General features: G+C 42.6%; 2 protein-coding genes across 2 annotated transcripts; both read left to right on the top strand.

Moving 5' to 3' along the window:
• Positions 1-16,920: 16,920 nt before the first annotated feature.
• Positions 16,921-19,935, top strand: LOC147640667 (uncharacterized). Its single transcript, XM_086808693.1, has 3 exons — positions 16,921-17,035; positions 17,128-17,856; positions 18,714-19,935. The coding sequence occupies exons 2-3, from the start codon at positions 17,133-17,135 to the stop codon at positions 19,790-19,792; spliced, it is 1,803 nt and encodes a 600-aa protein (XP_086664819.1). The 5' UTR covers positions 16,921-17,035; positions 17,128-17,132; the 3' UTR covers positions 19,793-19,935.
• Positions 19,936-24,183: 4,248 nt separating this feature from the next.
• Positions 24,184-59,173, top strand: LOC147640666 (ATP synthase F1 complex assembly factor). Its single transcript, XM_086814019.1, has 5 exons — positions 24,184-24,534; positions 52,122-52,201; positions 53,127-53,185; positions 53,370-53,536; positions 58,631-59,173. The coding sequence occupies exons 1-5, from the start codon at positions 24,358-24,360 to the stop codon at positions 58,769-58,771; spliced, it is 624 nt and encodes a 207-aa protein (XP_086670145.1). The 5' UTR covers positions 24,184-24,357; the 3' UTR covers positions 58,772-59,173.
• The last annotated feature ends 12,916 nt before the right edge of the window (positions 59,174-72,089 follow it).

Below are 72,089 nucleotides of genomic sequence, written 5' to 3'. Positions count from 1 at the left end.
TTGAATATCATGCATTACATGGTATTCCATAGATTTCTAAGCTTTGCACTAAAGATATCTTATATTAATGTATTTCATAGAAATGTGGTTCTGACCTCTGACTACAACACATATTGTATGCTCATGGCGCATGGTTCATGAACACTAGAGTCATTAGCGTGCAAGAGGAGTGTACTTCAAGAACACACAACATGGAGGCGGTAAAAATTGCACAAAGGAAATGTTTGATTGGTTCTTTCGATACACCTTTGACAGAAACATTTCAAGGGACAAGGCTCAAAGGTCTAAATTAGCCTAGCTTGCCAAGTGGATAGGGAAGGGGAAGAAAGCACCATGTTGGAGAGGGGGGACAAGACCTACATGCCATGCTGCATAGAGGATAACACAAAGGAGATTCAAAAAAGTTTGGTCCCCTATTGACGTCTAGGGTTTTGGTTTTATGGTCTAGGGTAATTAGGTTACTACAGGGATGGCTATTCCAATGCTTATAAATAGCTTCCATGGGACCCCCCTCTCATTTTCCATTCCATTGCTTCTCTGAGTGCTCCTTGTCCTAGCAACTATTAGTGCTAAGGAGCTTGCATAATATTTTCTTAACCTAGAGCTACCCATTCTAACTGAAGAGGAGGCCGCCTCCCTATCCCAAAAGTACGCTTAGAGAGAGAGAGCTTGCGTTCCCACATCCAAAATTTGCAAAACCTTGGTGGCTGCATTGGCCATACTACTTGGGTAAGTAATGTGTAAGAACCTTAGAGCATCATTTGTTTCATGGTGTAAATTTTTTATGATTGAAAAACTTGTTTTGCAGGTTTGCAGTGTAAACCGAAGTGCATTCCGCCACATCACAGGTGGTAGAGCCCCCGATGACCCCGTAGTGCCACAAGAAGACCAAGCCTTGGCCTTGCACTATGCCGTAAATATTGCACAACACTAGGAAGCTATGGTGCAAAACATTATCCAAGTACTAGAGTCCCCTGCTGTTTCAAGCACAATTAAGTCTAGTGTAGCTCTAAGCTTGCTCTGAATGATCTATTTCCCTAGTTAGGACCTTGTAATAAGGGATGGAATTTTGATGGCAAATTTGGCCTGTAAAACTTCTACCCTCTATGTAATATGATACTAATACATGATAATTTTATTTTTTACCATTTATGAAGTCAAGTGTCATTTTGCCACAATTTTTGTTGTTAGTTTTTCCAACAGTTTTTAATGTCAAAATTGTGGATTATCAAGTGATGAGCGAGATTGTCAAGTATTGTATAATTGAGTTTTTTCAACCAAAAAAAAATTGCAGGCCTAAAGGGTGCGAAAATGCCATGTGCGAGGTGCTTAGACTGGGTATTTTCACACCCTAGTGGCCCATGCGAAACGCCTCCTAAAATTATGTTTTCTTAATGACGTATTTATGAGCTCTATAAAAGGAGATTTCCCTCTTTTGGCCATTTCATGCATTCAAGAGCTTACATCCTTTTTAAGCCTTTCATACATTCAAGGCCACGGTGCGCACTAAGTAGATTGTGAAGAAACTCACAGAAGAGAACATAAGGAGGAGCGAAGTAGCTCCCAACGACATCAGGGAAGAATTTAATGCCTCTAGTAGTAAAAAGCAAAGGAGGGTGCTTGTGGACTGTGATGACACTGACAACAGCATTGACAACACGTAGAGCAGGGACTTTGATTCGGAGAGGACTCAGTCGAATGACAATTGGCCTTTGGGGGAGCCCTCATGGGGGTTCGCATGGAGATTCTAGCACACCCGACAGTAGCTATGAAGAGTCTACCCAGAGGTTCTGCCCAGAGGTTGTGCCCCTTCGACAGCCAGAGGCCACCCGAGAGCCCGAATGGCCAGAGGCTGCTCTGCAACACCGCCACTGTAAGAGCACATTTTTTAGGCCCCCCACATGCATGGCCCGACCCCCCAAGCTCTTCTGCGTGGTCCACAACACAAAATGCGCTTCGGCTTCAGAGTATTCCAGGGGAGATACGCCACTCCCAGAAGTCGAGGGAGCTGCTAATCTGGAGGGCTTCATTTGCATGGACATGCAAGGAAATTCTATGGGATTATAAGATGGAATGTCGCATGCAGGCCGTTGCCCTCAAAGCATTGTAGGAGGCGACGGAGGCCTACCTGGTCACTCTTTTTAAGGACATTAACGTCTACGCAATTCATGCAAAGCGAGTGACCATCATGACAAAGACCACAATTTCAATAAACCAAAATGCCTATTCATTAAACCAAAGTACCGTAGAAAATAAATATATGTAGAAAACTCTGTAATAACAGAGTGAGATTACAAACCAACTCCAAAATGGAGGAGATTACAAAACATCTGCCCAAAAAGTAGGACACATCCAATTAAGTGAACTATGATAGTTATGAGAAAATACATTTTTTTTAAGAGCAAACAACCCTTAAGAGCAAACAACCCTTACCTTCTTGCCTTGCAATTTGAAGGAAACATTGCTGATTCCCTCGTATCCCAAGATGCGTAGGTGATCACACAAACATTCAATAGGCTCCAATGCTTTCTTGCTTGGATAATCTCTATCCCCAAATTTGGTATAAGCATATCGAGAGAGCTATGGGCTCCGCAACCTCCTCTTGATCTTGTAAGGGAATCCATGCTCCCTTCTTCCTCATCCACCACTCATAACAAAATCGAATTCACAAAGTGGCACGTGCTCATCGTCGCCTCGCAAGAATCGAAAGGAGACATTGGATTGTACTACATTGCACTTGAAATTCTCCCCTTTGTGCTCCCCCTCCACAAGGTCCCACCCTTTGTTAACCCATTCCTAGGGTTAACAAGAGCTACCACCATTATCTTACATCAAGGAGTCACGGTAGATACACCAAAGGGTCATACATCCAAGATATACAGCAATGGTGTCCAAAGCTACAACTTGGACAGGCACCCGTAATGGTGTGACGAAGTATTTATGGTAATTTTCACTTCAAGAGCGTGTGGTAGCAAGTTAGGATGAAGTCCTAAGTGATGTACTTCATGGATATGTTATGAGAGTAGTCATTGTAATAGCATTAGGCCTCTTCTGAGCCTAAAGTGCTCAACCGGCCACAATTTAAGTGAGTGTGAACACTTATGGCCATGTATATAAATGAATTTCTCTCATAATACAACATACTCTCCCATTGTGCAATAGAGTCTTGCTCTTGCTGATCTCTCTTCCTAATGCATGCTAGTGAGTGTGTGTGAGTGAAGTGAGCTGAGAGGAGGAATGAGTACCTGTAGTGCAACGTGGCTGTGTGACAACGCTCGCGGGAGGCACGGTGGAATTGCTTCTCAAGGAGTTATAGAGCTTGGAGACCTCAAGGGTTACGAGCTTAGCCATTGGAAAGATCCTCACGCGACAATTGCGGTTCACCAGGTAATCTCTTGTTGGATGTCTTTCAAAGGGGGTTAGGGTGAGCCATAACATTTTTGGCGCCGCTGTCGGGGAGCCATCCCTTGGCTTTTTCCGTTGTTTTTCTCTAATCTACGCATTACATTAGGAGAAATTTGGACTTATTTTTGGGCCCTCTAAGAAGTGCCAAGTCATCATTCTATTTAAAAAAAAGAGCTTATGGATAACTCTATTCTTCGTACCTCAAAACTATATCATGTAACCTATCATTGGAAAGATCTCAATGAGAGGATTCTAACGCACTGACCTCCGACAAATTTGGACTTCATATGCTCAAGTTATGGCCATCCCACCAAAAAGTAATCTCAAAAGTTTTGTAACGGAAGCCTCATCCTCATTGGTCCTCATGGAATATTCCCTAGAATCCCCAAGGGCTTAAAAGGCCCAAAATTGAGTCCAAGTTTTCCCTAATGCCTATTGCCCATTATCTTAATTAATGGTTTCCCATGAAAAAGATGATGTGGTGGTGTGATTTGGTGTAGAATAGCTCTCTTTTTTGTTTTTGTAAAGAATGCTCTTTGCTTAATTTTTAGCTTAATTTGTTCTTTTGTTATTGTGTTAATCTAATTTTAATGTTCTTAGGGCTTGCACATAGTTTGTATTAGACTTAGTTTGCATCCATTGCATCAAACAATGTTCTTAGGGCTTGCACATAGTTTGTATTAGGCTTAGTTTGCATCCATTGCATCAAACAATGTATTAGAATGCATTATTTAGTGAATGTTAGGTCTCTTTAGTGTTAAACATGGAATTAAAATCATTAATTTTAGCTTAATTTGTGTGTTTTTTTGTTGAAATTGTTTGCTTTAGAGTTTTAGCAAGCATTAGGAGTAGCTTAATCCTTCAAATCACATTAGTGATTTTGCACAAGGCCATGATTCTACTTAGGTGACAAGTCGTACAACCGGACGAGCTCCAACCAAAGAAAAGAATTAATAAGTTAAGTAATCTTGGATAAATAGCTCTATGTTGATGTTAAGCCATGAAAGCAGGGTAGAGAGAGAGTGAGAATGGCATGAAAGCATAGTAGAGAGGGAGAGAGGGAAACTGAGTATGCAGGCCATAAGCTCCATATATATATATATATATATATATATATATATATATATATATATATATATATATATATATATAGAGAGAGAGAGAGAGAGAGAGAGAGAGAGAGAGAGAGGGAGAGAGAGAGAGAAGGGGGGGATGGATTTGATAGTAGAGAGAGGGGTTGTGTGTATGTAGGCCATTAGCTCACAGTAGAGAGAGAGAGAGAGAGAGAGAGAGAGGGAGGGAGGGAGGGAGGGAGGGAGGGAAAGGGGAGAGAGATAGGGGGGGAGGTTGATTTGGAGGGAAAAAGGTAGGGTAGAGATAGTTTTAGGTGGAAACTGAGTTTAAAAAAATGAATTTTATATTTGTATATGGGTTTGGGTTTGGGTTAGGTTTTAAAGCATGAGAATTCAAAAAAGATCACTATTTTTGGCCCCCATCTAGTTGCGAGAATGATGTGTGGAAAGTGATAGGATAATTTGGAGGCATTTAATGCGGGTGATTTGGTGGGGGAAGTGGAGGCAATAAATGAGGGAGAAAAAGATGTCACATTTAAGGGAATAGAGGAGGTTTTGGAGGGAAATGGAGGTTGAAAATTGAATTTTTGATATATGTAAGTGTCTGGGATAAGTTACAAAGCCAAAACCTTGCAAAATGATCACTATTTTGGGCCCCCTTTAGTTACGAGCTTGGTGATGTGGAAAGTGCTTGCTATAAGAGAGACAAAATAACTACTCTAGACCCTAAAAGTATAGGCTAGAAAAAGTAAACTATAGGCTCCAAGTAGGCCTCTTTATTTCCCTTGTCTCCTTAAGAATGCTCAAAATTAGCCTTAATCCCTAAAAATTAAGAATCCTTATTACAAGGCACAAAAGATGTCCAAGGCTACCTAATGAGCAGATCATGATTGACTAATTTAAAATGCTCAATGTATAAAGATCATCCAATTGCCAGACATTTGCCTCATATGAATTTAACTCTGCCGCCCTCAAACAACTCATAGACCTTTGTATCTTCAAATATTTGTAATGTGGCCAAATGAGTTTTGAGGACTACTAGTGCAGCTCTTATCTTCTTTGGAGACTTTATTGGTAGTATGTGGTTGTCATAACTCCTCTTTAAGGGTAATATTTCCCTACTGCTAGAGAGTTACATGTGTAGATTTTGAAATCCAAAAGCCTTAACTAGATTATAGGCAAACCTACCAATTCATCTTGAGCCAATTGTAAACTGATTCTGTAGAGATTCATTTTGACTTTACAAGGCTGAGTTTTAATTTTATAGGAACAACAACTATAGAACTAACAACATCTAATGGTATAAAATATAGTAGCCCATGAAATATGGTTTCCCCCTTGTGCATACAAGAATATTCCTAAAGCCTTCCTAAACATATAGGTAGTCTTATGAGTGAGTATGATCATTTCTATTAGAAACTAGAAATGAAATAGTTTATAGGATTCAAATGATACTCCTTAGCTACTCCCTTTGATGTAAAGAAGTGATCCATATCCTCCTCAAAAGCAAAAGGGGCATTTACCATAGCTTCCTGGAGAAGATGAAAGACCTCTAAAAGGAACTTCGGTGAAAGGACATACACACCTTTATTGGTACTACACACCACTCCATCCGTTGTGGCTATTTGTAAGTTGAGCAGCTCCTTGTGGGTTGGTCATCAAGCATTTCCCACCCATGGCAAATGTGTGATGACCAACCCACAAGGTTCATCGTGCATTTACCTTGCAAAGATGTAAGTTGAGCGGCTCCTTGTGGGTTGGTCATCATGCATTTCCTACCCATGGCAAATGCGTGATGACATTACACATTTACCTCTTTGCAAAAATGTAAGTTGAGAGGCTCCTTGTGGGTTGGTCATCATGCATTTCTCACCCATGGCAAATGCGTGATGACCAACCCACAAGGTTCATCACGCATTTACCTCTTTGCAAAGATGTAAGTTGAGTGGCTCCTTGTGGCTTGGTCTCATCATGCATTTCCCACCCATGGCAAATGCGCGATGACCAACCCACAAGGTTAATCACGCATTTACCTCTTTGCCCATGGAAAAGATGTAAAAGACAACATACCAACAAGCTCTAGCTAAAAAATTATGACCCAACCTTTGGCAAAACATCACATTCTTTGGTGAACTTCCATTAGCCACCACCATGCTTGAAACATATTTTGGCCTATGTTAGCCACCATGCTTGAAACATATTTTGGCCTATGTTATCTCCAGAGACATGGCCCCACTAATTCCTTGGTGGGTTTCCTTCCACCAATACGACTTATTGCTCATGCTCCTACACACCACGTTATACAGATGTCTAGTTACCACAGTAAAAGTTTTCTTTGGAGAGGTGACTGCTTCTGGTGGTCCTAGTCCATGCCCTCCGTTCCATCAAATGTTTCCTTATATAATCCAAGGGTATCAGCTTTTTCATGTTTTAGGGGTATGGGAGATCCAATTTTTGTAAAATATAATGAAACTAGCATTTAAAAGAAAAGGAAAAATACCCGGCCAAAAACATGGCTTAGTAGTGCATGAGAAGTGAGTGTGACCTCTAATCCTCCGATTAGTAACCTATTCCTTTCAACATATGTTAAGGGGAAGATGGGATTTTGTGGCTGTTATAAGAATGTGTGCAAGGAGGAGTGTGGATAGATAATAAGGATAACAAATTTTGGCTTTTTCCTATGACTGGGTTTCAATATCTTGTTGGTAGGCTCATTTCCTTGGCTACACAAATAAAATGATACTCTTACGCGGCGATGAGTAACATTTAATTATAGGGTACTTAAGAAATTTTAACTAATAATACCATCAAGATATTGAAAATATTGATAAGTTTATTTCTCTAGCTACACACCTAAAATGATACTCTTACAAGCAACATTTAATTACAAGGTAGCACACGAAAGTCTAACTTATAATACCATCAAGATTTTGAAACACATAATATCATTTTAACTTTGTGTAGAAATTCCACAACGATTTTATTTTAGTCCCTCCCTTGGATTTTAATAAGTATTGGATTACAAGTCCAAACCATCAATTTCTATGTTGTTTACATAGATTACATATCTACACATATATACACATTTATGCATCAATCCTTCTATTGTCAAATGATTAGATGTCTTGGCAACATTAGGCCATGTCCACCCCCCATGGTGGTAGCTCAAACAAGGGTAACAACCTAATCTTTCCCTTGTGGTTGGGCACATCCTCTAATGCCAGTTTATGGCATTCTAGTGAGTCTGAAAGGATGTAGGGTGGCAATAGATAGATTAAATACTACTTTTATCATAAAATGGGATGCTACCTCTATAACATGATACCCCTTGGGTTACACAATGCACCAAAAATATTCTAAAGTATTACCTCAATGACTTCATAAGGGTACTTCTTAAGGTATTCTTGGATGACTTTCTCAATCTTTAATGGCAAGTAAGGTATAGCTAGGGTTTAAGCCTTTCTAGAGCACTTGTGCCAGCTAAGGGCTACCTTTAATAAGTACAAAAGTACCAATCTTCAAGTTGCCTAAGTCTTGATACATTCAAGTGTTTCTTCTTGAGACTTATGGTGTCTACAGCTCCCAGTCGTACTCAAAGAAGATCATAGCATAATAGGGTCCAAGCCTTTCCACGGCACTTTTGAGAGGAAGCTCAAGGTTAACTTTTCAAAGTTTAATTTTTTAAGCCTAAGTCTTGATACATTCAAGTGTTTCTTCTTAGAGACCTATGGTATCTATCAGGGCACACCATTTCTAGTGAAGTCCCCACCACTCCTAACCCAAGAAGATCATAGCATACTCAAGTTATAACCAACCATTGGAAGGGAGTCCAAGCGTTTCTTGGCCATTATACAAGGTACCATAGGAGGTTTATCAAGATGTATGCCAAAGTCACCTGCCCACTATCTTACTTCATTAGTTGACACAGAGTTTAAACAAGGTGTAGATCAACAAAATTCATATAAAGTACTGAAAAGCTTTCTTGTAAGGGCATAATATCCTATATCAAGAAAAGACATTTAAAATACTATAATGCTTTCTTGTAAGGACACAATACCCTTTCTAGTCTTATTCTCCCTCTTCACCTAGAAACCAAAAAACCACCCCTCAATCACACCCTCTACACAAACTCATATACTACGTGGTGGATTCCAACATCCACATTCTTTATTCTTGTCCACCATCTTTTACAACATTTCCATCTCCTAGAGTGGCCACTGCCACTCCCCTAACTACTACCACACCACACTCTTTATCATAGGTTCCCTCTTCCACTCTATTGGCTTCTACCATGGCCCCATCTACTCTATAAAGAGAATGCGAGGGAGAGGGAGAGCTTGATTTCCTTGCAAGCAAACATACACACAAGAGAGAGTAAGACATAAGAGAGAGATGGATGGCTAAATTTTATTCTATCTTCTTCTCTTCTCTACAACCATAAACTAAAGAGATAAGAGTACATACTATAAGGGAAATATAAAGAGATAAGAGTACATACTATAAGGGAAATATAACATACAATGGTCAATCCATAGTGTAAATCTAACTATATGAGTTAGTGCTATGCCATACTCTCCTACTATAGTAGGCAATGGTCAGTCCATAGTTATATGAGTTGGTGCTATAACTATGCCATACTCTCCTACTATATATACTCTTATCTCTAGAAATGATGTGCCCTAATAGATACCATAGGTCTCTAAGAGATAAGAGTACATACTATAAGGGAAATATAACATACAATGGTCAATCCATAGTGTAAATCTAACTATATGAGTTAGTGCTATGCCATACTCTCCTACTATAGTAGGCAATGGTCAGTCCATAGTTATATGAGTTGGTGCTATAACTATGCCATACTCTAGTAATCCAAATATGGCTCACATAGCCTATCGTCTACCAGCAGCATATCAACCATAATCTCGCCAATCGTGCTAATGGCCTAAGTATGTAAGCTATCAATGAAGTAGGTCATTAATGTCCACAACACTAGTTGAGCTTAATATCTTAACACTCTCTCTCGATCTCAACTCCACACACAAGTAAGCTCCTAAACTTGTGGCTATTGTTAGCCACATGATCCTCTGTGCTAACATATACCAGATCACAACATGACCTGCTAGAACCTTCTCCCTCATAAAGTTATAATGCACCTTAATGTGTTTCATCCTCCCTTATAAAGTTATAATGTACCTTAATGTGTTTCATCCTAACATGATGTCTGATTGACCAGGCTAGGGCATGGGAGAAGAGATTATACTGCTGCTTTGTGGAGTTCCGCAAAGCATTTGACACGGTGCCACAAGAGAGACTCTTCCAGCGCCTATAGTCATTGGGGATCCCATCAGAGATGGTTTGGGGCATCTATGCTTTATATGAGCACGCCTTCAGGCACATACGATGCCCCGGCTGATGTTATTGCTAGCACCATAGGTGTGAAGCAAGGATGCCCACTCTCTCCTACACTATTTGGGCTATACATCGATGAGGTGGCTGACTTCATTGGTCACGGTGGTGGGGACGGGGTGGACATCTCAAGTACCACAGTCCACATTATGCTATATGCAGATGATATTATTCTGGTCTCTGAGTCGTGGATGGGACTATAGCACCATCTCCATGCACTCGATGACTTCTGCACACAGAGGGGGCTTACAGTGAACCTTGGGAAAACCAAGGCCATGATTTTCCACACCTCAGGGCCGGGGTTCGACGACAGGCCATCTTCACATTGCAGGAGGATAGGTAGAGGTGGTAGACTCATATATGTACCTGGGGATTACATTTACGACTCCGCACCCCAGGAAGATTTACTATGGCACAAGCAGCCAGGGATAGACTCACACGAGGGTATGCAGCTCTTGCCATGCTAGAGAGATAGTGTCACCAGACTTCCAGTAGCCCCGCACAAAGGGGTGGTTGTTTGACAAGTCACCCCTGCTTTGATGTATGCTACAGCAGTATGGGCACCTGGGCTCGCCACCTCCACATGGTCTCAGATAGAGAGGCCTCAGATTCTCATGCTCTCACGGATGATCCACAGCAAACCCTCCGTCCCACATGACATTGTCCGGACGGAGTTTGCTACACCTCCTATGCTAGTAGAGGCCCTCTTCCAGACGATCTGCTTCATATAGAGGATCAGAGATATGCTATCAGATCGACTCTCAAATAGAGCTTTTGAGGTGTCCAGGCAGCTCGCAGAGAGTGGAGATACGAGATCATGGTATTCACAGATGATAGAGTGGCTCACTCAGCATGGTCTTGCCATAGACTGTCCTCAGTTGCATAAATCCATGAGCGGATGGCTTCATGATTGGTGTGAAAAACTTGATCAACACATAATGCATATATACAACGAACCAATCAAATGAACATATGTGAAACGAGTCTAAGTGTTCCATACCACAAAGGCGCATTCCACATACAGTCATAAGATGGTAAAAGATAGAAGACATAAATGTGTCTTGAGAGTAAGTACATAAAATGAATCTGATGTCCCATGCACCATATTAATTCTATATATCACTATTTAGAGTATAAGTGGAGATGTCTGGATCATAATGCTATACAAAAAAAAAAAACGATCATAACTTCCTAATTTTTAGAATGGAGAATCCATGAGGATCTTCACTTTTTATTGGTGTAGTCTCTTATGACTATTTTTGGTCTCAATTGGGAGCTTTTTGTTTTGATGTTAGATTGTACTACGTAAATGAACAATGGACTGATTGACGTTTAATACATCCAAGATTTAAACATATTATAAACATGAATATAATGAATGAATAGCATCAATCCAACAATCTTGATTGATAAAATGAAAATATGAGTTTAACTATTTCACTGTAACTATTACTACGGTAATTAATTTATTGGGTGATCCAATAAGTAAAAATAATATCTTGGGTGACCCAAGTGTGATTAATTTGGTTGTGAGTGAATCCAACCAAGTGTGACATGTGTGATGCATGTAAGAAATGTGTAGGTTTATTGTGAGTGAGTCCGATCAACTCTAAGACACGTGTGACGCGTGTAAAGGTTCTTTGAATTTGATCGTGAGTGAGTCCGATCAACTCTTTTGAAATAATTATTGCGAGAAGTTAGTTACCCAGACGAATACAAACTTAGTCCAACCACCAGCAATGACACGTGTGAGACGTGTGGTATACTTTGTGAATACGTGTCACATATGAAAACATTATGAGTGAATCCAATGTGGGAACAATTAATATGTTTGATTACTCACGTGTGCTGATAGTTACAACTGAGGACGATTGTTCTTCTCAACCGAGAGGACTATCACGGGAGTAAGATTTTTCAGAGTATTTTATCATGGGAGTGAATCCAAATAATTATGTGTGATGCATGATTCATGTGTGAAGCATGGTTATGAATGATTTCCATTTGTTATAATTATTTTTGTGAGTGGTTCCAAAGTAATTGTTGTGATCTAACATTATGGGCTATGTTCAGTATAAATTATGAGTTTGAGACAACCAAGGTGGACATTGGACGAGATTATCTACCTAAGCACATGTGTGCTAAATATTTAATTTTGTATGGTTTGGCCCATTGTACATATATTGGGTAAGGTTTATTTTTGTTGAGATGCTTTAAAAAGAATTGGACTAAGGTTTAATTTTGTAAAAAGCCTAATTTTTAAAAAGCTATGCTATTAATGGCTCCAAGGACTAAATTTATCAATATAATTTAAATACTACGTGTGAGAGTGGAGCCACACACGTCGAGGGGGAGATAGTGTTGTGTTCTTTGATTTTATGTTCTTGGATTTTATGTTCTTGGATTTATGCTATGATGTTATGGTTATGCTATGATGTTCTTTGATTTTTATGTTCTTTGATTAGGAAGAAAGCCACCCTTTTGAAGAAAACCACCCTTCTTCTCCCAAAACCACCTTTCTTCTCTAAAAACCACTTTTCTCAATTCAATTCATCTCCATAATCTATCCTTATGGATTAAATGAGCTTTCTGAGGAGATTGCGGGCCTATTCTCAATATTGCTAAGCTCATCTCACAGACAATTTCTATATTGGAGGGCTCATAAAATTTCTCCTCCTCTTCTCCAAAAATAAAAGTGGTTTACTTTTATTGGAAAGCCAAGAATTATATATATATATATATATATATATATATATATATATATCCAATTGATTTTTTTTCTTCCCTCTCTCTTCTCTCCAATTCAACGGACGGCGACGGCGGCTTCTATCTCAAATTCGCGCTCCACGGCAGGCCAGCGGACTGTTCAATTCACGCTCCGTGCACTGAGCGATGGCTGAATGGCGGGTGTGCAAGCTTTGATAAGCTTAATAAATAAGCTTAGTGTATATATATATATATATATATATATATATATACATACATAAGTTTATAATAATTCATAAGCTTACTAAAGCTTAACATGAAAAGCTTTATAAATTATTTTATATATATACAAGCTTAATTTCAAAAAAAATCATTTAAAAGCTTCTTACAACAAAGGGTTTGACCATTATCTTGAGCAATATTTCTGAAGATCTTTCGAAGTGGTTTTGTATCTTTGAGCAATATTTATGAAGATCTTTCGAAGTGACAAAGAGCAAAGGAGAAGGTTCATAGCGGGTCTCAAGCCGGTCATTAGAGCAGAAGTGAACATGTTTCATCCTCGTTCTCTTAGCAATGCCATCTCTTTAGCAACATACTATGAGAAGAAAAATGGATTTTCAAGGGATACTACAGTGATAGATTCTCATATTCTTCCATCTTCTCGATCTAAACATTATAAGAAGCTTCATCACAAAGATAAAACAGAGAAGCACGATGGCCCACTAAAAGAGTACTGAAGCTGCAAAGAAGACCAATAATGGAGATCAAAAATTACGTGTGATTATATGCTACAGATGCGACAAAGATGGACATTATGCATATGAGTGTCCAGAAAAGAAAAAGAATCGAGTTGCGGTCTTGAACATGATTCAAGATGAGCACAAAGGCGACCAACCTAAACAAGAGAATACTCTCAACCATGATTTTTACCACTAGAAAGGTAAGCCTAAAACTCATACTTATGCATTGTTTAATTTTATAGTTAAATTCTAATATATTGGTCAAGATAGTTCAATGATTGATATGTACTTTCTATATGTGGAAGAAAATACATATTAGATCATTCACTATCACGACTTGGGTGAACTAACAATGATGCACATATATTTTTCGATTGATCACCGAAGAATGTATGTAACTTATTGTTATTTCACATTCATCCTTTGAACTCTAACACCTCATTTAAAACACTTTCTTCAAATTCTTCTCTTTCTGTTTTCAAACAAGATTAACCAGGTGTCTGTGAGAGATACTTGTGTTCGTGTTTGTGAATAAATGCACAACTGAGGTCAGTTGCAACCTGAACAACAGGGAATGTTACGGTAATTAATTTATTGGGTGATCCAATAAGTAAAAAGAATATCTTGGGTAACCCAAGTGTGATTAATTTGGTTGTGAGTGAATCCAACCAAGTGTGAGTGATTAATTTGGTTGTGAGTGAATCCAACCAAGTGTGACATGTGTGACGCATGTAAGAAATGTGTGGGTTTGATTGTGAGTGAGTCCGATCAACTCTAAGACACGTGTGACATGTGTAAAGGTTCTGTGAGTTTGATCGTGAGTGAGTCTGATCAACTCTTTTGAAATAATTCTTGATGAGGGTGACCCTAGTTGGTTGTGAGTGAGTCCAACCAACTGTGACACGTGTGAGACATGTGGTATACTTTGTGAATACGTGTGACACGTATGAAAACATTGTGAGTGAATCTAATGCGGGAACAATTAATATGTTTGATCACTCACGTGTGCTGATAGTTACAACTGAGGACGGTTGTTCTTCTCAATCGGGAGGACTATCACGGGAGTTAGATTTTTCAGAATATTTTATCATGGGAGTGAATCCAAATAATTATGTGTGATGCATGATTCATGTGTGAAGCATGGTTATGAATGATTTTCATTTGTTATAATTATTTTTGTGAGTGATTCCAAAGTAATTGTGATCTAACATTATGGGCTATGTTGAGTATAGATCATGAGTTCGAGACAACCAAGGTGGACATTGGACAAGATTATCTAGCTAAGCACATGTGTGCTAAATATTTAATTTTGTATGGTTTGGCCTATTGTACATATATTGGGCAAGGTTTATTTTTTATGAGATGCTTTAAAAAGCATTGGACTAAGGTTTAATTTTGTAAAAAGCCTAATTTTGGAAAAGCTATGCTATTAATGGCTCCAAGGGCTAAATTTTTTAATATGATTTAAATACCTTGTGTGGGAGTGGAGCCACACACGTCGGGGGGGAGATTGCACCCAGTCTTGTGTTCTTTGATTTATATGTTCTTTGACTTATGCTATGATGTTATGGTTATTTTCTTTTATTATTTAATTTTGTGAAATAATCTAATCTCCATGTACCATGGTCCTGTATAACAATAACTCTCTCTTTAAGATTCTAAAGAAAAAAGTTCAAGTCATAGGTGAGTTAATGTCAAATGATATTACAGAGGAAAGGTCATATATGATTACTTAAGGCCATGATGAAGGTCTTTAAACTAGATAGGACTTCGGGTTTGTACAACTTTTCAAAGAAGGAGTTGTGATCATATACTTGTGTTAGTGGAGTTCCATGCGAGCTCACATATACATAAAGGAGACAGCTTAATAATTTCTATCATGTCTGTTATTATTTCCAATATAAACTAGGTCAAAGGGAGATAAACTTATACATGTTATAAACTTTGGAATATCACTAATTCATCCTTGAATAGTTCTCAATGAGATTGCCCCCCTATGATTTAACTTGCCACCACAAACTAGACTAATGTCAAATTGAATATTTATCTTTTTGAGAATAGACAAAATCTATGGCATAATTTCATTGAATCTTGTATAAGTATCTTCATATGGCGTATAGAGCATGTGTCTCTCGAACTTGAAGATGTCAACCCTATGGTCATAGTTTTTCAATTAACACACAAGTCTAAAGGAGAGTCTCTAAAATGATGCACTTAGAGTCACATGATGGAAATTCTTTCCTAGATGTTCCATCATCTCTTATTTTTAGTAAATCTTAACTTATAATTACATTAGTGAAATAAGAATATATTTATACATAAACTACTTAGCACCCTCGGATAAAGATTATGCTTAAGGATTTGGCCAATTTGCTTTTGACTTCACAAGCTTTAAATTTTGGCATGATTAAAAGCTTTTGGAAGGGTTTAAATAACAAGGCTTCTAAATTTTATAACTCTTGAAGCTAGGCTTTATAGATTGGAATAGATATATTATTAGCTCTTAGCTATTATAGCTTGAGTTAGCTAATTTTAGCTTGCTTTGGACAAAAGAAAACGCATAGAAGAAAAAGAAAACGCATAGAAGAAGAACAAAAGGCTAGAAGGCGGCTAGCGCAAACTGAAGAGATGAAGCTTTTCTTTTAAAAAAACTTTTAAATTAAAGCTTTAACTAAGCTTTTAAAGGCTTTTACTAAAGCTTCTCCACACCTGTAATAAGAGAACCTAACCCGCCAATGCATATGGGAGAAAAAGAAATGATAAGGCTTTTAATATTTAAGCTTTTACCATAATCTTTTGAAGGAGGAGGGAAAGTGGCCAGCGCGTACAACAGAGTAAACAGGTGGTGGTGGGCCAACAACACACAACAAGGAATAATAAAAATAATAATTGCGCACATTTGTAGGTTGCAAATTTTTTTAAAAAAAAATCAAAAGGAGAAGTCAAAATTGGTCCAGCAACGCAAATGCTTTTCTCTTCTCTTTATATATATATATATAAAAAGACCATCCCGTTCATTATGGCTTGATTGGATGATGAAGCTTTGAAAAATTTGAAGTTCCATGAATGCAATTGGATGTTGGAGAGGATGAAGAAATTGAAAGGTGGTTTTGTAAAGACAAGGATATGGTTTTCAAATATGTAGGTGGGTTCAGATAAGGCGGCAGCCAAGCTGCCGCCTTCCTGCCGTGCAATCGCAGAGTGCCCCATGGCACTCTGCGTTCACAGCGGGCGGTGGACATCCACCCCCCCCCCCGCCATGTCATGGAGGCGTTGAAGTGATAATGTGCCGACCCCCCCCCCTCGCCCAAAACGGCTTCCAGCAGAATATTTTCCCAACGGCCTTTTTCCCAACGGATTCCAGGAGAATATTTTCCCAACGGCCTTTTTCCAAACGGTACTTTCTACATTCGAAAGTCCATTTTCCAACGTCCCTCCCCCCCAACACCCTTCCATTTCCTATAAATTAAAGGGTCTAGGGTGAGATTTTGTACTCTCTAGAATTTCTAGAGAACATAATAGCTTCACAATTTCCATTCTCCAAGGTGCTTTTACATGCACTTCAATCATGCTTTCTTTTTATCCACCCATTTAACTTCTTTTAATGTTTTTGTGGTACACTTGCCATGCCTTTGACATTGTGTGCTTTTGTTTTTCTTTTAGGGGTGTGCGAAAAGGGCGGGAGGCAACTTGAAGCGAGCGCATAAGGTGACCCCTCACAAACCGCATTTCCATTATCATGACTTATGTATGTGTTTTTATTTTATGTGGTGCTAATATTCTCTTCGTGTTTGATGTAGGTACTATGGATTCCAACACGAACCATGAAATTGATTCATCGCAACAACGAGGCGACGATGATCCTACTTTCTCCCAAACTTCTCTCCCGCACTCTAATTTCTATTCATTTCCCCCTCCTCCTTTTCATGTGCCACCTCATGGCTTCCACGCCATGCTCAATTCTCCTTCCTTTTCTCCAAACTCTCCCTTCATGTTTCGCCCCCCCCATTCACCTATGGTAGCGCAACCTCCTAATCGATCATCCCCCCTAGGTATCCCAAACATGGGTTCCATTCCCAATTCCCTAGGAAGCCAACCATCACCCAACTCACTCAATAACCCCCCTTTATCTTCTCAACCAAAGCGAGTTCGTGGCATGAGGAAGGAGCCTAGCGATGAGGAGATTGTGTTAGAGACCCAACCTGCGCCAAAGAAACCCAGGAACTCCAAAAAGAAGGTGGTGGTGGACTTGGGGGAAGATGACGACAACGACAATAAGAAAAGCAAGTGGCAAGAATTTTGGGTTGACCAACTCATTCATGTCAGGGGGGGCATGAGTGAGGAGTTCAACAATCCTGGGAAACAAGGGGTCAACTTGTGGGCAAAGGTGGCCACAAAGCTAGCCGGCATTTACCCTGATTTCAATAAGGATAGTGAAAGTTGTCGCAAGAAGTGGCAAGCGGTGCTAGCAAAATACAGAGTGGACAAAGCTCACAACTCGGTATCTGGCAATGACAGGAGGCACACATGTAAATGGTTCGATGTGGTGGATGAGTATTACCACGATAGAGCCACGGTCACTCCTCTTAGCCACGCTTCTTCATCAACAATGGATGATGCTACTTTCCCCGGCGGTGACAAGGATGAAGTAACTATAGCACTAGATGACGAGAAGCCACAAGCACCCATGTCCTCAAGTCGTCGAGTGACTCCCAAGTATGAGGAATCTTTGGCCACAATGGCCGATACTGGGAAACATCTATTGGACCATCTCAAGGAGACCTCTAGCCAAAATGTTGCCTTGGAGAGGGAGCGACTGAAGATATTGGCAGGATTGCATGCCACAATGAGTGAATTCCTTAAGGAAGGAAGGGGGGGCACCAAGTAGCCTTGGGGCGGAGGAAATTCTTGTTATTATTATTGTATGAATTTATAAAGTTTGGGATCTCGACGTTGCTTTGTTCCTATGCGTTGTATGGATTTATGAATGTTTCTAAGCTCCTAAGAAGCATGTTAAGCTGAGAATTTAATATGTATCAACTTGTTTTGGATTTGCAGGTGACAATGGGCATGTCCAAAGACATTGCACTCTATTGTGCGTGGTTGTGTTCTATAGCGATCTATGAATTGCTTAAAGAACCAAGCATGCACAATGATGAGTGCGTAGTGCAGACTTGGTTGCATGTTACCGAATGCATGGCACGATCTGTGAGGTTGAGGAAGATTGCGAACCGTAGGAGGGGTCATGAACACAGACAAGCGTGGGCATATCCACGGCCTCAAGGCTTTGTAAAATGCTATCTCCTAAGTGCTTATAGTGCTACCATGTTCAAGCGGCGTCTTAGGGTTAGCAAAGAAACCTTTCATTACCTTTGTGGGAGTCTAGCACCATTCATGCAAAAGAAAACCACAAACTTTCGTGCGCCTGTGTCTATTCAAGATAGGGTAGCCATTGCTCTAAGCAGACTTGCTACAGGAGATGGACTACTGGGCCTTGGTGACACCTATGGTTGCGCTAAGAGCACATGTTGTGAAATAATCCTTGCATTTTCCAAGGCAATTGTGAAGTCGGGTCTCCGGAATATGTACATAAGATGGCCTTCAAGATCTCGGCTAGCAACTTTAGCACGAGAGTTTGAGGCACTTAGGGGAATTCCCTACGTCGTTGGTGCGATAGATGGTTCTCACATCCCCATCATTGCACCCCGTGACAACCATGTTGACTACTTCAATCGGAAAGGGTTCCACTCTATTTTGCTACAACTAACAGTAGCCGCCAATTGCTCAGTATGGAATTATGATGTCGGTTGGGCCGGATCAGCGCATGACTCCTTGAACTTCTCCAGAAGTGATATAGGGCAAGCATGTGCAAGGGGCGAGCTGGGTAACTATTGTTTGGTTGGCGACTGTGCTTACCCCGCACGGCCATACATGTTAGTGCCTTTCAAAGGATGCAAGGAAGGGTTGACACGTCTAAAGTACCATTGGAATTTTATTCAATCGAGCACAAGGATGCCAGTTGAGAGAGCGTTTGGTATGCTCAAGGCAAGGTTTCGCATCTTGCTAAAAAGATGTGACATGAATCTACGTCATGTCCCAGATCTTGTTGCGGCTTGTCTTGTGCTACACAACATTTGTATCCAACATGGAGAGTCTTTTGATATGGAGTGGGTACGTGAGGCGGAAGCAGAATTGGCAGCATGCTCTGGACGTGTAGAAGAGGATCGAAGAGCAATAGCTACCTCCATGAGGGAGCTTCAAGCAATACGTGAAGTTGACATAGAGGATGCAATGGAGCGCGCTCAAGGAGGCAATGAAGGGGGTACGAGTGACCTTGGAGTTGGCTCGGAGCGGCGAGATAGTCTTGCCCGAACAATGTATAGAGAGCAAGCAAGGATGAATGTCCTACAAGTCTTTGGAAGGGCGGCTTTAGAGGAGCTGGAGTCACCTACCAACTCCGATTAATCCTTTGTAATACATGTCTTTTGTCCGGCTTATTGTGGTTTGTAGTGTGGCTTCTTTATTTTTGTGTTTACACTATGCTTTGTGGACATAATATAGCTTTGTTCTATGGTTTTTGGTATGGTGTTTACTCTTTCTTCCGCCGCCCCCCAGTGTTCACAGTGGGCGGCGGAAGAAATCAGGCTCCCTTTTACTTCCCCCTCCCTATGTGAACACTTGGACGGCGGAAGTGTGCATTTTGTAAGAGTACCACCTGGAAAAGTGTGTTTGAGAGTATGTTTTCCGCCGCTCCAATGTGAACCGGCCCATATATAAAAAGACCATCCCGTTCATTATGGCTTGATTGGATGATGAAGCTTTGAAAAATTTGAAGTTCCATGAATGCAATTGGATGTTGGAGAGGATGAAGAAATTGAAAGGTGGTTTTGTAAAGACAAGGATATGGTTTTCAAATATGTAGGTGGTTTTCCACCTTTCTTTACCCTTTGTCCTTGCCCTTTGGGTAAAATCTTTCTTTCTTCTTATCCAAGGGTTCCTCCACCTTGTCCTTAGCCTTGGAAATTCTTACACACAAAGTCTTGTATACACTTCCCATGTAAATTGTTTACAAACTTTCTAAATTAAATGAATTTAAGTTTTTCAAGAGTTTAGCCATACCTTTTATATTTTTTATTTTTAAAACCTTGAAGAGGTGTCCTTTGTACTTGCCAAACTTTGATAAGACTGAAATAGGAATATTTTTCCAAGTACAAGCCACAAGTAGAGAAGCATCTTCCACAGAAATCTTCGCATCAACCTCCATGGGTGTAACCACTGACTTGTACTTAGCCATGCCAAATGCCTTTAGAATTCATCCTGCATACTTTTACTAAGAAATGAAGATTCCATTTGACTCTTGCTAGACCTTAAACCCCCAAAAACAATGCATAAGCCCAAGTTCTAACATTTTAAACTTTGAACTCATCTCCTATGTGTATCATAACTTCTCTTGGTTCCATGTCATCCACATATAGGATAATGATCGTGTACATGCCCCGCATAGAGAAATATTTAAATTTTGATCTAAACGAGCTTTTAGAAAGACCAATGCTTACGTTTAAGCCCATATAATGAATGCCTTTCGGAGTTTGCACACTTTGTTTTTCGAATAGGGTATCTCAAACCTGGGTGGCTATGCCACATAATCTTCCTCCTTGAGATGGCCATTCAAAAATGTTGACTTTACATCCATTTGCAATACCAACCACTTCCTATGTGCGGCCAATAGTATTGTGCGAATAGTGATCAATCTAGTTATGGGAGAGTGAATGTCTCCTGAAAGTCGAACCCTTCAACCCATGAAAAACCCTTTGCCCATGAGCCTTGCCTTGTACTTATCCAATGTACCATTAGACTTATACTTGGCCTTCCAAACCCACATGGTGCTAATAACCTTTTGTTTTGCAAGACGATCCATAAGATCCCAAGTATGGTATCTCAAAATTGAGTCATACTTTGATTGCATGGCTCCCCTCCTACTAATGCTTCCTCCAAGTTGGTAGGCTCTTCTACTTCCATTATCTCCACCCTATTGATAATGTGAGCCGAGGCCCTCTTTTGCTTCTCTATTCTCTTGGATCTATGAGCAACTGTGCTGCTAGCTCTTCTATGATTGTCGGTGGAGCTTTACCCATTTAGGATATGGCCGCTTTTGTGGTGTTCTAGGCTTCTCTTCTTCATCATGTGATAGATCCACGTGGAGTTAATACTATTACTAGTGGGGTTGTGTCTATTGGGCTACTTCTTCATTGAAGGATAACATGGACAAAGCCTTCTCCTCCACTTGTTGAGATGAGACTCTTCCTCAATGGCTGTTGATAATTATCTTCTTTGCATTCGGGTCGTCAATAGTAACCCTTTGACTTCATATTATACCCCAAGCAGATACACTTCTTAGTCTTGGAATCTTGCATGGTTTTGGATAAGTCTGGGAAAACACTCACAACCAAATGTCCTAAAATATGTAACTAAGGGTTTCTTACTTAAATAAGTTTCTTGAGGTGTCATGCCCTTCACTGCACTATAGTGTTAACTGCCTTAGCCCAAAAAGAATTATGTAATTCTTTGCCTTCGAGCATATTCTGTGCCATCTCCACAATTGTGCGCACTCTGCAACACCATTTTGTTGTGGAGTATAAGCAACTATCAAATCTCTCTTGATCTCGTGCTCCTTACATAAGGTATTGAATCCACTTGATGTGAATTCTCCTCCATGATTTGTTCAAAACTGCTTCAACCTCTTTCCTATTTTGAATATTCTAAAAGCTTTAACATTATCCCAAAGAAAATACCCACATCTTCCTACTAAAGTCGTCGATCAATAAATAAGAAGTAGGAACAACCACCTAATGCAGTGGTGGTGGTTGGCATTTTACCACAAAGAGGAATAGATCAATTATAAACTTTGTGAGAGTGTAATTTGTCCCATCCAACTTTTTATCACTGATGATTGGTGGAGGACGGACATAAGCGATGGCTGTGTTATCTACAAGTTGCGCCATCTCTCCAAACCTGCATTCAAATAGAAAACTACCAAAACAAGCTTTGCTTAGAGCCTATACTATGATACCATGTAAGAAAACACAATAGTGGAAAGCAAGATTAACACAGTACAAAGCATTGAATTGCAGAAAGAAGTGGAGAGTAAACAATATTACTACTTTGCAAACTTTGATTACAAACTTATGGCTGGACGGAGGATGTCTTACTTATAAGAGTGCTTGAACACAATGAACCCAATGATAACTAAGACGATCTAGATAGACTCTAGACGGAGGATGTCTTACTTACAAGAGTGCTTGAACACAATGAACTCGATGATCAACTAAGGCTACCAAACTAGTGTATATATATTATTTAGGGTTGGCATGGAGGTAGGTCGGCCATGTTGGTCAATCCACGACTTGGTCCAAAATAACCAACCGGCCATATTATTTGACTGTGGGACTATATATACCACAATATGGTCTCGTAGGGACTTCATACAACTCCCATGGCCACCCTCTAGACCGTCATATGGGCCTCCCAGAATACTATGTCCTCGGTTTGTTGTCTAGCACTCTAATTCAATCACATAGCCCCTACTTGGGAGAGTGCCAAGTCTATATAAGCTGTCTCCTCAACTCCCATGGCCACCCTCTAGACCCTCAAACGGGTCTCCCAGAACACTGTGTCCTCGGTTTGTTGTCTAGCACTCTAATTCAATCACATAGCCCCTACTTGGGAGAGTGCTGAGTCTATATAAGCTATCTCCTAATCATCTGGCCACACTTGGCCTACCATCTAGTGTCTAAATTGGGAATTGCTGGGTGTCCCACAACGAGTACTCTTCATAGAGGGAACCTTACAAAATAAAACGCATATGTTACCCACACACACATAACAACACGAGGACAAGCATTGAGCAAATGCTTTTCTAACACTCACCCCAATGGAACTTAAGCAAAAGAAATGGAACTCATTCCAAACAAAAGAATACAAAATTAGCCAAGGTTATAGCAACTCAAAAAGAGGGCAAGTGGGCATCTTGAAGATAGAGCAGACTTTCGACCTAAACAAAACCTAGGCCAAAACCAAAAGATTTTTAGAGAAGGTGATTATACTTGGTGCTTGGACATGATATATTGGCTAATAGATTTTTAAAGAAGGAGATTGTACTTGGCAATTGACATGACATATTGACTACTTGACATGGTCTTTGAGTTATGTATTTAGTCTCATGGGTCATTTTGGCCTTTAGTCTAATAGGTCCTTTTGGCTTGGGTCTCATACGTCGTTTCCGTATACGTTAATATCACTTCTCTTTTTGTTTTTGTTTTTCGAGTCGGGGACAGAGGGTTGAAGCCATCAATAGAGAAACACATTTGTCATTAACTTCACCGAAAGCGGTTTTGGTCTCCCTTATATCAGCAACTTGTTGGCAACCTATGTTGTCCTTGTTATGTTGCTTTGTAGGGGGGAGCCAAGGCTTGGAGTGTGGGTGCCAGACTCATTAAAATGCTTCGGTACTTGCTAAATGCATGAAAATTAATGAGCATTACAAGGCCAACATAGAAGAGGCGAGGATGGAGGAGGAGGAGCCTTAGCACTATCTCACGGGGTCATAGACATGGGATCAACGCGACGGGAAGTTCAACCGGTGGGCGGGGGACAATGTGATCTCCGGCGCCTTTTTGTAAACTTGGGCGTTGGTGGTAGTAGGCTATTTGGCCTTAAGCTTATCCCCGCCTGTGCACCCCATCTTCCACCATGTTCATGCTCTCAGCAGTAGGCTATTTGGCCTTAAGCTTATCCCCGCCTGTGCACCCGATCTTCCACCATGGTTGATCCCATGCCCAAGGGGTCTTCATAACCCGTGGGAGATCTTGGGAGGAGGAGGATGATTTGGGTTTGTGGACGGAGCAAGAAGGCTAGGGAGACCAGTAGATGACGTGTCCGAAGGGTCAACCTTAGTTTATAAACCATCGTATCGCCTCCGATTAATTAATGTTCACGGCTTTGGCTTTCATGGCTTAACCTTCGGAGCAGAAATGCCGAGGCTCGCATGCGGTCGCTTGAGTGTCGTGGCGGCACTCTGGCCGTGCGCTCGGGGTGCTCGGCATCTCACCGGCTTCTCCGCGCTCGCTCCACGAAGCCTCGATTCCATCCTTAAGCTGGACACCGTCACGCACGCCAGCCCGGAAGAGGTGGCCTCTCTTTGGAACGGAGTAAGACCTCATTGAACAGAGAGAGAGAGAGAGAGAGAGAGAGAGAGAGAGCAAATCCTGTGTGCAACATTTCTGTGGTCCATGTCTGCCGTGGTTGTTGCCATTCTCTCCACATCACTTAAAAAAAAATGTATGATAGATTGTAACGGCATAGGAGATGGGTTTCCTTGAACGCATTGTTTATTGTTAAAGTAAGTGCATTTTTTATGAGTGACCCAATTATCTATATGCAGACTATATGATCTCTCTCTCTCTCTCTCTCTCTCACACACACACACACACACACACAATCTTATAAGTTTTCTCTTTTATGTAAACTAAATGATCTCTCTCTCTCTCTCTCACACACACACACACACACACACACACACACACACAAAATCTTATAAGTTTTCTCTTTTATGCATACTATATGAGAACTCTCTCTCTCTCTCTCTCTCTCTCTCACACACACACACACCCCCACACACACCCCCACACACAATCTTATAAGTTTGCTCTTTTATTACACTTTGTAAGGTACAAGGTATATGAGTGTTATTTTAAATGTGAGGTGTTTGTGCCTTTCCTCTATGGGCCCATCTAGATGTGTAAAGTTGCCTATGAAATTCGGCCGGGATCTTTAAGTGGTGTACTAGTCTTATGTCTTCTCACTCTCTTATTCCATTTGTGCGTAGGAGTGTGTGATTATGGTGTCCTCCTTTCTTAGTCAGAAACAAGATCGTTGGTGTTGGAATTACATGGTGCCGAGAGATGGAGGCAGAGAGAAAGAGAAGCTCGATCACAAGAGAGAGCAAAGTGGACACAACACAAGAATGATTGTATTATCAAAGCATAATGAAACTACTAAGTACAATATCCTTTTATAGGCACCAAGGTCCTATCTTTTGACTCTTACTAAGGGGTGGTTCACACCTAAAGTGTTCACACCAAAAAGACTTTAACCAAGTTGGCTATAGACCATATGAACCTATAAGTCCATATCCCCAATGCCACATGATATTTTGGTGTATTATTTTAACACCCTTCCTCAACAAAATATCCATGGTTGCTATGATGTCAATGCTAGCTCTAGTTACTGTTTATGATGACCATCCAAGTGCTTGGTAGGTCTTACTCATGGTAGTTTACAATGCGTGTTATGATGAAAGATGCTAGACATCTAGTTATGACTACATTTCACTAAGGATAGAGGAGTGACTACAGGTGGGCTGGCCCGAGTTGGTCTAAGAAGCTATCTATTTTCAAGACACCATCTAGATTGGTTTTCTTTCTGAAGAGCTCTTGTTACAGACGGTATTAGCAGGGCGTCCATTAATAAGCCCATAGGACACGGAGTCTCAACAACAGGAGAACTTGGCTTCATAACTGAAAATGCAGCATGATGAGATAAATAAAAAGAAGGCACAGTTGGCGGTTTAGGAGCAGCATCAGCGTGAGAGGTCAAGTGGAGTCAGTCAATGCAGATGTGGCAGAGATGACGGTGGTAGAGAAGACATTGGCCAGCGCTGTGGTGGCGGGCGTCCAGAGCTGGGGCAAAGGTCAAGGTGGCTAGGCAATGCAGATGTGGCAGAGAAGACCATTTGGAGACAAAGGTGGTAGGGTTGGTAGAGGCATTTCTGTGCAGCCACTAATCCATTGTTGCTACCAAGAAGTACTGCGAGACTAGTATTGAGAGGCGATTGTAGCATTGGTCTACTAGTGTTACTCTCACCCTTTAATCGTCCTGTCAATGCTGTCAACACTTAGCCTCCAAAAAACACATGTGGCGGTTGCTTCATGAGGGCTAAAAACACAAGGCTATGGATTCATCTTGCCATTCTTTCGAAAACTCGGGTTGCAGCAACGATGGTGGCCAGTGGGAGGCTCTGAAAGCACTGATGTCTCCAAGCATCGCCATCATCGTTGAGCCTACACGAGCTCAAAAAATGCCATAACCTCTACGTCTTTCCTCTGTGTGGCGGTCGTTTTTCCTGCCTCTGCTCTATATCTCAATAGTCCCAATATCCAGCTTGGTGTTCAGAGATGGAGAGAGAGAGAAATAGAAGCTTGATCACAAGAGAGAGCAAAGCAAAGTGGGCACAACACAAGAACGATTGTATTATCAAAGCATAATGAAACCACCAAGTACAATACCCTTTTATAGGTACCAAGGCTTTATCTTTTGACTCTTACTAAGGGGCGATTCACACCAAAAAGACTTAAATCAAGTTGGCTATAGACCATATGAACCTAGAAGCCCATATCCCCAATGTTACATGATATTTTGGTGTGTTATTTCAATAGTTGGTAGCTATTAGTCATCCTTTCTTAGCCTTTTTTTCCCTGAAAACAAGATCCCATCACCCAAGTTGGGTGGAGTAGCTATAGAAGAGGATTCTTGAGTGGGGTTGCTGAGCAATGGGGTCTTTCCAATGCCACTCTTTTGGGTCCCATTTCAAACTAGCTAGGGGCCAGTACTCCCTAATCCAAAGGCATTTGGAATGAAAAGGGGAGGGATCTATCTGGCAGCGCCTGTCATGAAAATTCAACAATCCAGATCCTGCCAATGGAGCTTGGAGATCCTCTTTTGTGGCCTCCTGGGTGGGTTTCAGCCAAAAAGTTCACCAAATGGAGATTATCGGGATGGCCCACGACCCAAAGCAAAAAATTGTAGGGGAGTAAGATTCCCATCCAAGTAGCGGAAGGGGGGGAGGCATCTAACCAATCTAGAGGAATGGCAAGAGTTGATGGAAACTAGGGTGTCTTGCTTGCCTTGCAAGTGGGCAACATGCATGCGGAAGCGAAGACCATAGACATAAATGACTGTATATTGCAATGAATATATACAATGATGTTCATAGATCGGAACTAAGATCTGCATGTGCATGACTATTGATGCATATGCAAAGCTCTAATCCTATGAGAGAGCGCTTACAAGTACTTCCTTTTGTTCTGATCCAAATGTCGGGTGATTGCTTGAAGGATGCGCCTCAAAGCAATGCCTCTGTATGACTCCTACTATGACCCTCGACTGCCTGTCTATAGTGGCTAAAGGCTGTTCAGCTGCAAACGACCAGAAGTTGTCTACAATGCGTGGTCTTTGGGCGCCTTGTTGTCGAGTATCCGGCTGTCCAAGATCCTTCTCCATGAGCCCAAACACGGTCCTTGATCTTGCACAAAAGGTGGCTGATGCTGAGATTAATGTCCATGTGGCACTCACAGATGTGATGCACATGACAACCATGGTGCTACTACTCAGCTAATAACTGAGAAAAGAAGAGCCAGGAGCTGAGCTAGACCAGTGTCCTATTGGCCTCAGAGATGTATGTGCACACGCATACTCAGCTGATGACTAGAGGGGAGGTGGATGAGGTCGTTCTAGATCAACGGCTATCAAAGCCTCTACTGCTCCATATTGAGGGCAGTCACCGGCAGTTCAAGAGGGAAGGTTTAAGCCTCTGCATCCAAGCGTGAAATAGGCTAGCTGCGAACTTTGCTTAATTGGAGGAACTTGGACATGGGTCGCTGTAAGTGAAGATCCACATATCATTGTGGAGACACAATTTTCCCAGAATTTGAGTCTTTGCTTGGACACAACTTTCTTTCTTTCTCTCTCTCTCTCTCTCTCCCTTTTTTTTGGGGGTTTTTTTTTTTTTTTTTGTTTTTGTTGTTGTTGCTTGGAAAGATGAGAAAAAAGAAGCAAAGCAGTGATGACACCATTCACGATTGCAGGGTGGTGGTTGCTTTGTTTTTAATTTCCGAGCCACTAAGGTGAACAACCTTAAGTTCTAAGGCAACTATCTGATGTTCTTAGCATTCAAAGAGAGGAATTGCAGAGCCAAGACCAAGGGCATGCAGTCTAACAGTTTGGATCATCCAAGTACATCTCCAAATCAGCGTTTTCCACTAACGCACAGAGCATAAGCATTAGTTCAAGCATAGTATTTATAGTCCAGATCTACATTGGATCTATGACAATCATTGTAATTACTCATTCATTCAGTAATATACAGTAGAAGTAGGTTAGGTAAAGAGTCTCTCTCTTCTCCTCTGCACTACTTCTCTATGTCATGAGCATGTGATTAGCGTTAATCTTTATTGCTTTGCGTTAATCATCATTAAGCACACTTTCACATAGTAGTCATGCTACATTGGTATCAGAGCATCTAGGTCTATCTTAGGTAGAAGTTGTGCATGTTGAATTAGGGTTTCTGAGATTAGGGTTTGCGTTTTAGGATTTCCTTGTTTTGCATCATATCAACCCTTGCAACAAGTTTTTAGTCCCATATTCAATGTGCAAAGTCAAAAATCCAAATTAGGGTTCGCGTTCAGCCCATTTTTGCATGTAGCATAGGTTTCATATAGACTTTGGATGCATGTAGGTTTGCATGTAGAGAAGGGGCCAGCCCACAGGGCTACGCCAGGGTAGAGCCTAAAGCTCTTGTTGTGGGCATGGGGGAGGTGTAGAACCAAGGGGCCAGGAGGGCCCTAGGTTGTGCTCACCAGCCTTGGCTTGGGCTGGAAGGGTTGTCGGCCAGCCCCTGGGGCTTTGGACAGGGTCCCAGGCCCTGGACAGCTTGTCGGCCAGGTGTGGGGCAGCCCACATAGCTAGCACATGGGGTGCCTATAGCAGTCTAGATGGTGTGCACTCTAGCCAGTCCTCATTTAGGTGTGAAAGCGATGGATAGTATAGCATTAAATGCTATTTGTCCTGGTCGTGAGCTTTTCTTCAGCAGGCCGACTTCTTTGTGTTGGTCGACTTAAGCATGAAAGGGTATAAAAAGCCCAGTCTAAATTCAAGTTTGCTATCTCAGTCTTCACAAAGGGTTGACGCTTTCCAAGGGCCAGGACAGCCAAGGGGAGTGCTCCAACGAAGGTGAACATTGCAGGTCAAGATTTAGTCTTTATTTTTTTATTTGCATCATTCTAATAAAGCAAATACACCATTCATGGTGGGGGCTCTACAGAGGGTATTTGGGACCCAATATCGTGTCATCTTCTCCCTCTCTCGCTCTCCATTTTTTCTACATCTACTTCAATTTTGTGCGTTATACTCGTCGTGAAAGATTGCTAAATTCTGAGCATTGAAGTTACCGATTCGACCATGAAGCTTCCACATGTTACAAGTTCTATAGAGCCACTATCTGTTCCAGAACTGGGCTCAAAGGTCGTCATAGACTATGAGGTTTCAACAATTCTCTCCGAATTCGTTAAGCACGAAGATGAAGTTCCAGCAATTCTCTCCAAATCCATTGAGGAGGAGGATGAGGTTCGAGCATGTCTCTCCGGTACTGTGTCCTCTTCTCCCTCTCTCTCTCTCTCGCTCTCTATTTTTTCCACATCTACTTAAGTTTTGTGCGTTATACTCGTTGTGAAAGATTGCTAAATTCTCAACATTGAAGTTACCGATTCGACCACGAAGCTTCCGCATGTTACAAGTTGTGTAGAGCCTCCAGAATTGGGCTCAAAGGTCGTCATAGACTATGAGGTTTCAACAATTCTCTTTGAATTCGTTAAGCACGAAGATGAAGTTCCAGCAGTTCTCTCCAAATCCATTGAGGATGAGGATGAGGTTCCAGCATGTCTCTCCGAATCCATTGAGGAGGATGAGTTGAGTGCTTTAGTACTTCCTAAGGAGGCAGATCTCTCCAAATCTAGTTTGGAGGAGAATGAGGTCAACCCAATAGTTTCCATGGAGTTTACCATGCCAACAGAGCATTCAAAGATCAAGGGGCCAATTCTAGTGCTTGCAGTTCCAGCAACAATAGTGGTGGAGACATCAGGAAAGAAAGCAAATTCGGTAGCCGTGCTACCTCAGTCAGATTTCAAGATTGTTTGGGTTTCTCAACAGCAACCACATTTGAGGATTCTCGAGGATCCATACTAGAGTAGAGCAAAGGCGCATCATGTGCACCCATGCTCTAAGTTTAGCAAGAAGTTATACTTGGCTGTATCCGCATGTAGTACTTGTGTACCTGTTGTCCAGCTGTACTTGCATGTAGTACTAGGTGTACCTGTTGCCCAACTGTACTTGACTGAACCTCGTGTGTACTTGATGTACTTGATGTACCTGGTTGCTAAACCCACTGTACCAACTGAACAAACAGTACCTGCTGTACTTGCACGTGTGAAGCACCTGCTACAAATTGTATCGGTTGTATTTGGATTGTACTCACCATACCAGGTGCTCTCATATTTTTCTCATTTGTGTAAATCTGAAATTTGTTAATTTAAATTCAAAGAATGCTTTAAGTTGTGTAGTGCAGGAGCATGGCATGTATATGCTGACCATGTTCAGGAAATTCTTCTTGGTGTGGCTAGTATATTTCCTTGTGTGGTGTTGTTAACCGCGCTCTCAGAGCTTCTGAGAGCCAGTGAAGGTTTGACTCACCAGGGAATTTGAGAGCAAAGTATCATTGGGAGAACCAGGCCACGGTCCCTCCGCGGTGTACTCCTTGGCCTGCGTTAGTACGGGCGTGCCTGTTGGTGCACGGTCCCGGAAGACCAGTGAAAGGCACGTGTACACCCAGTGAAGGTGGGAATGAGCCTGTGATTTGGGGCTAGTCCGACCAACACCTCTTCATCGACTTGAACCAGTTTTATTTGGTTGTTTTCACTCCTTTGTGGAGAAATCTGGCCTGTCAGGCCCGTGACACTTGTATAAATATAAATACTCCAAGACATACAAAAAGTATTGAGGGGGTGGCTGGCCCTTTCCGGCCCCAGTGCTGGTGTCATTTGTATTTTCAGTATTTCTAGTATTTGTGTTGCTGATGTTGTTTCCATTGTTTAATAACAGTTAAATTAAGTGTTCTAAATATGTGTATATTGTCTTCCGATCTGTAGGCCTCCTGTAGAGAGCGGTCACATTGGTATCAGAGCCCGGTTGTCTCTCTTTCTCAAGAGGAGACACGGAGTTTTGAGATCGGAAGCAAGCACGCACACTTAATTCAATGGACAGCCAGGGCAACCCATTGGAAGTGCCGAATTCGAGGGGTCAATCAAGTGCTTCACGGGATTCCGATGCATTGCATGGAAGGCATAAGCCTCTTGAGAGAGTCTATGACAGTGCATACATGAGACTGCCATTACGTGGTAAAGAACCCATGCACGAGGAAGAGCCCAATGCATTGAGGGCTGAGTTGGAGCACATGAATAGGCTCTTGCAGGCAAAAGAGCAAGAGCTGAAATTCTTGCATGAAGACTCTCATGTACAAAGTGCCATAGAAGCCAAGAAAGCTGATGCTATGGTGGACATGACTTTTGAGTCTATGGCTCAAGAAGTGGGCAAGAAGCCAAGGGAGCTGGCACTCTCTTATCTTATCCACAAGGGTGACCTTAAAGAGGGAGAGAATGGACAGCTTATGTTCAAGAATCCATTCCATTTGCAGCATGGAGACCCAACCTCTCAAAGGTTGAGATCATACTTGCATAAGGAAGAAGATTCGGTCACCTCTCGCCATGCATCCACTCCTCAGGGCACAGGAGGAAACAGATTTATGCATACTCAAGGCCATTTGGATTCCAAGAATGTACATCATGGGGACAGTGGTCGGCATGCAAGCCGAAAGACTTTGCCCATTGAGTTGTCTCGTGGTGAGACATTGCATCATTTGGGGAGGTCACATGCATCGGGGCCACAGATTTATAATGCACATGCCACCGTGCCTTTTGAAACATCTTTGGTTGCCCATGAAGCCCATGCAGAGAAAGCTGCCCCGTTGAATAAGGGGAAGAGAAAAAGAGAAGAACATGTACCACATCCCAAGAAGCTCAAGGAGTTCAAGGTAGGGGACAAGTCCGTGAAATTTGATGTCTTTCATGGAGAGTATGATGTCTCTAAGGTGCTAGCTTTTGTGGCCGAGTTTGATATTGCTTTTAGTGATGAGGACTTCACTGAGAAGTCCAAAATTCGTCATGCAAGCATTTTCTTGAAGGGGACAGTTGCCCATTGGTGGATCACTGAAAAGACTGCCAAAGATCCCATTTGCACTTTGAAAGAGTTTAAGGACAGATTTTATGCCCAATTCTTGCCTCCTAATGCGGAGCAAACTCTCACCCAAAAGTGGGATAGACTTGAGCAAAAAGATAATGAAAGTGTGCAGCAGTATGTCAATAAGTTTTTGGAAAGTGTTGCTTGAGGTAACTCTCCGAGGATGAAAGAAAGAGGAAGTTTCGCTCTGGATTGCAACCAGCTTATTGTTCGGGCATTGAATTGCACCCGAAACATACTCTACAACAACTTATAGTCTCTGCTCTTGCTACGGAGTAATTGGTGCTCAAAATTAAGCAAGATCAAGGGGGTTCTAAGGGTAAAGAGAAGGCTGTCCCAAACCCACAAAAAGGTGACACCTAAAAAGAGCTTTCGGGAATATGGGGCCTCAAATTGAAGCAGAAGCTGCCTTTGTTGGTAAAGAGGTGGAGGTTATCCCACTTATTGGGAAGTTGCGCATACATATTCAGGGTTATCTTGATCATGAGCATTTCTTGGTTGCCCCACTTAATGGATGCGATATATTGCTTGGCAAGCCATGGCATCATAGGCTTGAGGCCCACAAAGAGTACAAGACAAACAGGATTTCCTTTATGCATAGAGGCCGCATCCATGTTATTGATGCTGGCAAGGAAGGGGATTCTATCCCAGTTGTATCTCACATCCATATTAATAAAGCAATGAAAAAGAGTCTTTCTGCGTACTTGGTTTTTGTTCGTGATAGCATTGAACCAAGTCATGAAAATGTGGATGTTTTGACTCAGGATAGGCTGAATTTTCTTCATGCATACAAAGATTGTTTTGCTGATGCAGTGCCAAAGGAGCAGGATGCCTTCTTGCAACTCAAGAATGCTATCATAAGTGGACCCATATTGATTGTTCCGGACTTGCAAAGGTCATTCATAGTGGAATGTGATGCTTGTGGCGATTGTATAGGGGCTGTCCTAAATCAAGAAGGTCATGCAGTTGCATATGAGAGCCGTTGATTGCATGATGCCGAGCTTCATATGGATATCTATGAGAAAGAGCTCTTGGTTGTAATTCATGCCTTAAAGATATGGAAACATTATTTTCTTGGGGCTGAATTTGTAGTCAAGATAGATCATCAAAGCTTGAGATACTTTCTATCTCAAACAAAGCTTTCGAAGAAGCATATGAGAATGGCAAACTTTCTTTCCATGTTTCATTTTCAGATTGTACATACTCCGGGAAAGAAGAATGTAGTGGTAGATGCATTGTCCAGGAGGCCTTATGTGGCTGCAGTTTCAGTGGCCTCTCATGAGGACTTATCTACCATGCGAGATTTGTATCATTTGGATGCTGATTTTTGCCATATATGGACTGATTTGATGGCTGGTCACTCACATGCCTCTTATGTGATTAAAGAGGATTATCTTATGAAGGATAACTGCTTATGTGTAGTGAAGGATATGCGTCCAAAGGTTATGGAAGAATGTCACGCTCCACCTTATGCTGGTCATCGAGGTATCATGCCTACTACACGCATGATTGAGAGAGATTGCTTTTGGCCAAGCATGCGTAAAGACATTGAGGCATATGTACATGCATGTCTTACTTGCCAAAAGGTGAAATTTGATAGACAAAAGCCTCCAGGTTTGCTTCAGCCATTGCCTATTCCCTCGCAGCCATGGGAAAGTATTACTATGGACTTTATTATGGACTTGTCTAGATCCCAGCATGGGAATGATGCTATTTGTGGATAGGTTTAGCAAGCAAGCTCACTTCTTGCCCTTCAAGAAAACCATTAAAGTTGATCATATGGTGAAGCTTTTTCTTGCTAACATCTTCAAGCATCATGGTATGCCTAAGTCCATTGTTGGGGATAGAGATCCCAGGACTACGAGCCTCTTCTAGAGGGCTTTATTTGATAACATGGGCACTAAACTTGAGTTTTCATCAGCTTATCATCCCCAAACGGATGGCCAAAGTGAAGCTGCGAATTCAGCCGTGTTGGATTTGTTGAAGTGTTATGTGGCAGATCAAAAGACTGCATGGGAGAAGTATCTTCCACTTGTAGAGTTTGCCTACAACAACACAGTTCATGCCTCCACCGAAAAGGTCCCGTTTGAGATTATTTATGGTGGCAGGGTGATCTTGCCACCCATCCTTCGTACAAAGGATGAGATTTTTGCAACTGATGAGTATGTGCGTGACTTGGATGTAGCCTTTGCTCAGGTGCGGATAGCCATTGCAAGGTCACAAGATAAGCATAAAAGGGCTGCTGACAAGCATAGAAGAGACATGCAAGTCAAGGAAGGTGATTGGGTAGTGCTGAAATTTGAGAAAGCTAGGCTTCGGAAGAGGCCAGGATAAGAGGGATCATATCCAAAGCTTTCTACTCGATATTATGGACCCTTCCAAGTGATTGACAAGATCAATGAAGTGTCCTTCGGGCTTGCTTTACCAAGCCATTGGAAGATTGACAATGCTTTTCATATGAATCTTTTGCGGAAGTATGTGGGGCTAGATCCAGAGGAGCCTGTCACAGAAGATCAGCCAGAAGTTGATGAGCTCGAGGAGATCCTTCAGCCAGAGCAGATTGTATTTCACAAGGAGAGAAAGTTACCACATGGGAAGCTTTCCAGGAGATACCTTGTGAAATTTAAAAATTATTTACCACATGGGAAGCTTTCTAGGAGATACCTTGTGAAATTTAAAAATTATTTACCAATTGATGCAAAGTAGGTAGATGAGGATTATTTTGCTGACTACCGTCAGCTTCTACAGGCATATCTTGAGGCTTTTCAGTTGAGGTCAACTGTTTAGAAGCCCGGGGGATGTCACCATTTGGTCCATCTCCATTTCTGGAGCCACTTCTATGGGACTGTCACTCCATAGAGCGGCCAAATTTGTGCCATGTTCACATGGGGCCAGGCTAGTGTCCCATGTGAAAGGGCCAGTTTTATGGTGTCACATGGACGGGAGCCAGATCAGTGCCACCCGTGTTGTACTATGCGGAAGCTTCGGAGAAGGATTGGTACTTCAAAACTCAGAAATCAACACTCTTGTCACGATGGGAATTAACGCATAAACTGAAAGGAGATGTGCAGAAAATAGAGAGAGAAGGGGGAGATGGAGAGGACACAGTATTGGGTCCCAATTACCCTCTGTAGGGCCCCCCACCACGGATGGTGTATTTGCTTTATTAGAATGATGTAAATCTGAAAACAAATACAGAAAACTTGACCTTTTCTTGGCTGGGAAATCCCTGCCCTTGACCTTCAGAAGTCCACCCCTTTGCTTGGCAATCTCCTTGGCTTGACTGGCCCTTGATTGGCTTGAGCACTTGGTGAAAACTGAGATGAATGATGGGATTATGGCCTCCACTATTTATACTCCTCCTCAGGAGCAGTCGGCCAGCTGCTGAAAAACAAGCAATGTCCCACGACTGGTAAAAATTCAGCAATAAATGCTGAATTAAATCCCAAAAAATACTGTCTTTTTTTCCTAACAGGCTGAAAGTGATGCGCCTGCTTCTGATTGACTGGACACAACTTTTGCCCCCAATCCCAAGGCTGGGCAGCCTGTATGGGCTGCCCCGTACATGCCCTACAGCCATATAAAGGCTGTAATCTCCTGGAGATTGCCTTATCTGTGCCCTAGGGCTGTCCTACAGCCCCTCCATGGCTGGTGGGTTCAGCCTGGGCCTTGCCTGGGCCTCTTCCTGGCTCACATGGGGATGGTTTCACACCATTCCCATGCCCATACTAAGCTCCGGGGTAGCCCTATGGACTGGCCCCTTGTCCTAGACATAGTCTACTCAGTGATCTGGCATCCGGTACCATACCAGATACATAGAACCACTGACATCATTCTAGAGGGAGACTCGTAGCGCGGACTGGCACTGTTTCATGTGTAGGACAGTGCACACCTGACCTTGGACTCATGTGCAGGACAATGCACACCCGACCTCGGACGACTGAGATGGATCCCTGGGTGACTCGTCCCGGACTCGGCTCACATGGGACCAGTTCACCATCCCAGGTCCTGCACCTTCTGTACAGAAATGTCTACGTGGCATCCAAGTGCGGGATGCACGTGACATCTCCTTTTGCTTAACTTGACGGAAGCTGCATAGCCCCCAAATAATCCGTCAATAATGCCGGATAGTCTTCGAAAAATTCTTTGTTGAGCCATACCGCTTCATGAGTTCCTCGATCCTGAAACTTTGTGAGGAACTGTCGTAGTCTTCGGCCTGAGCCATGCTTGAAACGGTACAGAAGGATCTGTTCTGGAACCATTACTTTTGCTTCATCCACAATGTCTGGTTCCGCTTCGTCTTTGAGCTCTGAAGGGGGCGGACTTGCATATGGCTTTAGCCAACTGACATGAAATACATCGTGCATAGTCCAACTCGGAGGTAGCTTTAACTGCATAGACACCTCATTAATCTTTTTCCGGATGGGAAATGGTCCGAAGCTCATGAAAGACAACTTTGGGCATCGCTTTCCCACCTGCTTCAATCTTTGCTTCATAATCCGAAGATACACCCAATCCCCTTCCGAAAACTTCATATCCCTTCGGTCTTTATTGGCCTGTCGAGTGTAGGCCTCTTGCGCTTTAGCCAATCTGTCTTTAACTGACTCTAGGATCTCCTGGTAAGACTCCGTCACTCTATTCGCCTCCAGTACTGAAGACGAAGTCCTGGTTAACAACGACTGGAAAGGTCTTCCAAACGCTGCCTCATATGGAGTCCTGCCAATAGCTGAAGAAAAAGAGTCATTCAAAACAGCTTGAACTTAAGACAAAAACGATTCCCACTTACCTTGCTGATCGTGGACATAACATTTCAGCACATCAAAGGCCAACTGGTTGTATATCTCTGTCTGGCCATCTGTCTGTGGGTGGAATGCACTGGAAAAATTCAACTTAGTACCAAAATTATCAAACAATGCTCTCCAAAAATGATTGGTAAACTTGGCATCTCGGTTTGACACTATGGTTCTAGGAATCCCGCCAATCGGGTACCAATGCCGAATGAATAACTGGGCAACATCTTCGGCGGTCACATTGGCCCTGCACGGAATAAGCATAACAAATTTGCTAAACCTATCAACAATAGTTAATCACTGCGTATTACGCTTACTCGGACCGGGAGGCAGATTTGTGACAAAGTCCATCGAAATGTCGTGGAAAGACCCTCAGGAATTGGCAAAGGCTGTAACAACCCTATCTTCTTTCCACGAGGAGGTTTCACCTTTTGACAAATGTCACAGCGTTGTACATATGTAAACACATCACGCCTCATCTTTGGCCAATAGTATTGCCGTTCTAATTTCTCCAGAGTCGAATTCATGTCCCCTGTGTGACCACCTGGAATGGCGTCATGGGCATCATGGAGAAGAGCTACCCAGAATGATTTCATGACACATAGTCGGCCTTTGTAGAAAAGCCAACCATCGCGTATCAGAAAATGGCATGGTCCTGTGGCATCCAATGCCTGTTCCCACTGTGTACCGAATTCCTCGGAATCCGCGTACGTGTGCTTCATGTCTTCTAGTCCTGTACCAACAAGGTCAAGTCTAGTGGTCTGAATCGTAGATACTTGTCTCTTCCTGCTCAAAGCATCGGCCCCACTGGATTGACCTTTCTTGGAAGGTACTTAATCATACCACCGAACTGCTGGAATATCTGACTCCAGCGGTGTTGTCGATCACTCCACTGTGCACTTGGCATCGTCTGAATCCAACGCAATGCCGGATGGTCAGTGCAAACCTCGAAGCCACGGCCATACAGGAAATGTTTCCAATGTTTCAAGGCCTGTATAACTGCTAGGAGTTCATGATCATAGACTGAGTAGTTCTTCTCGGCGGGCAGTAACTTACGAGACATGTAAGCTACTCGATGACCATTTTGTTGCAATACACCTCCAATTGCGATGTTACTTGCATTGGTGATCACTTGAAATGGTTCGTTCCACGAGGCAAGGGCTAAACAAGGCGCTTCTGACAAAGCCACCTTGAGGTTTTGGAATGCCTCCAACGCCCGAGGAGTCATTCGAATCTTTTGCCTTCTTGTTTTCACTCCATTTAGCAGATCGGTGAGGTCTGTCGAGAGAGCAGAAAACTTGTCAATGTGGGTGGAATATGCCTGGCATATACCCACAAATGATCTAATGTCATAAGCTGTTTGTGGTACTTCTCAGTTAACAATCTCGGCCACCTTAGCCGGATCAAGTCGAATGCCTTCAGCACTAATTATATATCCCAAGTAATGTACCTGGAACAGATAAAATTCTGACTTCTTTTCATTGACATAGAGCTCGTTGCTTTCCAGCAACTTAAGGACTTTCTCCACATAATTGTCATGCTGCTCAACTGTAGTTGAAAATATGAGTATGTCGTCCAGAAATATGAACACACTCTCCAATCAACTCCCGGAAAATACGCATCATCATGCGGTTAAATGCAATTCCTTTCCGGAACGCAATCTGACCATCCACTATTTGTGTGGGAGACTTCCGGAGGCTAAAAACCAACTGTCCTTCGAGGGACAGGAGTCACTCCGAAAGGGGTGGTCCACCGGCGTCTAAAAACCAACCACACGAGCGAGAAAAATTTTCTGGTTTTCTTTGCTGAATCTTTGTCCTTGAAGTAGGCTCTGATACCACTGTAGTATGCGGAAGCTTCGGAGAAGGATCGGTACTTCAAAACTCAGAAATCAGCACTCTTTTCACGACGGGAATTAACGCACAAACTGAAAAGAGATGTGTAGAAAATAGAGAGAGAAGGGGGAGATGGAGAGGACATAGTATTGGGTCCCAATTACCCTCTGTAGGGCCCCCACCACGGATGGTGTATTTGCTTTATTAGAATGATGTAAATCTGAAAACAAATACAGAAAACTTGACCTTTTCTTGGCTGGGAAATCCCTGCCCTTGACCTTCAGAAGTCCACCCCTTTACTTGGCAATCTCCTTGGCTTGACTGGCCCTTGATTGGCTGGGAAATCCCTGCCCTTGACCTTCAGAAGTCCACCCCTTTGCTTGGCAATCTCCTTGGCTTGACTGGCCCTTGATTGGCTTGAGCACTTGGTGAAAACTGAGATGAATGATGTGATTATGGCCTCCACTATTTATACTCCTCCTCAGGAGCAGTCGGCCAGCTGAAAAACAGGCAATGTCCCACGATTGGTGAAAATTCAGCAATAAATGCTGAATTAAATCCCAAAAAATAATGTCTTTTTTTCCTAACAGGCTGAAAGTGATGCGCCTGCTTTTGATTGACTCGACAACTTTTGCCCACAATCCCAGGGCTGGGCAGCCTGTATGGGCTTCCCCATACATGCCCTACAGCCATATAAAGGCTGTAATCTCCTGGAGATTGCCTTATTTGTGCCCTAGGGCTGTCCTACAGCCCCTCCATGGCTGGTGGGTTCAGCCTGGGCCTTCCTGGCCCACATGGGGATGGTTTCACACCATTCCCATGCCCATACTAAGCTCCGGGGTAGCCCTATGGGCTGGCCCCTTGTCCTAGACATAGTCTACTCAGTGATCTGGCATCCGGTACCATACCAGATACACAGAACCACTGATATCATTCTAGAGGGAGACTCACAGCGTGGACTGGCACAGTTTCATGTGCAGGACAGTGCACACTTGACCTTGGACTCATGTGCAGGACAATGCACACCTGACCTCGGACGACTGAGATGGATCCCTGGGTGACTCGTCCCGGACTCGGCTCACATGGGACCAGTTCACCATCCCAGGTCCTGCACCTTCTGTACAGAAATGTCTACGTGGCATCCAAGTGCGGGATGCACGTGACACGTGTGTGACCATTGTTGCGTCACATGGACGGAAACTAGTTTCGTGCCACCCGTGTGTGGTTTGCTTCATGCTGTATGGACGGGAGCCTGTTTGTGCCACCCGTGTATGGCCAGGATGGTGTCTTACCTATGGGGCTGTCACTCCATAGGAAGACCAGGACATATTTATTTATATTTGTTGCGCCAGTTTTGTGCCCGACAGGAACCTCTTGTACAAGTTTCATGAAAGAGAGATTTCGTCCATTATTTGTGCACATGCATTTATGCCTGCATGCATAAATTTGTTTTTGCATGACTTATTTGGGTGTCTGTCTGTTATGCCGTGCCAGTACACTGGACGGGGACGCCCCCAGTGTGTGTGTGCCGTAGAGTGCTGTTTGCTGACTTGGTGATGTGGCGTGTGAACAAGTGGTAAGTATTTTCATTTTGATCTTTTTAAAAGGTAAAATCCATAAAGTAGAGTAAACCTAATATTTATAAGGTGTTGTGTTCATTTTGGTCTTTTCAAAAGGTAAAATCCATAAAGTAGAGTAAACCTTAATATTTATAAGGTATTGTGTTCACACCCATTTTAAATAGGGGCTGGACATTTGCTTATGAGGGGGGGGCGGTGGCAAAGTAATAAGTTGATTAAAGGTTTTATAACCTTATAAAAAAAGCCTTGCATGGGACTCTTTTTGGGAAAATACCCACGTGTGGGATTGGTGGCTCTTCTTGTCTTCTTCACGCCTAGCTGTACCCGCCTTTTTCACGCTTGGTTGAATCCGCCTGTAGTACTTGATGTACCTACTGCCCTTGATGTACCTGCCTGTACCTGCCTACAGTACTTGGTGTACGTGCTACCCAGCTGTACCTGGTTGTACTTTCTTGTAGTACTTGATGTACCTGTTGTCCCTGATGTACCTGGCTGTACTCGCCTACAGTACTTGGTGTACTTGTTGCCCAGTTGTACCTGGCTGTATCTGCATGTAGTACTTGGTGTACCTGCTGCCCAGTTGTACCTGGCTATACCTGCCTGTAGTGCCTGATGTACCTACTATACCTGCCTGCTGAACCCACTGTACCAGCTGAACAAACAGTACCTGTTGTACCTGCATGTGTGAAGCATTTAATGTACTTGGTGTATCTGCTGCAAAGTACACAACCCGAATATTAATTGGTTGGCTGTACCTGCACACATGTGAAGTTCCTGACGTGCTTGATTGTACATGCTACAAATTTTACCTGTTGTATTTGGATTGTACTCACCCGTACCAGGTGCTCTCATATTTTTCTCAGGAGCATGGCATGTATATGCTGACCATGTTTAGGAAATTCTTCTTGGTGTGGCTAGTATATTTCCCTGTGTGGTGTTGTTAACCGCGCTCTCAGAGCTTTTGAGAGCTAGTGAAGGTTTGACTCACAGGGAATTTGGGAGCAAAGCATCATTGGGGAGAACCATGCCACGTTCCCTCCTCGATGTACTCCTTGGCCTGCGTTAGTACGGGCATGCCTGTTGCTGCACGGTCCCAGAAGACGAGTGAAAGGCACGTGTACACCCAGTGAAGGTGGGAATGAGCCTGTGATTTGGGGCTAGTCCGACCAACACCTCTTCATCGACTTGAACCAGTTTTATTTGGTTGTTTTCACTCCCTTGTGGAGAAATCTGGCATGTCAGGCCCGTGACACTTGTACAAATATAAATACTCTAAGAAATACAAAAAGTATTGAGGGGGTGGCTGGCTCTTTCCGGCCCCAGTGCTGGTGTCATTTGTATTTTCGGTAGTTCTAGTATTTGTATTGCTAATGTTGTTTCCATTGTTTAATAACAGTTAAATTAAGTGTTCTAAATATGTGTATATTGTCTTCCGATCTGTAGGCCTCCTGTAGGGAGCAGTCACAGATGTCACGTGCACGCCTTAATCCGGTGCCAAGTAGACATGATTATTCCTTATAGCTGCCTTAAGGGCAAAGTTAGAGGTCGTATATGGACATTTTGGTGCCATTTTGGTAGTCTTATAGGTGCCTAGGACATGCACCAATGGTTGGGACATATTATGGGCATGATGTGAACAGATTTTATGTCATTTTTGATGACTTTTTATGGCTTGAAAAGTGAAAACCGACCTGCTTACGATTTGCTATAGAAATCCCTATATAAAGGCAAGTCAGGGTCATTCTTAGCATTCAAAGATAGGGATTGTAGAGCCAAGACCAAGGGCATGCAGTAGTTTGGATCACCCAAATCAACGTTTTTCATTAATGCACAGAAGAGGACACTAAGCATTAGTTCAAGCATAGTATTCATAGTCTAGATTTGCATTGGATCTATGGCAATCATTATAATTACTCATTCATTCAGTAATATATAGTGGAGTAGGTTAGGTAAAGAGTCTCTCTCTTCTCCTTCTCTCTACTTCTCTATGTCATGAGCATGTGATTAGTGTTAATCTCTATTACTGTGTTAATCATCATTAAGCACACTTCCGCATAGTAGTCATGTTACACCACACTTCTGCTCATTTGCTGTGAGTGCCTAGCCCATTTGCTACAATTGCTTTGGGTGCTTGGTTGCTACTCTTTTAGAAGCTCTTTAGGCCACCACTATCATGGATCTTGTTTTAGGCAAGGTCATGTTGTTGGGTTCAAGTTGGCCACATGGTTTAATTTGTAAGGAGAGAGCAAGCAAGATTGTTGATGCTTGTCGTGCAAGCTATTCCCCATTAGTTTTCTCAAGTAATTTGATGTGCGTAGTGCAATTGAGTTTTGTTGGATTCTTTTTGGGTAGGCACTCTTATCAAGCATTCACATGAATGTTACAACATGCCGAGAGCTTACATTGTTGCCACATGTCACGTGCACACCTTCTGACAGTGTGACATGGACATGTCCATACCATTTAGTCACTTTAGAGAGCATGTTCATGGCTGAGTCTAATTTGGGACTTCTCAGCCATTTCATTGTATTTTGTCCAAGCGCCGAATGAGCAGCTCAGTGTGGATACTTCTATTTTATTTGGGATTGGTAGTCAACCAACCCTAAAGGCGAGCCAACTCGCCCATAGGACACTATAAATAGAGGGCAAGGACTAAGAGCATGGTCATGACTCACCATGAAATGTGTTTCGGTAGCCTTGAAACCTTGAAATGCTGAAACACGTTTTGCGTTTCGTGAAACCTTGAAACGCCATTCCTGAAATGCCGTTTCGTGTTCTGAGTTTCTAGTATCTCTCTCTCTCTCTCTCTCTCACACACACACACACACACACACGATAAATGTGTGCGTATAGCCGTTTTGGTTGAGTGTTTTAGTAAGCACTTGTCGAGGGGTGTGACATTTTGTGGTCACGCGGACTTAAGAGTCATTTATGTTGAGTAGTGTGTGCTTGGAGATAGAGGTGGGCAGGAGACTAAGGCCACACCCTACATATGGTGGGCATCATCAGTGTTCTCATCATCGGCATTCATGAGTAAGGTCTATTCGTGATCTACAATCATTGTTCACATCCATTCATGCTTTTGAATATACTCTAGATAAGGGCATCATGTGTCTCATCCATCGCATGTTTTCATTCATGCTTCCGCATAGGGAGATTTGCTTTAATTTGCAGTATAACCTGTGTTTATGCATTAATCTCCATTAGTCTAAGCACCCATGTGAGCATATAGCAAAAGGACTAGCCAAGAATTCCTAAAAAAAGAAGGACGAGTGTGAGGCTCCCTTCCTTGCTTGTGCACCCCCTTCCTTCGTGTGCACCTCCTCTTTCCATCCCTTCTGCTTGCCATTCTCCATGCCCCCCCTCCTCTTTGATCCTAGTACTGCAACGTATCTCCTCTGCACACTTCTCCTTGTGCCTGCCTTTCATCTTGCCCACCATCCAACCCTTCCTTCACCCCCACCTTCTTCATCTCTGCTTACCTGTGTGCTTCCATCTTCCAGCCTTCCTCCTGCCCGTCCAACTTTGCTGCTTGCGCTAGCATACGGAAAATTCTTTTTGTGTTCAAGTCGGCCGCCTGTCCCTTGATTGGCATTTTGGCTTTTGTCCAAGTCAATCCTTCTCCACTCCTAGAGGCCGTGAGAACTATCAAATTTTCACAAGATGAGATTCTCATCCTCCAAAGTGATGTCAACAATGAAACGAAGACTACTCTCATTAGGAGAGTCTATGGCTCTCACCTTGCCCGTTCGCAAGTTAGAGATTGGCGTTTGGCAACCCTCCCTTCGGAACTGGCAGTAGAGTTTCTTGATGGACGTTTACTCGGACGAGGGTTTTTCCAAGTGGACTTCAATTGTCTAGAAGCCACATCTCAGACACTTTCCTGCAGCCCATTCCCTCTTGGCCTGCAGAAATTATTCTTTGAGTGCCGATTGGACTTTGATCCCGTGGCAGAGGATTAGTGCCTTACTCCAATTTCTCTTGGATTTTCCGCTCTTCCATGGGTTTTTGGATGCTGTTGGCTTCCATAGGATCTGCATTCGGTTAGGTCCTGGAAGTACTTGCTGGACTTTCTTGATGACTGCCCAAAATCAGCTTTTGGCTGAAAACCACCATGTGAAGATGCCTTGCCTTTGCCCTTATTTGCGGCTGCAAATTAGAGAGCATCAGCACAAATGGCTATAGATACACAACTTTGGCAACATCCTCATTTATAGTTTTTCCTGCAGAGATGCATTTAGATTTGATTCAAGCCGCTGCCTCGTAGAAGTATATTAGGCAGTGCGCTTCGTAGGTTGAGAACACAATGATTGCTTTGAAGAACCAGAACACAACCTTGCAAACTCAATTATAGGCAGCAAATGCCTGATCCTCATCATGCATGCTGGACCTGTTGGTCCTAGTGTGCTCTTCCTGTCAGAGGAATGACACCGACTCCGCAAACATGATGGAGTCAGGATTTCCTCTCGTCGTTAGGTTGAGAGGTGTTAAAAGTACCATAAGAGTCAGGCAAAGAGTGAAGAGTACTGACAACTTGGCTGTACAGAATTACCTCATCAATATTAATGAGGTGCTCTCTCAAATCCTTGATTTTTGTTACGTGCTCATTTGTGGAGTCACCCTCATTCATCTCCAATATATCTAGTTGCCGCTTCAGATAGGCGACTCTTACTTCATTGCGAGTTTGGCGTATCCCATCTCTTGTGTTCTTGTGTAGGAGGGGGTAGATCTGCAGGTTGCACAAGTGGCTACCTGCCAGGTTCTCCTCTTGCAGGAGTATACGCTGTAATCAGGCTGCTGTGCACGGCTTAGACAGTGCAGGTTGAACCTTGTGCTCTAATACCATTGTTGGGTTTAGGGTTAGATTTAGGTTTGGCACCGAAGCATAGAATGCACAATGAACAAAGAGAGAGAGAGAGTGAGCTTGCATGATGCACGCATAATAATGAGATAATGAGATTACGTACAAAGTGAGATAATGAGATTAGGTACAAAGTACAAGATGTGACCTTAAGGGTGTGTTCACACACGATGGAAAAAACCCTTTGATATACAAAGGTAAAAAGTGTCCTGTGTGGAGAATTATTACTTGTCTCTACTATAAACTTATATTTGACGAATTAGTTGAACCCAGGTAAGGCAAGAATGTGCAGACATTTTAACTGCATAGAAGACGAAACTGGGGGACAACCCCAAAGCTAACTTTGTGGCATAATAGCAAAGGAAGCTGATTATGCATTATTTTAAATGTCACATGCACCCTGCACTGAGGTGCTATGTGACCATTGGCTCAGAATTTTATGTAACATCATAATATCTTTTTAGGATTATTTGTCGTATGCCGTGGCTCCATTGTGAGTCCCATTCCAAGACATGTTAGGCATGAGCCATGTAGGTCAGTCTTCCAAGCCTTAGAGAGTTTGCGTATGTTAGTCCTCTTACCCACTTGGAGAATTCATCATGTAGAAGTCAACCTAGCATTAGGTCAATCACATAGAAGCCATATGGTTCAGCTTGCGTTTGGTCTTCCTTGTCCTTGTGTTGGGCAGTCCTTAGTCATCATTTATTATCAAAGTTCTCCAAAAAAATACAAGCAAATACTCTTGCTTGTAGGGGGGGCCCTTTAGTGGGTAATTGGGATGTTGGTGTTGGACTCACACACTCACACAAACCTGCACATTAGGGTTAGGTGCAGGATGGAGAAACTCACACAAAAAAAAGAGAGAGAGAGAAAGAGCCAAAAGTGTGGTAGCCACAAAATGCAAGTCAACCCTTGCATGTGTGTCACATCCATATAATATAGAAGTACAAAATATTATATGTAGAGTGTCCTTTCACACTTGATATCCAAGGGAAAAAACCACATGGGAAAAAGTGTCCTTGGTTAAGCCCTGTTCACACATAGCACTACCATAAGTGAGCATATGCCTACAAATCCCCCCTGTAGTGGAAGTGTGAACCTGTACAAGGTAGCAGATCACTCTCTGTATGAGAGTAAGCCCAAAGCTTTGCGAAAAGCTTCAAACTTTTCTCGAGGTAAAGCCTTTGTGAATAGATCTGCAACATTATCCTGTGTAGGGCAGTAAGATAAACTGATCTCCCCTGCATGTAACCTCTCTCTGACATAGTGATAATGAATCTCAATGTGCTTGGTACATGCATGAAATACTGGATTTCGTGCCACGGCCATAGCACTCTGGCTATCAGTGAGAATGGTGGTGGGTGTCTGCTGACACTCACAAAGATCAGCCAATAATCTCCTCAACCATACACAATCTACTGTAGCTGTGAAGACTGCCTTGTACTCAGCCTCACAAGTAGATGTGGCAACAGTGGGTTGCTTTTTACTCAACCAAGATATGCATGAACTGCCAAGAAAAAAACAATTCACACTGGTGGATTGCCTGGTATCATAATCACGAGCCCAATCTGAATCACTGTATGAATAAAGCTGCAAGCTTTACTGCAAGCTGCCCCCCCTAGGATAGAACAAACCAAGATCCAGGGTACCCTGAAGATAACGAAAAATGCGTTTGACTGCTTGCCAATGCTTTGTGCTTGGGCTGTGCATGAATTTGCTCAACAAAGACACCCCAAAAGATATGTCTGGCCTTGTGTTACACAAGTAAATGAGACATGAAAGAGTGCACAGAGCGGAAGCAGAGTGGCAGAGTGGCACTAGAATGTGCTGAACAGAAAGTGCAAGAGAGAGAGAGAGAGATGGAGCAAACTATGCTGAATATACTGAACCAAAACAGTCCCAAGCAAGAGACACTGTTAGTCTCATAAGTGAGGGAGCAAAATATGTACAAGACTGAATGAGAAATGAGAGGCCAGCACCCACTCTTTATAGTGGGGGAGTGCTGGCCGACTGGAGCTGTTGGACATGGCCGACTGTAAAAATGCTAGAATGGCTGGGAAAAATCCCAGAAAATTAGTAAAAAGGGGTGGCCAGCCCACAAGCAAGGGCCATACAAAAGGGGACCAAATGGGCACCATAAAAGAGCAGAAACTGGGGATGAAAGTGCTTACACCCCCTCTTAGCACTAGATGCTGAACAAACTCCGAGAATCCGAAGATGAGGAGCCAAGGAAGCCTGAGAAACCGGCTTGGTGAACAAATCTGCAGCATTCTCCGCGGAAGGACAATACTCCAAACGCAAATCTCCAACAAGAACCCGTTCACGAACATAGTGATACTGAATCTCAATGTGTTTCGTAGGAGCATGAAACACAGGGTTCTTGGCGATGGTGATGCAACTCTGATTGTCACACCGAAGAAGAGTAGATCCGGTAGGAGGACAGCCGAGCTCCTCCAATAATCTCCGCAACCATATCGCCTCACATGCAGCATAACAAACTGCACGGTACTCCGCCTCGGTAGAGGAAAGCGCCACAGTAGGCTGCTTTTTACTGCTCCAAGAAATGGCTTCAGACCCAAGTGAAAAAACACAACCAGTGGTCGAGCGCCGTGTATCTGGATCTCGAGCCCAGTTTGAGTCAGACCATCCAACAAGAGTGCGTCCTTGGCCATAAAAGATGCCAAAATCCAGAGTGCCACGCAAGTACCGAAGAACTCTGAGAGCACACCGCCAATGCTGCTGATGGGAGAAGGAACTCAATAAACTGATTGCGAAGCATATGCCCAATCGGGAGTAGGTCAACCATACCAAACAACCGACGAGAACCCCATACTGTCCCTGATCAGTCCCTGGAGAAGCATCAAGTGAAGAAAGCTTCTCACCAATATCCATAGGAGAAGATACTGGTTTGCACCCAGTCATCTGAAATCTGTCGAGAATCTCCCGAGTGTACTTCTGCTTGAGAGAAGAAAATGCCCTTCGAGGTCTGCCAAATCTCAAAGCCAAGAAAATAATGCAAGAGGCCAAGATCCGTCATCTCAAACTCTGTCTCCAAAGCATCCATAACAGAATGGATCCGCACAAAATAAGAACCTGTAAAGATGAGGTCATCAGCATAGACCACAATGATAACAATCAACCCCCTCGCAAGGAGGATATAAAGGTTCGAATCTGCATGAGAACGGCGCAGGCCGAGCTTCTGAAAGAACTCATCAATCCGCTGGTACCAAGCCCGCGGAGCCTGCTTTAGACCATATAAAGCCTTCTTCAGCCGGTACACATGATCCTGTTTGCTCGGAACAACAAATCCTGGCAATTGATCAATATAAACCTCCTGTGTAAGCTCTCCATTCAGGAAAGCCGACTTGATGTCCATCTGGGAAACGGGCCATCTATGATGTCCTGCAAGTGCAAGAACGGTGCGAATGGTAGTCATCCAGGCCGTTGGAGCGAAGGTCTCATCGAAGTCGACACCAGGGCGCTGAGCATAACCCTTGGCAACCAACCTCGCCTTGTGCTTGTCCAAGCTGCCATCAGCTCGGAACTTTGATTTAAAAATCCAACGCACACTAATCACCTTACGCTGCAGAGGCCGAGGCACCAAAATCCAAGTGCCATTCTGTTCTATAGCATCCAGCTCTGTCTACAGAGCGTGACGCCAAGACTCATGTGAAAGAGCCTCGTCTATAGAAGTGGGATCAAAAGGACCATTAATAATTGTAGACATAAGAGCATAATTAACAAACATGTTGCCTGTGATATGCAGCGGAAGTCTTTGTATTGGAAGATCCTGTCACACAAATGCTCACACCGTCTTCTGTATCCTGATTAAATGCCTGATGATGCCATGCTACTTGTACACCTGATGGGTGTGCACGTGACATTCCCCTCTGCTAAACTGTTGTCGGGTGATATACCTGGCAACCTTTGACTCCTCTGTGATCCTTCTCCTCGGACCCACTGCCCCCTTCTGTCTTCTGTTGCCGGGACTGAGGTCGTCTGCAGGAGTGGAATCCTTTGAGCCAAGACTCTATGTACTACGGGAACTGGACGGCAAATGTTGCTAAAACTGCTTGGAAATACCTGAGTCACCCCTGACCTGCCTGTGGAAACCTTTCACCTACCATCTCCGTCGTTCCTGAAGCTCTGAACCTCTTGAGGCGATGTTGGAGCTAACTTCCGTCTTCTGTGGAAGAGAAACTCCCTGCTGCTGCCAGTTGAAGCCCAAAACTTATGTCCTCCTTTGATGATGGATGTCATTCTTCCCAGAGAGTTCATGGGCAAATATGTATGCCTTGCAGATGCAAGACTAACTGCTAAGATGACTACTATGCAAGCCATGTGCAACCCTATATGCTGTGCAAGAATGCAGATGGATGGGTTACTAATGCATACCTAAGGGAAAATCCCTAAGGGTGGCCTGCAAGATTTTGAGAACTGGGTTTAACTGTGCGGAAGCGATTAATATGATGTCTGACTGAATGACTGATGGAATGAACATGATCTAAGGCTGGTTACCCTGTAACGCTCTGATACCAATGTGATATGCAGCGGAAGTCTTTGTATTGGAAGATCCTATCACACAAATGCTCACACCGTCTTCTGTATCCTGATTAAATGCCTGATGATGCCATGCCACTTGTACACCTGATGGGTGTGCACGTGACATTGCCCTCATGAATTTGTTTCCCTGTAACTCTGGAAGAACACTGAAGAGAACCAGGCGGAGGAGCAGAAGGAAGCTCATGTAACCCAGAGTCACGAACTGTCCGATAATACCAACCAAGTACAGATCTGCTCGAACTCGCCGGAGGAGGAGCAGGGTCATCATCATCTGACTGAGTATCCTCAGCTGGAGGTGTAACAGTAACAGCGGGAGTAGGAGGAGGAGAAGGAGGTGCAGGAGGAAGAAGCTCACCACCCCCCTCTGAAGATGTAGGAGTCTCGTCGAACACCACATCACGGCTCACAACAACTTTACCGGCCTGAGGATCATAAAGACAATATGCCTTGGACATAGTGCTGTATCCGAGAAAAGTCATGTGTGAGACTTCGAGTCCAACTTGGAGCGGTGCTCCTTAGGCACATGAACATACGCCATACATCCAAATATCCGGAAATGAACAACGGAGGGCTTCTCACCATGGAAAGCCTCATATGGAGTTTTGTCGGGAAGAGCAGCAGTAGGAGACCTATTCTGAATGTAGACAGCAGCGGAAGCCGCCTTAGCCCAGAAACGTCGAGGTTAGCACGGGCCATCTCCATAATGGTCCTGTTCTTCCTCTTGGCAACTCCATTCTGTGATGGAGTATATGCTGTAGTAAGCTGTCTCCGAATGCCATGTGTCTTGCAATATTGCTGAAACTCTTGGGATGTGAACTCACCCCCTCCATCGGTCCTGAGAGCCTTGACCGAGTGACAGGTCTCTTTTTCCACCTCGGCTTTCCAATCACAGAAGTGATGAAAAGTCTCATCCTTGGTCTTCAGAAAGAAAACCAAAGTATATTTGGTAAAATCATCCACCATCATGAGCATGTACAATGCCTTACTCAAAGACGTGGTACTCATAGGAGCGCTAGGGCTGTGAATGGGTTGTGGAGGAGGGGGGGGGGGTGCGGCGCCCGGGGGGGGGGGGGGGGGGGGTGTAAGGGAGCAGGGAATGAAGAAGGTGGGTGAATCACGAAGGCAAAACAGAGTGTGAAGACGGGATCTGCGAAAAGTATGGAAGCAAGTATGTAGGAGGGGGTGGAGAGGAAGGGGGGGACTAGGCACATATGGGAGACTATCGGTGTGTGGGGGGAGGGCTCTAGCTTAATTTCCATGATTGATTCCTTGTTTAGATGCCTTGTGTAGGAGAGTGACTTTATTGGTAATCCTATTGGTTTAGTTTAGGGTAAGCTAGTTCAGATTTCTAAATGAAAAAAGTTGGCTCCTAGTCCAGCCATGTTCTCTGCACAGCGTTTTTGGATTGAATTCTTCATATTTTGCCAAATCTATGATTTTTTAAACTATTCACTAGAAATTCACAACAATCTTTAAAAAAAATGAACATGGCTTTCCATTGTGCTTAAGGGGCTGTACATATTAGCTCCCCACCCTTGAAAAAGGGGGAAGGGGGGGTGGGGGGTGGGGGGCGGGGGGAGATTATAATGGCAAGCTCTAGATGGACAGGGGATCCATAATGTGTCAAGGCCCTAAGTCACATCACGAGCTTCACAAGTTTTGCCTTACTTTGCAGTTTATGCCTCCCCACCATCAAGGAGCTAGTTTGCTATGCATTTATTGGCCTTACTATGCCCAATAATATTTTGATACCATCCACGTTGATTGCTTTGATGTGCGATTCACAAGATTTAACCTTTGCTGAACTGCAGGTTATTCTTGCCAACTTCAAAGAGTTAGTTTGCCATGCTTATCTTAGCCTCACTCTGCTCGATAAATCGTTATACCATCCTATCTAGCTTGCTTTGATATGATAATCGAGAAGAGAGACTTGGTGGTGGTCAACAACTTTCTGAGGTTGTTTTTATTTGCTTTCATTTACAGTATCATTCAGGAAGAAGTCTCATCAGTGCAGTTATAAAGAAGGAGCTGTTTAACACTTTGCAACACAGGGCAAAGACTTGGTATTCTTCAGTTGCTTCATGTAACAATTGGTAGTCTAGATGGACAGGGGATCCATAATGTGTCAAGGCCCTAAGTCACATCACGAGCTTCACAAGTTTTGCCTTACTTTGCAGTTTATGCCTCCCCACCATCAAGGAGCTAGTTTGCTATGCATTTATTGGCCTTACTATGTGTCACGTAGGCTGTAATGCCTGTGACCGATGGCAGACCGGATGGCCATGTCCGGGGTTCAGTGGGAGAGGACGCCCATGCGGAGTCATGGGCGGCCAGGCTAGTGTGGACGGCAGGCCACACACTATATAGCTTGGGGGATGAGGGGCAATCCTCATTCTTCCTCTATGGCTGGGTGGTGAGCCAGAGGCCGTCCCCTCTTGTGGTAACGCCCGTAGCGGCGTTACGGATATCTAACACTATGCCCAATAATATTTTGATACCATCCACGTTGATTGCTTTGATGTGTGATTCACAAGATTTAACCTTTGCTGAACTGTAGGTTATGCTTGCCAACTTCAAAGAGTTAGTTTGCCATGCTTATCTTAGCCTCACTCTGCTCGATAAATCGTTATACCATCCTGTCTAGCTTGCTTTGATATGATAATCGAGAAGAGAGACTTGGTGGTGGTCAACAGCTTTCTGAGGTTGTTTTTATTTGCTTTCATTTACAGTACCATTCAGGAAGAAGTCTCATCAGTGCAGTTATAAAGAAGGAGCTGTTTAACACTTTGCAACACAGGGCAAAGACTTGGTATTCTTCAGTTGCTTCATGTAACAATTGGTAGTCTCTTCTTACAATGTTCTAGCATGCAATGCATTATGATGATTGAAGGCTGTTGTCTGCAACTGCTGCTCGGGTAAAGGCTTTCTTTGAAACATTGCTTCACTTCAATGTATATACTCACATTAAACTAACAAGTTTGTTTGCAGTCCTTTATTTGTTGTTCCTTTGCAACAAGGAAATGGATACACATCCTTTTTTTTACAAGGTTTGCTTTTGGATTGCACTCTGAAAACTTTACAGATTCCACATTCTGTGCTGTCCAGCTGAGAGGATGTTGTGCAGCGTTTTCTGTTGCTTGTTTGTGCAATTTCTGGAATTCTCCCAGACATGTTTGTGGATTTGATGCAGATGGATGGGTAAGCTCAAAATACTGCCTTGTTTTTTTGCAGCACAAATGCCGCATTTACTTTTTACTGGTTTAGAGGACTACAAGGTTAGAGGTACCAATGCCTCTCCTTACTTGACCGTTGCCCACTACACAGAGCTTGCCGACAGCAAGGGTTTGGTGCTTGTTCGTGGAGATATTGTTTTCCCAAGCAAGCTTAGGGATGTGGAAGTAAGTTCTCCCTTGATTCTCTCTTCATTTCTTTTTGAGTGGAATTCATAGCCTGATTCTTTGACAAGTTGAGCATGTAGAACAAAACCCTGCTCCATACCCTGGTCAATGTTTTTTTACAAGTCTATGAGATGGTTTGTTTGTGGTCCAATGTCAGGTGAAAGTTGAAAACATGTGCTTCACTTTCCATCCATTTCTCACATGTTTTTTTTTCCCCAAAAGGGATTTTGTGTTCAAATGCTAGGTTTTCATGAGAACTAGGGCTTTTCTCATGTAAAAGTTGTTTGATGTGAGTTGAAATAACTTTAGATACCATGCCTAGTGCACCAAAATGAGGCCTGCTGAAGGATGTTGTGAAGCTAGATCTTTAGAGGAGACTCTTTTTGGATTGAGCAACTTTCCCCTTGGGCATTTTATCTGAAAGAGGATCATTTTACCAGCAGATCTCTGCTTAATTTAATGGATCTTGTCACAGACACCACGTGCAATCCACCAGGCCGGAGATAGAGTCACGGGGGACTTCTTTGAGATTCCAGGCCCCCATAGGCGGAGTGATGGTATTTGCAGGTTGCGTGGTCAAGATGGAGCTATCGTTTCTGACCCCACCCATGTGAGAGCCATTGCCACTGATTTTTTTTTGATCCCTCCTCACGGGTGTCCCATTATCCCCACATGTGGTGGATGCGTGTGAGAGGGTCTGGCGGCACATGAGAGCCAAAAAGTGGTTCACCCCGCCCTCCGGACCTTCTTATTGACTCCCTTCACAGTAGAGGAGCTGGCGGAGGCATTGACGGCTCTCCCTAGGGGCAAATGCCCAGGGCCGGACGGGGTTCTAGTATCCTTTTCACCACTAGGATCTCATGGAAGGCGGCCTTTGAGCAGCCTTCAATGAGATTATGCTTATAGGTGCCATGCCAGAGAGACTTTCAGAGGGTTTGATTCACTTGATTTGTAAGGAGGGTGGTGACAAATTGGAGATCTAGCAATGGAGCACCCTCCTTGGGACTACCTATAAAATTTTGGCCAAGGCCATCAGCCCGAGATCAGCCTTTCCTCCTAGACTTGATCCATGACACTCAGACAGGTTTTGTTCAGGATCAGAGCATTCTGGACAACATCTTCACTTTCTGGGAGGTGACAGCTTCGACTAGGATGCGGCAAGAGGACCTCATTGTGCTCCTCCTAGACTTTGAGAAAGCTTATGATAGAGTTGACTGGAGCTTTCCCAGTGGAGTGCATCCATGGTGTTTTAGGACTTTACTCGGTCTCTCATAGTTAGGTTCTCATTTAGGGAGCTTGAGGTGACAGATTCCCCCTTTTTGGCTCTGTCTGGGAGGGCTGTCCACTAGCACCTTACCTCTTCCTATTTGTCGCAGAGGCCATGAGCAGTTTTCTCTCAGCTCAGGAGACGGGGCTTTAGGGATTGCATCTCCACCTCCATACTTAGGAGGAGTTGTTGGTCTCAGAGTTTGTAGATGACACAGCAACATACCTATCCGGGGATGCGGGGAATCTCCAGAGATTCGCAAAGGCAATTGAGATCTTTTGTTGCGCAGATCAACTGGCACAAGTCGTGCGGTTTTGGGTAGGCTCTACACCCTGGCTTGGCACATAGTTGAGGCTTTCCAATGGATCGTGAGGGGCACTCTAGTCCGCTATCTGGGATGCCGGGTGGGCATCGATATCTACTTGGAGTAGCAGCTCGCTTTGCTTCTTCTGAGCATTCGGAAGAAGCTTTTGTACTGGAGTTCTACGAGGCTCTCCTTAGCCGGCCGCGTGGTGTTGGCGAACCAAGTCCTTGCCACCATGTGGTACATTACTTCTTGTTGGGTCTTCTCCCGAGCAAACTTTTTGTGGGCCGGCAGTGATGGGAGGCTTGCCCGGGCCAAGGTGGCCTCAAGAGTGATCATTCAACCGCACGATGCAGAGGGGCCTAGGCATCATTGACCCTGCCATCAGAGCCGCGCCCTGCTGGGCAAGTTGATTGTTAGAGGACTTCTTCCAAGTGGTGAGCCTTGGCAGGACTTCCTCTTAGCCTGGATTTCAGCCCGTAGTCTGAACCTGGGGGGGTAGACTCAGCCTCGACATCGACTCTGCTATTCCCCAGTAGTGGCTGACCCCTATCCCCCCCCCCCCCCCCCCCCCCCCCCCCCCCAAAAAAAAAAATAATAAAAATAAAAAAATAAAAAATAAAAAAATATAAATAAATAAATAGTGTAGGCGTGTTTACTAAGCATGATTTTCTCTTGGTAGTCCATGGTGGGGATGAGAGCTGTGCTTTGCTAACTTTTTCTATTGGTCCCCATGACAGATTAGAGAGTTCAGAGCCCCCTCTGGATGATTTCAACGATTGCACCTTACAGAGGGTGAGGGTGATCGGATTTCAGGCACATGAGTGGCACATTGACTCCCAAGGTGGCCAAGGAGAGACTCTGGCGACTATGGATTTGGGAGAGCCGGCCCCTCACGCGCCTCCACCGGCGGAGTGGACTTGGCGTGATCCTGTTGATCGGGAGGAGACTTTGGATACCCCGTTCTTCGCATACACCGCACAGCTAGGCCGTAGGATTCAGATGCCCGAGTTTGAGGGCACCTCGGCACAGCAGCAGTACACTAGTAGTCATAGGGCCTTAGATTTTTGGAAGAGGCTTTGGGAAAGTTTTCGGCCTCGAAAGATCACCCTCTTTCTTTGGTTGCTGGCACACAGGAGTTTGGCAATTGGCACATGGTTAGCCATTGGGAGTTGACCATTAGCTTGTCCGAGGTGCGGCCACCCTCGAGAGTCTCAGCGACATTGTCTTTGAGATCGCCCGAAGGCTGAGCAGGTTTGGGAGTGGATTCTTTGTAGTTTCACGATGGACAAGACCGCGACCTATATCATTTCATGGGGCACTTTCGCTTGGGCCACAGAGGCTGAGGTTGTCAAGGCTTATGAGGAGGAAGGTGGGGGGCTAGCCCTTCAGGTCTCTCACCTTCGCATTTCGGCAGTACCAGTCCCTGCCCCATCTGCTCATCATTGGACTCTGGGCTTGTGCTAGAGATGGGAAATTTGTAGTAGCATTGCAGCCTGGCACATATGGAGAACTCGATGCAACGAAGCCATCGAGGGTATCCACACTCCGCCTGCAGAGTCCATAGGAGCATTTGGCTCGACATCATTCATACCCTCCGTGGACAGGGGGGAGCTGCAGGGTGGCTCTGATCGCATGTGGAAGCGGCTGGAAGCTTTCTTGAGGCTCTGGCGGCATGGCCCTTTTCTCATAGATAGAGGTGGTGATCCCACTTGGCATTATAGACCACCTGTGGTGTTATTCTCCCCCCCCCCCCCCCCCCCCCCATGAGATAGCTTTCTCCTCATAGAGCGGCCAGCCGGAGGAGAAATGCACCCTTTTGATTCTTTGATCCCCATCCCATACATGGAGGCGAGTTTGAATCTAGCCCTTCATGGTTGTATGTAGCCCTTAGAGGCTGGTTTTTTGTTAACTAGCAAAAGGATCTTTTTCCCAGGGAAAAAAAGAAGTGGGTGCAATGCTTAAAAAACCATCCAGACTTCCCCAAGGGACGGATTGGCCTTAGATTTGGGAAAACCACTTTATGGGTGCTCTTGAAGCTTACATGCCTGCTATGCTTCGTCGGCACCAAAACCTGCAAAGAGACCTTTCTTTGAACCAACACTTCCTGATGAGCTGAAGAGTATCTTCTGTACGAGTGGTGGTAATACTGCCTCCTGTTGAGAACACTCATTTAAAAATCTCTAGTTACACATGAATCTCTGCATATGGATCACCAACCTTGGCTTCGCAAAACCGGAAAGTATCAAAAGGAAACTCAAGGCTCCTTAGAACTACTGCATCAACCTTGTATCCACCAGTATCTCTTGAAATTTGTATGCCTAGATTGGGTGGCTAATGCTTGGTTCTCCCTATGGACATGCTTGTGGAACATACTCCAGATAGCACACCTTGTGATACACTCTGGTCCGTCTGATCAACTACTGACAAACCTTGCTCCGTTGAGACCTATCCCCACCAACAGTCTCTTGTGGTGAAAACACATCCACTGACAAGTCCTCTTGTGGTGCCATGCAGAAACTGAGAAAGCTACCACTGAAGCCAGAGACTTTCCACCCAACTCCTCCAATGGGTGTGAAGACTTTCCCTCAAATACCTGGGTAGAGACCTCCTTCCAGGTCTGTGGCCTTGGAGCGTTGACAGAAAACTCCCATTGTTTGCCAATATGTGCATGTATTTTGTATATTGGGGGTGATTGTTATCCAGATGATTTGGTGGTCTTGTGAGATCCCAGCATATAGTTTCGCTGTGTTGATGCAATGCTGTGCCCTTGGTGTGCGACTAACTGGAGAAGTGAAAAGTATTGAGACAGTTGTACATGTATCTCCTCCATGCTCATCCTTTGGTCCTCCTTGGACTGCTGCATTGTTCTCATTTGTAACATTGACTAGCCAGGTTCTTAGCTTGGAAATCTTCTTGAGAGATCTTTATTGAGGTGTTCCAGAGCATGATGCTAGATCGTGTCACAATCTTGGGTGGTAACATGAGTCATGACACTTGGGCTAGACCATTATATATTATGGACAGATGTTCACGTCGTTTCATGTGGAAGGTCTCATCGCTTAAATGGAGTCTGGTTTGTGAATCTTCCATACAAGCCTAGCACTTGACACCAGCATGAAAATCATGGCATCAAGTTATGATTCAGTGGAGACTTCTCGTTAATCTACCCCATGTCTCATATCTGATCCAGAGACTCATCGCAGGGGCACTTGAGCAAATATATACAGTTATATGCAGGTGATGATACCCACTGGCTCACCTTCTCTCATTGTAATCACCCAGTTAATCATGTATAATTTTGTGGTTGGTTCTTTGGTACTTTTGATGCATTACCATGGTCTCCTAGACCTTGCAGTCTTTTGTAAGACATTAAAAACTCTCTCTCTCTCTCTCTCTCTCTCATGCATGCACTCACGTGTTGAGTGCTTGTAAAAATGCAGTTGGCTCCATAAAGGTACTTGCTTTGTTCTGGTTATTATGGTATTCAAAATAATATTGTTTTCATTACTTGTTTTTGTAGGCAAAACAACTTATGGAGGTGTCACATTCGTTCTTCCTTGATGATTCTCGATATAGGTTGGTGGAGCAGTTCAACAAGGAAAGTGGAAATTTTGAGTTCAAAGATGTATTAAGGGAGCTAAGTCTTCCAGTGGGCCCATGATAAATCTTATTTTCCCTATAAAATTAAATGGGAATCTTTGGTTATAAAGCTCATTAGATAGTTGAATATTTATAGTGTTGAATCTCCGAGTTCATTTTTGAATGAAAATTCATGATGATGCAAAGTGTTTCGAAGCAGAACCATGGCTTTCCTGGCCCACTTCTATGTGATGTGTGATAATGTGTGAGGGAAATTGTAAATGAGAACACACACCAAGTGCTGAAGGCATCAAACATGCTCTGGCCCGAGTGGTGTAGACTTGGCCTGCCAACGAGCAGGAATTGGGTTCAATCCTTGGTGGCGCTTCAATTAGAGTTGTAAAGAAAGAAAGATGGGCTCAAGGCTTAGCTTAGTGAAGCCTAATCTCCATGTTTTGAGAGTAAACCTAATCTTGAATTTCCATATCATCATTGCTTGCCTCTATGGTTTAGGTGCTTTCACCTTTCATTTTTGGGCACGGACTTGCAATCACATTCCTATGCATTTTCTGTCTCACTCTACAAATGCTCCGAGTTTCTGGTAACCTGGAGACATGCTTCCAGGTTTAGTTTGCCTCCTACGTATTGACAAGCTTTGCAAATGCTCTGTTTATGTTGATCTATCTACAGTATTCCAAAAATGTTTCTCGAAGCATACACTGGCAATCTCCTACGTTACACACATAAGCAGGTGGTGAGCAAGAATCAAGTTTTTTTAATAGAATGTTGACTTTGATTTTGCCTGCTTGCGTTGCACAAAACATCATACAACCCATTCCACATCGAGTGTCATAAAAAGTTCTCTGTGTATTGTTGTCCATGCACTACTATCTTCACTAATCTGGAAATGCAAGTCCTCCATTATCAAGGGTTTACTTTGGCAAGTGACTTTCTTGGTGGGTACATCATGTTAACATAAACTAATGTTTATACTTGTGTTGATAATATGAACTATATGAGGTGATAATATGAACTAATGCTCATATTTGTTGTCTTGTGGTACAAACACATTGTATCTTCATGAAGTCAATCATGGACCAGGGAAAGGCTATGGGGAGGTCTTTCTTGTGAGGAAAACGTTGTGTAGTTAATACCTCATTGTCCTTGAGTCCCCAATTTACTTGTCCCCTCATTTTTTTGTTCCTCGGGAGGTTGATCTTCTTGCGTCTTCATGTGTACTTTTTCCAAGGCTAGTCACTTCTTTGTTTGTTGCTTGGGATTGCTGTTCTTATGGTTGCAAAGGTGGTGCTTGTCCAATTCAAGCAAGCTGAGTGATGCCACACCTTGCATCGAGTTGTTGCCTTGCAGATATGGGATTGGGTATTGGAGCACTAAGGATACACATCCGTAAACAAGGGACAAACACCATAGTCATGACACAAAGGTTGGAAGTGCCCTTGGCTTCCCTTGTTCGGAGAATGGGCGATGTGATTTTTACTACCACATCTAAAGCACTTCATGGACTTTATTTCTAGAAACATGGACTTTATTTCTAGAAATTGACTTACTGCATACACAAGTAGCAATTGTATCTCTGGTCTTCCATGTAGTACAAGAAAATTGTTGCCTAACCTCTCCATCATAATCCCCTATCATGATGGCAACTAATGCTACACTTTATTTTTTGGGAGAGGTGGTAATAGGACTGTTCATTGTTGTACCCATGGGTGGCTTTATGTTGTTCATGGCCTTTCCCTTGATTATAACCGTCAAATTGCATATTTAGATGCTGTGGGATGTGACTTACTTGTTGCTTGTCTCCGTGCACAAAGTTTTTAGTGTCATAATTGCCCACAATGGTGCATATTTGATAGTAGATTTTTCTTTGCTGCTGGAAGTGTGTACATTCAGTGGTGGTGTTTGGTCCTTTGTATATGGAACACCACACATGGTCTTCCTAAGGTTGGTTGGACATGATATACAACTCTCCTTATTGGTATTATTGACTTTGAGTCAATGAGATTAGCTTCTTAGCTGCCTTGGCCAAGTCCTCATTCCAGTATACATGTTTCTTGCTACTGGTATTTGATAATTATGACTCTTAATCAAACTTCATGCTAGTCTATGCTCTTTCTTAATAACATGTTCAAAACAAGCCTAAAGGTTTATGGTCTGAAAATAAGTGGCTGTATTTAACGGACAAAATGCCCTAAAACGGGCATAACTCTCGGTCACTAAAAGTAAGTGGCTATATTTAATGGCCAAAATGCCTTGAAACGGGCATTTTGGCTGAGAGTCGTGCCCTAAAACGGGCATAACTCTCGGTCACTAAAAATAAGTGGGTGTATTTAGTGGCCAAAATGCCCTAAAACAGGCATGACTCTCGGCCCTCTACTTGTCACCAAAGAGGTGGACAATTTATCGCTTGGAAATTTTGTGTGTTTTTCTGAAAGTGTCTATCTAGATCTTGGTCATGGGAAGGTCTCTTGATCTCCTAAGAATCCTCCTCATTGCGAGCACTCCACTCACTTATTTAGGCAGGAGTATGTTAAAAGAAACAACTAATAAAAACACTTATAAGCCAATGTGATAATTGAAGCACTCATAAGCCACTCAATAAAGCCAACGTTGATTTGGTATACAACAAAGAGCAAGAAATGCTTGTTTTTGTCTTGGTAAGAGAGGAAGGAGGGTTGCTTCTTCCCAAGGAGAGGAATATTGGCTTGTTCCTTTCCTACTAGGGCAAATAAGTTATGATACTTGTATCCTATGAGAGACAAAGATTGACTTATACCTTGCAAGGTACTTGTTAGCTCACGACATTTGCTTTTGAGGGGACGTCACCATACATGGCTTAAGCAATTTAGAAGAAACTAAAAGCATTAATAATGGCAAGTGATTTGGGGATAATATACAAATGGAGTAGAGGATCATTTTGATTCCACTCTCACGTGATTTTGAAAGCATACACCCAAAAGGAAACATATGTTCATTGTTATTAAGAAATGTAAGAAGACAAAGACCCTTGGATGTGGTGCATTCTGATGTTGAGAATGCCATTAATTGTCACTTTGAGCACTTGGAATTATTTAGATCATCACTTTTAGCACTTGGAATCTATTGTAAGAAGACTCGTCTTTTAGCATGGGTTCATGCCAGAGATTGCGTGTCATATGGGCTCCCTTCCACTTTTTGATCAAATTTGACTAGTTATGGTGAATATATTAGCAATATTGGCTAATTTTATGTAAGTTTGACCAAAGTTGACCAGGTCAATCAGGTTTGAATAGTGTTGACTATACTTTAACCAATGTTTTTTCTAAAGAGATATGAGCATCTAAAATATGTAGTTATGAGAATTTAATGCAAATTTTATTAAGATTTGACCACTTCTGACCAAGATATTTATGTTCTATATATGAAATAGTTTAATAGAAAATGGATCACTAAGAAATACGTTATAAAAACTTTCTTTTTGAGTAAAGTGCAAGTAAGAAATTTTGGACATTGGAAGCTTTTAAGAAAAGAGAGGGAGAGTGTGGATGCAAAATTAGGTGCCCTTTTTGGTAGATTTGAACCTAGAAACCAAATTCCTACATCACTATTGATTTTTGATTAATGTGCTATTGGATTGTGTGGCATGTGCATGACTTTGTTATTCATACGTAATAAAAATTGTTAATAAGGGGTGGACAAGCTTGTTTATTATGGTTTCATGTGTAGTGCTCAATTCTATTACACACATCTTGACACATGCACATGTAAGAATGGATGTACAAGATGCCCAACTACACCATTGTGTGTATTGATTCTTTTTGTTTCGTAAGTTTAATTGCTAAGGAAATAATTTAATATTTAGTGGGGCATGGCCTTTTACAAAAGATCATGGGCAAGATATAAATGTTTGTTACTGCATGGAGGATAAAGGGGATAAATCCATTCTTGTGTATGCAACAAGCCAGTATGCCCCATGAAGACCAATGAAGCATGACAGTTGTTGTGAGAACCACAAAATAGCACAATACCCTAATATGAACAAGGAATCACTGTGTAGAGATTCTACACTTGGTCATCTTTTCAAGAACTGTCAAATGTGGCCAAGCACTTCAAAAGAAACTTTGCAATAATCACATCAAAAGCACTTGGTTGGTTGGACTTGCAATGGAAAACAAGGAAGTAAAAATGAGAGGTACATTATCTTGTAGTGCCTCAAGCACATTCACAACAAGAAGGTCCAAATGAAACTAAAGAGGACTAAGGTCACGTTCTCTCTAAAAAATGACAAGGATGTTGCATTGGAAACAAATGGTTGTAGGTTGTTGCAATTACTCCAAAAAATTGATGAATTGAGAGGAGTTCATGTGTTCAATGACGAAGTAGGGGCAAGGACTTGGTTTGAGGACTTGAAAGTGAATGTGTATGAAGGTAATTAGAAGTCTTGGGATAATGATTCTTCTAACATAACCTTGCTAGTGGAAAAACAACACAAGATCCAAATATTTTTACCATCCTAGATGGGTTGTGGGGGTTCCGCGGGGGTAGGGGGGTTGAAAGGAAGGAAGAGAGAGAGAGACTTGTTAACATGGAGTCTAGAGACACGTAGACCTCGTTTACATGGATGTCTATGACATGGGAGAGTTCTCCATGAAAGATTGCTAAGCAAGGCTTGATTAGTAATATCAAAAGTGATTATGAGTTATATATGGTATACAAGCTATCCCATAAGTGACTTATATAGTCACTTACTCCTAGGACCATTCACACATAGACTGCCCATAAACCCAAGTCTTATGTCCCAAGTTATGTGCCTAGGTCCTCATCCCACATATACTTGTTTAATACATCCAAGCACAAAATTTCTTACATTTCAAACCATCCCCTCCTACAATGATTCCATCCTCGAAATCGAAGGGTGGTTGTGCACACATCATATACAAGAGGCTATGTACAAAAGCCAAAAATCGATCCCTGAGTCACGTGACCACATAGATCCACCTATCCCACATGAATCGTGTAGCTGCCAAGGTCAAATGGAAAGGATAAAGGTGTACCAAAGATGAAGATAGTATACAACCACCTGGGTCAAATGGAAATCCAAGGGAGAATCCCCTGGATCAAAGGGCTAATGTCAAAACCTGTCATCGATGTGGCAAGGCTAATCATGTATCCACCCAGGTCAAATGGATGTCCCAACCAAGAGCCATCGATCCATATACATACGTGCATAGCCACATGTACTGAAGGAAGTCCCGTGCAATGATCCAACAAGGTAACAGTCCAAATGACCATTTGGATAAAAAAGAACTCCATAAAGATCTCCATCCAATAAAATATCACCATGGTCTTCCAAAGCGATATCCTCACACTAGCATATACATCGTTCCCATAGATTTACCAACATGTGGACCATACCCATAGGCATCATCAATGAATATACCATCAACATATGGATCATGAGGATAGGTATCATCAATGTATATACCATTAACATAAGGATCATAAGCATATGAACCCTCAAACGCATCCACATTTTGATCGTGATAGTCTTCAATATTTGTATCTCAATCTCACCAACCTCATATGCATCTTGACTTTCACCACTACCAAGATCTTCATGGTTTCCCTCTTCATTGAAATATTCCTCTTCATATGCCTCACTATCAATGCCGCTCTCCTCAGCATGTATTTTTTCTTCTTGTATCTCATCATTACACACATGCCCCAATCTATCCACAAATGCATTTATAGCCCCCTTTGTGTACAGAGACCTCCTTGTAAACCATGTCATCTCATTAGGAACTCAATGGAGTCTTTTTGGGCCCTTTAATTTGCCATGAGGTTATGGAAACGTTTAACTTTTTGACAAATAGGAGCCCGCCATGTAAGCAAAAACCATTGGTGATTAAGAGAGGTGTAAGAGTGGTCAAAGGGTGCACTTTTCCCCCAAAAGGGGGGGAGGGGGGCAATTTTACAATTTTCGGACCTCCATAACTTCTACATACAAGCTCCGATTTGAGCAGAGATTACAGATCCGTGATCTACGCATCAAGAGTTTTCCATAGATATGTTACATGATATGGTTTTATCTGCTAGATTTTAAATTCCATTTTTCCCCCAAAATTCAAATTCGAATAAAGTAGCTGTTTTGAAGCTTCAAATTAGAAAACGTTTCTTCTTAAGAGAAAAGGTTTGACTCCCTTAAACTACCAAATAAAAGGGCCCAAGAAGACTCCATTGAGGTCCTAATGCTTCCAGCCCTTGAAGTCTCCCCCCACAAGAAGAATTGCCTCTTATGGAAGCCCCAGAGTGAAATAAACTCCTACTGGCACATCCACCATTAGGAGATGGGACTTCCATATTAAATGAATTTTTCTCATTCATAAACAAGGTCCCCTTCATGTGTATCAATGGGCTCATACAATGCATTATCATGGATCGCCCACTTCTCATCCAAGTAAGGCTCATACAATGCATTGTCATAGAGTGTCGCTTCATCAACATGGTCTTTAACACACGTCATCATCATCCAAATCAATGCATGAATTCTTGCTTCTAATACTATCATTAAAATCCAAGACATCCTCCATAAAATTAGTACAAGAATGATCCACTAGTGTAGAGATGTAATTGGAACTCAAGATGAAATCCAAATCCTTGCATTGACGTGTGTATGGTTTCTTCTCATCTCATTGTCTAGAAATTACAGCAAGTGTCTTGTCTGCTTCAGCTCCCATAATGTGCTCATAAAGACCCACATAATCATAATTCATGCCATTGACCAAATGCAAGAGTGAATGGATATCCCCTTTGCTTGTTGCAAAGACACCATCATCCAAAATTGAATGCATAAACCAAGAGATGGCACAAACAATTTGTATACATTGATTTTCCCTATCTTGATTCCACTTATAGTGTCCTCATAAGAGTGCCTTCCAATAGAAGTTATAGTGAACTCCTTGTAGATTACCCAATAAAAGATAAAGTTGGCTTGTGGAGTAGTCTCACCAACTCCAAGATCTCATCTAGGACAATGTCATCATTACTCTCCATAATGCATTGGACCACTTGTACGAAACATTTGTCTAGTTTTTGCACAAATTTATCTATGTCTTCCTTCTCCTTGAAGTCTAGCACAAAGAAATAAAGATACTAATAATCCTTGGCATACCTAGATAAAGACTCTACATGTAGAAGTGTCATGCATCTTGCTATAAAGCTCATTTGCTCACAGATATCACAAAGCTTTGCACAACTTCATAGGCTAAACTATCCCAACACCACACATGCTTGTGCATTGCTTGAAACCACCAAGATCTAGCTTTTACCATGAAATGAGAAGTCACTATCTCCACCTTGCCTTTGTCTCCACAAGGAAATGCATAGACATAGGCCTCCCAATTACGAAGCCATTTCTTAAGTTATACACAAGTGACTCCTTCATTATTAAATGAAAACAAAGTTGGGAAGAATGGTTCACCATGCTTGAACCATAGATTTCCTACTTGAGTAGACACCATGTACTAAATGAATTCATCCCTCTTCATAGGCTTTGGCAATTTGGAGCACACAACTTTATACATCTTGTCATATCTTCATCTTTCATTGTCCTTTTATACCTATTGTTACAATCTCTTGCCTTTGAATCAAAATACCATGATGTCCAAACTTTTTTGTCTCTAAAAAGTCCTGCATAATGACAAATTAAGAAGAATCAACTAGAGTGTTTTGATTCTTTGACAAAAGCATTGTTGCCTTTTGCTTTCATTGCATCAAAGACATTCAAAACCCTCATCGTTATCCTCATCAAAAATATGTCCACAAGATCACTTTCATTGTTACTCTCGTAGGTGTTGAGTTGAAATTTGTCTTCATTTTCATTAACCTGATCTTCATTGCCATAAGTGACCTCATAAAAAGAATCCTAGCTACCATACTCTTCCCCTTTGAACTTTGAGAAGACTGCCTTGTCCTTGATACCCTCCTTAAACTCATCATCATCCTCTTTGGAATTACCCATGCATGGCCTCATGGATGGATCAACATGATCACATGACCCATCCACCTGTGTAAAATCAAATGTTACATGATTCCCTTTTGCATCACTGCGTGATGTAGATAGAATATGTGTAGGTAGACTCCCAAAAGAGAATGACTTTCCTTGTTGCCCAATTGCAGATACACATTGCCACCCGAATTCTTGTGTTGATTCATGAAGCCTTCAAGTTATTGAAAAGGAACTCAAGCCTTTTCCATGTTCCATCAAGCCTTTTCCACGGTCCATCACATTTGCATCACATTGCATAGTTGACTCCTCCACCACTGGGGCGGCTTGTTGCTTGTGGATGGATTCCCCTTTGAAAGCCTCTAGCAAGGATGCGTGATTCCAGTACATGCTTTCAACCAAAGTGGCTTGATTTTTGTTCATGCTTTCAACCAAGTTCCTAAATTCATTAGCTTGTTGAAATTGACCATTGTTGATGGCTTAAAGGATTGCATGCATCATTTCAACCATTGATTGCATTTCATTGTTCACCAGTGCCACTTGTATACTTGGATTAGTAGGCCCACTTACATTCACAATGGTAGTAGTGGACGGATCCCCAATAGCGTGCACCAATCCTTCATCAAGTTTAGTATCCTCTTCTGGCATGAGCACATTGTTCGCATTTCCCATATCATCCAACTCTTCAAGTATTACCTCTTGTGCTTTGCAAGGTCTCCCCTTGGACATGGCTAAAAATGGGAGATAGAGTGTAGAAGGCTCAACACTTGTCAAAATTTGGATATTTTTAGTTCTATAGAGAGCTCTACGTGTGTACTACCCAACTATGCAAAAATAATAAAATTCCAGAGTGCTATAATATTCTCTATTTTAGGGTTTATATGAGACTACTAAAAATCAAATTTTGGCCCTAAAACCTCGAATATTGGTCCAAATCTTGGTTTTTTTGGCTTGTTTGGAAGCTATTGGTTAGTACTATATCCACACCCCAAAAGGTTTGACTAAAGTCAAAGTTCAAGTATACCCTATTTTGACTTTTGTGAAAAAGTAAACTATGCCCATTGACCAAGTCAATGGTGTCCGAATTAAGTGATCTTGGGTTTGTTGGGAAGCTACTGGCATGTACTATCCAACCATGCACTCAAATCTCAAAATTAACACATTGTTTTTTATTGGGCCCACTTTTGTCCTTGTAGTGAACCTTGCCAGTTGGACAAGAAAATTGTATCAAAATTGGACACTTCAAACGTAGCCCTTGGAGAGTATCAGGAGGCTACGCAAAAACCTTGAAATCAGCCCCAACTATTCCGGACTGAATTAGGGTTTCATGCTTTAGCAAAAAATGTCAAAAGTGCCCCTAATTGCTATCCAATCCTCCCGTTTGCATTGGCAATGTCTTGGAGCCATCCAAAATTATACCCCTAGCCGTTGCTCGATGTAGTAGTGGTGGGGGTGGTTGTTCTAGGAGTGGTGGCACAGATGCAATGTCTCCTACACATAGGCACCCACCCATCTCCTCACAGTTACCACGCATTCCTAGGAGTCCTTATGCTCCTCGCATGGCATCCACACAGAGAAAGTGTGTTATGTGTGCAATGGAGCTGTGGCCATGGATGTCGTAGGGAAGGAGATGAAAGGGTGCATTCACCAGCTTTTAAAGGTTCAATTTGCCCATGAAGTGATGAAGAAGTGGGATGCCTTGGATAAAGACAAAAAAACTTCATCATTACGCAAATCAAGAGTACACTCCCACAGGTGATGTAGTGTCAAATCAATGGATCAAAGATGTCCTGATTAAAACCATGGCATTGCGTAGATCCGAGGTGCGAGATGCTATGATAGGGGGGAAGCCAAAACCTACTTGGCTCGATGAGGAGGAGTGGTGGATGATCTAGGCCGAGTATAGAGAAGTATAGCCAGGAGAGGGCAATCGCACGGGCTCGGATGGAGAGTGTAGGCTCGTCACACCTTGGTATTGGAGGCTATGAGTCCTTCCGTGAGTACTTTGTAGGGTTTTTTTACAAACCTCTTTCATTCGTTGTCTATGATGTGCATTGGTTACATGCCCTAAACCTTGTGTTAGTTGGTTGGTTTAGGAGAGTATGGTAGGCCGTCCTCCATTTCCACAGCAGGAGGAGAGATATGGCTATAGGTTTGGCACATAGGTGCTGCTTTTCTTGAGCAATTGGAGTACGAGGGTTCGCCTATCAATTGGGAAGCGGCAGCATGCGGTAAGCATCCTACTACTACTTGCATCCATCTACTCATTTGTAATGGCATGTTTGCATTGAATACTAATTTCTTCTTATTCATGCATTGATATAGGATATACCTAAACCCTCACTTGGCGACAAGTAGTGCGGTGCTAGCTGGGTCTACATCTATTTTTGGCTTGTACACATGATTTTGTGGCTTGTTTCTATCCATGATTTGGATCAACACTCTCATTGTTGTAAATGATATTATTTTGTTACACCTATTTTGGGTTGCCATTTTGACTTGTACATATGATGGTCTGGCACATACAAAATGTTGTTATATATGCTTTGGATCAACACCAGCAGGTAATCATGAAATGTAATTATCTTTTCAAATTAATATAAAATGCAGGCTTTCTCTCAATTCTGAGTACACTTGGGCAAGTACTCTTACCAACAGGCAGAATGGTGGCTACACCATTCTTCCCAAAAACATTTCTTGTATAGTGCATCAGTATATGTGCCAATATCAACGATGAAAATGTGTTATTAATGACACTTATACCGATGCGCATATCGACGCATATGTACCGGAGGGTATACCGATGCGCATCCCGGTGTTCATGCTATTTACCATGCCTTCTTCAGGCAGCACTGGTATGAGCACCAGTAACCCATTATTTCCTTTTAGTGGGGGGCCTTGGGCAATATTAGGCATAGGGCTCATGGACATTATACACTTTTGATGATATTTTACTCTATACACATCTTGTCTTCTTGGAGCTTATGCCCAAGCTTTGAAGGTGACCTTAACCCATGTCTAGACTACCATGTAAACGATGTCTCGTGTCTATAGACTCCATGTAAAAGAGTCTCTTTGTTTCTCCCTTCTTGCATTGGTATCAGAGCTCTTGGCATAGATCTTGATGCTTTGATTAAGGATTGATTATTTTAGTACTTAATTATTTTTTACATAATTTTTAGATTTGCTAATTTCTTAATTTGAGAAGATTAGCAAAATGAAATTTATACTAATTATTTTTTAAATTTGTATTAATCACTATTTTTAGAAACCCTAATCCACTTTAGTGCTTGATTTTCTTGAATTTTTTAATCTTCTTAATCTTGATTTCTTGAAATTTTATTGATTCCTAAAATTAGGGTTTATAGAAATTTAAGCAACCAGTTTTGAGTGATTTCTTTGCTTAGGGAGCATACGTTTTTTAAAGATTAATCCTTAGAGCCCTTATTTCTTCAAGATTGGTAAATTTTTTGAGTTCTTAAAGGAATACTGTAAAAAAAGATTGTTGTGCAAAATCTTGGTGTAGTTTTCAAGAAAGTGTGTAGAATACAGTTTGCTGCACAATTTCAAGTATAGAGTTAAAGATTCAAGTGTAGAGTTGAAGCATAGTGAAGATTTGTTTCAAGATGAGTGTAGAATTCAAGACTCAAGTGCAGAGAGCAAGATTTGTGCAAAGATTCACAATTGTAGTGATATTTGTCAAAATCCTACACATTCTTTGCATCTCTTTGCTATTTGTGGCAATTCTTGTTGATTTCTTATAAGAAACGGTCAAAATACCAATAAATGGTTGAAATGCCAAGATATATTTGCAAAGAAAGATTAAAGAGTAGTGGTTCTTAGATTAGGTTATTTACAACTTAATTAAGTACACTAGTACTAATCTTCAAAGATTAGTGTTAATTTGGTGAAAGTTTAAGCAAATAAGTTCACGAAAGTGTTGTCTTGATAAAGCAAATGCAGTTTTGGAAAAGATTGAGTATAGATTGCAGCTTAATGCATAAAATAGTGCAAATTTGTGTGTGTTTGATACAAATACTGAGTATGGCTTTGCTAGGAATCGAACCCAGTCCACTAGTGTAAGCAAGTGTGCACTATACACCACAAGGTTTCAAACAATTTGAAAAGAAAGCAGAAATTACTTGAGAGGAAGAAGAAAATTGTTAACAGTAAGCAATACTTGCAAAGAAAGTGTAAGGGTTTTAAGAACTGAGAGAAATAGAGGACAACAATGAAGTGACACTGCAGATTGCAGGTTTAATCCAGGAAGGATTAGTGTTAAACTTCATTGCAAGCAAGAAAGGACATCAAAAGAAGTCTTGCTAGGGTTCCATTGCATATACAAGATTAATAACATTGTCAGTAAAGATTTAGATATTTTCGAGGGTTCCATTACATATACAAGAGTGTTTAGTAGTAAATCTTAGACGAGATTGATAACATTGTCAGTAACGATTCAGACATTTGAGTGATTAATGCTAATTTGTAGGAGATTAGTCTTGATCTTGATTGAGATTGGGCAAAAACAACAAAGGAGAGTTGCCAGCACTAAGAAGAGACCCCCATGAGTAGGGACCCTCATAGTGATGGCTTACACTAAGCGGCTTTTGCTCGGGCTCAAGAGAGTTGCCAGATTTTTTTCTGAGAGAGAGATCGGTTGAGGGTGCGACTCCGGCTTCTTCATCTCCTTGATGTTGAAGGACCTTGAGTGAGAGTGGTGGTTCTGCCCCATGAAAAGAGGACTGTGGTTTTTGTTCTTAACAGGCAGTTTCCCTTCATTGGCAGAGCTAGTTCACTTGTCCAAAAAGACAACATGTGCTTACAAAGTGTGGACAAACGACAACGTGAGTAGCTTGTAATCTATCTCGAGCCAAGAGCCGGCTCTTGTGCTTGTGAAAGCTGCATCATCACAGTGCATTGGCTCTTCTTCTTGTTGTGAAAGCTGCATCTTCACAGTGCCTACAAAGCACAGCCACCAGAAGTGAAAGCTTCATCGCCCACAGTGCCTACTACAAAGCACAGCCGCCATGGCTAAGCACATTGGAAAGGTAGCTTATCATCGTATAGCGAGAGCGTATCAGTGAGAGCTGCAGTGCAAGCATGACAACTGGCCTACTGCAGCATTGCATTCACTCAGCATGCAGGTATGGATACCACAACTCTACTCGTTTTCTCAGGAGGTAGTAGCTTGATTGCTTCTATGAGGCTCATCAGTTTGGCACAACACGATTAGAGTAGTTTCATTGCCTTGCTTGTTTTTGCAAGGCGCAGAAACAACACATGAACAAAAAAAAAAGGGAAAAAAAAGAGAAGAAAAAAAAAAGAAAGATAGCTTCATCCTCTTGGCTCACCCAATGGCTCACGCCTTGGGCTCGTTCACATTATTTGGTGTTCACAC

This window comes from Cibotium barometz, chromosome 2, assembly GCF_041138505.1.
Source record: "Cibotium barometz isolate CiBa-2024 chromosome 2, ASM4113850v1, whole genome shotgun sequence".
NCBI lineage: Eukaryota > Viridiplantae > Streptophyta > Polypodiopsida > Cyatheales > Cibotiaceae > Cibotium > Cibotium barometz.
This window is presented reverse-complemented; position numbering and strand designations above follow the sequence as displayed.

Excerpts from the sequence above, each read along its gene's own strand:
- LOC147640667 (XM_086808693.1), top strand. The coding sequence starts at position 17,133 with ATGGATTCCAACACGAACCATGAAATTGATTCATCGCAACAACGAGGC. Across the intron at positions 17,857-18,713 it reads CAATGACAGGAGGCACACAT|CACCATTCATGCAAAAGAAA; the intron begins GTAAATGGTTCG and ends GTGGGAGTCTAG.
- LOC147640666 (XM_086814019.1), top strand. The coding sequence starts at position 24,358 with ATGCCGAGGCTCGCATGCGGTCGCTTGAGTGTCGTGGCGGCACTCTGG. Across the intron at positions 53,186-53,369 it reads CACATCCTTTTTTTTACAAG|CACAAATGCCGCATTTACTT; the intron begins GTTTGCTTTTGG and ends GTTTTTTTGCAG. Across the intron at positions 53,537-58,630 it reads GCAAGCTTAGGGATGTGGAA|GCAAAACAACTTATGGAGGT; the intron begins GTAAGTTCTCCC and ends TTGTTTTTGTAG.